The sequence below is a fragment of the Temnothorax nylanderi genome, unplaced genomic scaffold (assembly GCF_030848795.1).
Source record: "Temnothorax nylanderi isolate EJ_2023f unplaced genomic scaffold, tnyl_v1.0 TNYL_tig0280_pilon, whole genome shotgun sequence".
In the NCBI taxonomy this organism is placed as follows: domain Eukaryota; kingdom Metazoa; phylum Arthropoda; class Insecta; order Hymenoptera; family Formicidae; genus Temnothorax; species Temnothorax nylanderi.
This window is the reverse complement of record NW_027249342.1, coordinates 1-60,097: the sequence shown is the minus strand read 5'-3', so window position 1 is coordinate 60,097 and position 60,097 is coordinate 1. Positions and strand designations below refer to the sequence as shown.

At 39.9% G+C, this 60,097-nt stretch overlaps 3 long non-coding RNA genes and 1 pseudogene across 3 annotated transcripts; 3 read left to right on the top strand and 1 right to left on the bottom strand.

Annotated features, from left to right (window-relative positions):
• The first annotated feature begins 44,566 nt into the window (after positions 1-44,566).
• LOC139780480 (uncharacterized) lies at positions 44,567-46,408 on the top strand. The gene is made up of 4 exons (XR_011720254.1): positions 44,567-45,174; positions 45,434-45,554; positions 45,865-46,100; positions 46,353-46,408. It is a non-coding gene; the product is annotated as an uncharacterized lncRNA (long non-coding RNA).
• Positions 46,409-51,975: 5,567 nt separating this feature from the next.
• LOC139780476 (retinol dehydrogenase 12-like) lies at positions 51,976-54,287 on the bottom strand (annotated as a pseudogene).
• A 3,013-nt stretch (positions 54,288-57,300) lies between these two features.
• Positions 57,301-58,188, top strand: LOC139780485 (uncharacterized). Its single transcript, XR_011720255.1, has 3 exons — positions 57,301-57,547; positions 57,790-57,879; positions 58,157-58,188. It is a non-coding gene; the product is annotated as an uncharacterized lncRNA (long non-coding RNA).
• Positions 58,189-58,323: 135 nt separating this feature from the next.
• Positions 58,324-59,945, top strand: LOC139780479 (uncharacterized). Its single transcript, XR_011720253.1, has 3 exons — positions 58,324-58,783; positions 59,055-59,136; positions 59,883-59,945. It is a non-coding gene; the product is annotated as an uncharacterized lncRNA (long non-coding RNA).
• The last annotated feature ends 152 nt before the right edge of the window (positions 59,946-60,097 follow it).

The following is a 60,097-nucleotide window of genomic DNA, read 5'->3' as shown; positions in this document are numbered from 1 at the left end:
TGCCCATTTCTACCAATGTAGATTAACTTCTAATCTCGGTTTAACTTACTTTCTATCTTTTTCTAACTTTTAGAACTAGGAAAGGATGACAGGTAAGTTAAACCAAGATCAAAATTAACCTGCGTTGATAGAAATGGACATTAGAAAGAAACGAAGAGTGAGGTTTACTTTAATCGGAGGTTACAGTTAATCGACGTTGGTGAAACTGGGCCTTAAAGGAACAGTTTTAGCTTAAATGTAATTTGATTACCGTTTTGAGATTAACAACGTGGAATACAAGTCGCCGGATCAAATCTTTTGAGTAATGAAGCATCTTTTTAGTATGGATTACATATTGATAACTAACTTGAAATGGAAGAAGTGGATATTTTTTATAACCGCAGGTTTAATGGAACTTTTATTCCGTTAAATCTATTTTCAATAATAGAACAAAAATAAAGTATTTTTTCTTATACATTAATAAACGTTGAATAAATTTAAAAAATATATATATTTGCAACAAATATATCTGTAACTGATATCTTGAATTTCAAATCAATTTTTACGTGAAATATAGACTATATAATAACGATCTTTCTTTAAGAAAAAGAGAGATCATTATTTATAAAATTTATTAAACTTTTATTTATATAAAAAGAAAAAAATAGGGATATTAAATTGCTAAAAAACGTTGCGTTCTTTTATCATTTATAACGAAAATTTTAATTCAGTCTGGGACTTAATCTCTTCTTCAATGAAACAGTTTCTATATAATTTTAGAAAGTTCCTAGATTATAGAATAACGTGTCATCCTAACAATTAATCCCAACTATACCGGTGTCTGATCCGCGGACAGATTTCCTTGGGGGCTAGTTCGCGAATCAACTTTTTAAACTTCCTGCCAGAGGTTCATTAGTGATAACTCAAGCACGTCTGTCTGCCACGAACGCGAAAACTTCTACCCAAAGGATTGGCAATGTACTTTTGAAAAATATGGAGCGGCTCTTCACGACTTAATCGCATGCTTCTTTTCAACTCACTGTAATTCTGAGGAAAATATGTTAGACGTATGAAAATTGAGGAAGATGCAGTAGTATTTTATGTAAAATTGGATTCTAGTGATTATAATACAGAGATGCATTATATTTACATTTCTCTATTTATATTGTGTTGAAGCTACAGTAAGAATTTCCTTATCTAATTAAAGGACCCCGCAACAGTCTTTATAGAAATAGATTCCCGGTCAAATTGGCTGAAATTTTGATATGATATAGTTTTGACTCACTAATTAAAAGTTTAATGGTCACTGGGCCAGAAAATCAAAAGTTTTTTAGTAAATTAACCTCGTCAGTCGGTTAGACAACCGTTACTCGACTCTTACGACGTGGACGTGGTGGTAGGCACTTGAGATTTAATGTGGAGGTCAATTTTGGACATTTGAGCCACCGTAACTCAAAAACTTTTGATTTTCTGGTCTAATAAACCATTGAGACTTTTGATCAGTGAGTCGAAACCTACATCATATCAAAATTTCAGCCAATTTGACCGGGACCCCATTTCCATAAAGACTGTTGCGGGGTTCTTTAATGAATTAAATAAAGCTTTCCTCCACCGGAAAAAATAAATATAAAGTTATGCTAACTTAATATTATAAAAAGAATATAGTATACAAATTTTGTGTGTGTGGATGTGTGTGTTAAATTATATTTAATAGATTTTACATATAGAAGATATCCCGCAAATATGTTATTAAACATGATATTATCGGGAATTTTACTAATAATATGGGCGTTAAATTACGCGGAAAAATACCGAAAAAATTGCTACCATACTACCTTGAGAAAAAAGCGCGAATACTGAGTATTGTTGTTATTACTAGATATGTTATAATTAGTAAAGACTGAAGATAATTAGTCTAACCGTTAGATGAAACAATTTGAGAGTCCTCGAACCGTGCAAGAGAGCATAGGCGATCGCTTTGCATTTACGAATCAGAGAGGAATATATGGAGTCCGCGCCTTGTCATTAATCAATCAGTTAATTAGGGTCATTTCGCTATTAGGGCTCGTTATGGTTTGCGCTCTCTCCGCGTTTGGTCTTTGACAGTCTAAAGTGCAGCGGTACTACTATGAGTACTAGAACCGGTAAGTGCTACGATGCGTAGATTTCGAGAACCGTGGATTCACATATGTATGTGTCATATGTGGTACGTAAATAACAAAGTAGTGAGGTTTACCGTGTCACGTGAAGCGTTAATAATTAGCAAAATAATTATTAAATATCGTTAATTCTGCATGAATATCATCATATTGATTTTCTCGAGATTCCGAGTCCTTTTTAGACATTATTCATCGATATTATTCACCGCAACGTTAGAGTCGCCTACGCGACGTCGCGTTTAATGCCGAAATGCATATTGTTTCATCGCGCCGACATTCTTATGAGAGATATATCTATATGTATAAGTTACGCCGGGAAAACCGAGCCGCGGGAGGCACCGTGCCAAGGGCTGTTCTTCGGCGTCAATAAATCCGGAGTTAACTCACTGGCATTTTAAACGCGATGTAAACCACCTGTAAAGCGAGGCTCGACCTCGGCGTGGTATCTCATTAACTCCAACTCGCGCTACGCGTTTGTGAAAAGGGGTAGTTGCATGCCACGCAAATGAGACTCGCCGCTCGTTGATTTTTCATTTGCCGGAATCGCGCGACTACGCGTACGCGTGTATGCACACGCACACACGCATTTTCCTCGTCGCGAGAATATCGCGGTTGATTCACTCCACGCACACGTGCGTTATTGTCGTCCCGTTCCTCTAGTTCCCTTTTTTTTTTTTCGACGATTTATCGCGCCGACCATTTGATTCGAAACGCTCCAGTGACTGCAAGAGCTTCAATGATTTCGACGACACTCGGGGGAACGTTTTATTTTTGCCCATTTTTTTGTCTCTTTTATTTTTTAAGAGTAGCGTTACTTTATGTTCGCGCGCTCAGCCGACAGCAATTAACAATCGCGACTATGCTCGACTACTCGCTACTCGGTTTTATAGTAGTAAAATATTGCGTAAATTATTATTGATAATTGAAATTATTGATAATTGATGTATAGTTTTCTCTCACCGTTCTGATATTTCCATATATTGTACATAACTATCGTTATTTATTTGATTTAATGTATTATATTTATTTATATTTTGTCCACAATATATGTATTTTACATCAGCATTTCAATCTCACATAACACATTTCTTTACGGTTATAATTCAGGTGCTAATAATTAAAACTTGTTTTTCACATTAAGTATGTGATACGTGGTAAATCCGCTCGTGTCCGCTGATAGCGACAATAGATTCGGAAGAAATAAAGCGTCGTAACTATTTCAATCTGTACCAAAGCCACGGGTTTTCTCCGTTTTCCCGGCATGCTTGAACGATTTAAATGCCAGGTGGCCCGTGACAAGGGCGCAAACTGCGATACGGTATGTTATCGTTTCAGGAACCGTTTTCCGGGCATGCTGGAAAAGCTGCATCGAGTCGTAGCCGCGCAGCGCGGCGCGACGCGACGCGACGCGACGCGGCGTCGCGGATTCCCGGAGGATGACGGCGGGTGAGGGTATATAAGAGGGATAATATCGTGTCTAGTGGGATTTGTCGGAGGTAAACAGAGTGCACAAGGCTGTTGCAGGCAAACGTATTACCGCAGGATATCTTATATACACACACGTTCGCCCGCCGCGCTTTCCAAGCTACTTTCGCTTCCACAACGGCGCTCGCGCAGGGATTGCACCCTGCGCCCCTTTTGCCGTGCCCCATCGGTAAATTCTGCTTCTCTCGTTCATTGCGATTTGTTTTCAAAGCCGCGAACTGCAAGAGCGCATTTCGCGTGACGTATCGAATGTACTCAGCCCGCGAGCTGTCGGCTGCACGGATGGTGCATTTACGTTGCATTTCATTACGGGTCTGCGTCTGTAAGGTGCGAATAAATCCGAGCCCTGATACGATTTGAATACGATGTGAATGTTATAAGTTTGTCACGACCGATATCTATTTACGAAAGGAACATGACAGATCGATCGAATGTCGCGAGATACGTCAAAGTAAGTTATTGCGTGAAATGATAGTTTTTGACTTTGTAAGGATCAGCTTGCTATACTGCTTTTTAAAATTTCGCGAAATCGACCTTGGTATATAGGAAGCAGGCCAACCGGAATAATAGTCGTTTCCTCGCCAAATAGATTTGGCGCGGTTCTACGTGGTCCCTCTATCACTATAAATTTTCTCCGATAATCTGGAAACTTTTCAAGGTAACGCGCAAAAGGATAACCATTGTAGAGACTGCACTTGTTCTCACACTTGTGTGAGCAAATACGGCAATATGTATTCTCAGTGTGCAAAAGTCTTTAAGAACAAAAATCTTGAAGCTCAATAATTCGACATTAAATCCTATTCTTCCAATACATGATTATTATCTCGATAAAGTTGCAAGACGTTAAATTTATCGTTGCATTTATTATGCTGTTAATGACGATAAGAATCATACTATTTGTCTTTGAATAATATAGACGCAGTTTTTTGCGAAGTTTATCAGATATTTATATCGAGATAAAAGAATATCTAATTGTAAGAAGTGCACCTTTTATCTAGCTAACATATCAGAAATTACGATCACGTCTAATTCGGAGTTCACGATAAAACAAGCTCGTTGGATTCATACAATATGAATTGCGCTTCTCTCGCATTTGACGCCGTCGCGATCGAAGATATGTGGCTTAAACGATACCGAGGCCAGGCGGTGGTTCTTCCTCTCTTGAGGATCGTGCGAACTACCGGCGGATCCGAAAATATCCGACCATTTTCCAGCGGCTGCCATTCCCAGACCACATCCGCGTGCGATGCCCGCCCTTTCCGCTTCGCGCATTTACGGCGCACCACTCGATACTCCACCTGATGGTTCATCCATCTTTTGCGAACCGACATTTAGACATTTCGGCTCGGCGCTGCCCAATGCTCACAAATACTCGCATTTGCCTGACGTTCTACATAAACCACTCTTACGGACTATCATCTGCATTTTTAATCTTTTAATGTTTAATAAGACACTGAAAAAATGAAATAATAAAGAACAAAAATAAAACAGCAAAGATTTTTTATTATAAAAAGGTATTAATAGTAATTAATTAATAGTAATTGTCAATTATTTCTTTATATTGAAAATTCAATTAAATTAAATTCGAGGTTATAAATTCAGGTTTCTGTTTGAATTATTTTATTATACCGTAATAAATTTTGAGCAATTATTTTCGCGAGGATCGCGAGCATATCTGAGAAAAATGGACAGCGATTGTACTTAAATTTACCCAACTTTATGGCGTCGGCTTATGTGCAACATACGCAATAGCATGTCAGCGCAATATGTTCCTTCCAGTTTCTACTCCGTTGAATTAACAGAAACAGAACACGCGGGTTATTACCCGCCAGATATCGTTTCGCGCGATAAACATCGCTCGTGTTAGCACTTTCACCCTCGTTTTGTCATACACCACATTTTTGTGCCCAACAAGTTTTTATATCAAACATTGTGCTTCCGTGTGTTCGCTTTCCTACTTTTTTCTTACTTTCACTTACGTGTTGTAACCTTTAAAAATGACGAGACTTCACCATTCTAATTAAATAAGTCCCTGGAATTTGAAGGAGAGAATCAATTTCGAAATTGTTAGTACGAATCCTTTGTGTATATCCTCGAAATGAGTGGAGTGCACAATTCAAATTAAACGCGGCCATAGAGTGGGGGTAAAATTATAGCCACTGTCTGCAAGTTCATGCGTTCCGTGATGAGTACGAGGAATCGTGCCGTGGAACTTTGCTAATTAACAGCGTACTGTTAATTAATGTTACAAGCATTTTAGAAACACAATATTCCCCCGAGATCGTAAAATGGAGTGCACGAGTCATTTCACATTATTGCGTATCGAATTGTGAATATTGTTCATTTTGCATCTAATAACATATAAATAATTCAGTCTATTTTCTTTCCATTTCCTTCAAAAATGCAATCCCATAAATTAGAAATTAAAAGAGTATTACAAAAAACTAAGATCTATAGGTATCTCAGTGAGGTGTAATTATAAATTATGATTTGCACATTTTAAATACCTTGTACTGAAATGTAGATTTCAACATTTTACTTTTCAGCAACTCAGAAGTCAGTCATTTTTCGAAAGCAAGTTATAACTTTATGATGGAGTAGAACACCAACTACAAATAGTACAAATACACTTGTTTTACGCTTATTTGCTTGCACATTCCTTTTTTTCTTTCTCTCTCTCGCTCTCTATATCTTTCTAAGGCAGGTCGCATATAGAGCAATATGCGATATACATATAGTGGACATTGTCTTTCGCATTAATCTATCATGTTTTTTCATTTCCCGTAAACTAACATAATAGCTATACATTTTTGATGCTATAGATCACTTCAGGGATGCATTAATTAATAGTATAATTAAACTGATTAATAATACGAAGGAATTTTTATAATATATAGGATTAATCAGCTTTTGGAAAAAGAATTCTATCGTTTCGTGACTCGGTGACTTATTGTTTAGTGAATTTCAAACATTCCATAAATTCTATGCAAGACAGTTAATTTTTGCAACTTACAACTCTCGCACCCTCGGGGTATAACTCTTTTCTCGATTACAACTTGCTCGAATTCGACGTAATGCAAAACCGAAATGAAGAAAAGTTTTTAATGTATGCACGTTAAAAGGATTATAAATCAATGCATGGTGAATTGAAATGCGGATACCGCAATTCCATTACAATACCGGATTGTGCGAACATAAATCTTCCCGGAAGTAATAATTCAAGCGAACAGTTTCGTGTGTCTCGAAGGTTCTCCGTCATCTGTGATAGCCGCGGAACTTGTTGGACCTCAGCCGATGAAAATCGACGCTGAAGGAACGCAGGCCACGGCCAAAAGATATTAATATGTAAAGTAACGGCGCGGCGCTTCGCAAGTGCTTCGCTTCGCGATGCGCGGTTCATCATCGCCAAAATCGATTCCAGCCTTCGTAGATATTACAAATCCTTGCCGTGCCACTTGTATGACTGCATTAATGCGCTGTTATGATGGGCGAAACACCAAGAACAATAATTTATTATGACAACGTCATTGAAATAAAAGTCGATCTACGTGGCAGGAAACACAAAAATATATGAAAGAAAGCAACACTCTATTATTGAATAATTTATCAGGTGACTGATAAAATTCTTGCTAGTTTAATAATTAATATTTTTTGAAACTATAGATCTCTCAGTTGTTATTTCTCTTTTTTTTTTGCTATTATATTTTAGTAACTTTTGCAATTTTGGCTAAATTTCGTGTACTAAACCTGCGTTATTTTTGTTGCGTGTTTTCCACGCGCAATAACGCGCGCATGAATTATGCACAACACGGTTTTAGTTGCATCGATTTATCAATGTCTGCAATTACTTATAGCCAGTTAATCCTGCGTGATAAAGTTATTTAACTGTCGGTACTATAATCGCTGCCATCATTAATTCGTTGAAATATATTGCGCTAACGTAGATATAATTTCGTACATTTCATTCCGGGCATATTCGACTGCGAAGCTTATTAACCGCGGAGTTTTGTTGCGATTTTCGTGAAATAGCTAACCGTCTCCAAATGAGTTCTTAATGACTGCCTAACTTATTCTTAATTGATCCTTAATTCTACTTAATTTATACGGCGGGGGACCGACAATGAAATCACGGTAACGTGATGAAGTAGCAAACAGCTTCCCGGTTGAAAAGAAATCGCGTTCATCAAAGAACAATCGAAACCGCTGGAGAGCGGTGAGAGAGTGCAGCGTGCAAGAAACGCATGCACGCCGACAAGAAAAGAGTAATGCGCGATTAAGCAGGCGCACCATCGTTTGTAACGGTTTAGCTGAAAGCAAGCGCACGCCGTCGTCAACCCCCGCAGTCTCTCTCTCTCTCTCTCACCCACACAATGTCTGGGGAGAACGACTGGAACTTACTCCTGCGAGTTTTGTTGCGGTTTCCGCAAAATTGCTTTATAATTCCTGATTTATATTTCCCTCTGGCCGGCGGCGCGCCCGCCATCCCCCTTTTCACGCTCTCTTCTCCGCGTCTTCCGCCAGCCCGGCGCGTATCCGAGAATGACGTCCCCGTTCCTTAACGCATATTTCTTCCACTGCCGAGCGCGCTTAACGCTCGCTTAGATATCACTTACCCGAATCGTCGCGAAAGCGACACTCCTTCATTTCTGCGGGGATTTTTCCGAGCTGGTATACTAGTTGCAGTCAGTTGTAATTGACGTGAATCGTGTACCGCTTATTGTGAGATTGTGTTTTTCTATATCACGTAATTTTAATATTTTATCTGATATCTTTAGGATGTGCAGTTGAGCCACGAGTTAACTTTATGGATTTTATTATTTAAAGCAAGCTACCTCACGTTAATTCCGTTATTATGATTGAATCTATATGCTGAAATTCTCGGTGAGATTTTGATGGGTAGAGATCGACTCGATTCAACGTCACGTTGCGTCATACCCATGTCAGTACGCGCAACGCACAATTTCCCTGTACCCATTATAATTGCTTCACACCTATCGGCGAACAGATTTCCTGTCATGGCGATATTGCGAGTTTGATCTCGTAAAATGAATGTCATTTCACAAACGATTAATTGGTAATAATTCTAATAACTAATCAATAGTGCCTTTAGGAATCATTTTGCATTGTATAAAATACAATATTAACGTACACAGATTTACAGCAGTATTACAATTTACAAATTGCTGTTAAATTATACCAATATTTGTGGTACGATTAAATGCCTCTGCAGATCACGCGCAGAATAGGATTATTACTATATTGTTTATAACAAACAAAGGGATTACCGGTATGATGGCTGTGATACTTGCACGGGAGTAGCTGGTATCAGTATTTGATCAGTATTATCCAGTTGTACTGCTTGCAGTTGTAGTCGTACGATTGGATCTCAGTGAAACCTGGGTGATGTAATTACACCGTCATGGTCCAAGCACCACCTGCGAACCAATTGTGGAGAAACTGAATTTAGACTAACATAATTGCGGGGAGATTGCTGCGGGATTCTGAAATAGATTAGCGGGATCCGATGTGCTGCGCGATGACGTCGATCTCATCCATTTTCTGAGCAGCCGAACGAATTCGGGTCTCTTTGAGATACGGTGTTTATTCAAGAATGAATCCGCGTAGGAGGAGAGAATTAAGTCTTGACGTAAAAGTATAATACATCGGCTTCGCGACTCTTCCTCATCGCCCACGACTTCGCGCGAGAACACGCGAATTTGCTGCGAGGCAGAGGCAGATAAACGGACGGCGCGTAATGCATACGCAACGGAGTCAGCTACTTCTGAAAGCGAGGGAATGAATCGTTCTCGCGATAAGACCGTATCTCGAGCGCGATTCCTTTCGTGGGGCCAGGACGCGTCTCCCGTTCTGTTTCCCTTTTGCGAGAGAGACTCGCCCGGTTTCTCCCTCGGAAAGTAGACAGCCGTTTAAATTAGACCATTATCTTATGAACAGCCAACATACGACAATTGCTTTTTTTGCCCAGGTGGTCATTAATTATCCGTTCAAAAGATATCACGCCGCGTAGAATGAAAATTTTGACGAGCTAGTTAACTCGAACGATCTTCTTCACGATAACTTAGTCTATCTGCACTTCTCCTTAATTTAATTTAAAGTAAATCATAATAGCGATTACTGTATCTTGTTTAAAATTGTATCTTGTTATTCGAAAAGAAATTTATAAGAATTGATTTTATTTTTAAACTTTGTTGAACGATAAAATTTAGGCACAATCTTCTGGTACACTTACTAACAGATTATATGAATAGAATTGTAGTCTGAAGCTATATATTTTGTTACGGCTCACGTTTCGAATAACTATGTAGAGTTAGTGATAGCATTCATTGTAACGCTCAATAACTTTGTGGGGAAACAAGCCGATGATAGTGATGTTGGGAAACGAGGATAAACCAGTGTAATATAAGTGAGGGAGGAAAGCGAAATCCGTACAGAACACATCTCACCCGGAAATGCGTATTGCAAATTCCGACTCTTTCCGTCGTTGTGCCCGTCCGGCGCGAATATCGAGCGACACGAAAATGGAATATTGATATTTCGAGTACACGCGAATACACGAGCGCGAAAGCCGCGGCAGAAATACGTACGAGGCGCATAAACACCGCTGCATGGACAATTCTATGCCCTCTGCTCCCAGCTTCCTGTTTTTCTACTCGCTCGCCATGCTATCATCGTCCTCTTCCTCTCGCACCACAACGTTGCCCTTCTCCCGATTCCATTTCGCGTCGTACTATTCGTTTTCGCAGATATCTAGAATAATGAATATCTCTTCTATAGATAGAGAAAACTAATAGCAATTTAGCGCTTCTCGGCGTGGTGTAATAAGATTTTTAATTCCGTTTGAGATCATAGACACTGCTTGGCGAGTATTATTTGTTAAAGACAATTAACGGATGCGAGAAAATAATTCTCTATCGCGAATTCTGAATATTATTAAAAATACAAATTAAACCGCTTTTAAATTGCTCTAATTTTATTTAAAATCTGATATATATTTGAAAAAATCGAGATTGTCTGTTATATGCATCTATCGCATGCATTCGAAAAGAGATTATTTCTTCGTCATTATTCCGGCGTCACAAATTAAATGGCGTATTGTTTAAGGTTCTACTTCCATTTGCAGCACACTAACAATTGCCACTGGTATCTACTACGTAAGGGTTACTCATATATATAGAAATATAGGGTTATCAACCGTTTCAAATTCGGCGAGGCGTTCTCAAAGCAGGCAAACGTAAATTTAATTTACCGTCGCTTAATATCGTACATGGCACGAATCATGATGAATTTCTACTGAATATCTGCTCGATTTTATGCGTTAGTAATATATAAGAATAAAAATTCAGGTAATTTTATCTTGAATAAGAAATTTAAAAAGTTCAATAAATCATCAATATTACTAAATTTATAGAAATAATAAAATTGACGCGCTGGTGTAATAGTTATTGTAAGCCTTTAAAAACGACACGAATTAGTAATATAATTAAAGAGTTATAACATTATTATATATTGTTTGTCAAAAGTACGATGATGAACGTTGTGATTTGTCATTGTAATATATCCAATCATTACAGCATCGAGCGAAGAAACAATTCCGCGAAGCACACGTATCAAATGAACACTCGATATATCACAGTTTTCCGTAATCTCAACCACCGGCACCGGAGTCCGTTGATATTATTTATTTAAATTGTGGCTCTCAAGCATAACAGCTTAAATACGGCGAGTCCGACGATACATGTATTTACTCCGCGATGCGATCCGAGAGCAACGACGTACGTGAGAAGGGAGTCCAAGGGAGTCGCGGACGCCGCGGCGGCGACACGAGCGGTGAGAACGGTGAGGGGATAGAGTGACTAGGCACGGAGCGCGTTGATGCGCGTTTGGTATGCGTATCAGCCTACCCCCACTCGATCCCCCCTTCTCGTGTTTACCGCGGCGTCCGCGACCGCCCGCGCCCCGCTGTGACGTCGTTACTCCCGGATCACATGATCACATCGCGGAGTAATACACGTATCGTCGGACTCCGGTGCCGCATGCCGGTGATTAAGATTACGGAAAACTCTGACATATATTGAATGTTCATTTAATACGTGTGCTTCGCGGAACTTATACGGATGCCGAGGTACACCTCGCATTCGATAATAGTGACTTTCCATTACATTCTTTCGCGTGATTGGTCTCGCTTTTCTCAACCGTCGACTTAACTCGCGTCGTACGTGTCGCGCGGAACGAAGTTACCGTCGTTTCGGAACGCGGATAAACGATACGAATGGACCCTAAATCGAGTGACGCCTGACGCCGCGACGTGATTAGCAATCAGCTCTATTAACGTCGTACGTTTAACTTCGTATTGAATCGTGTTTCGGTATCTTGCGATCGAGGGTGATAGACGTACAGTGTTTATAAATCGGTGATTTAATTGCAGTTGAGCAAAATCGCTTGACAAGCAGCAAGTGTAGTGTCTTCGCGACGGTTGCTCCGGGCGAGTGAAGTTGGCCGCGCGATTCGCGAAATTCTTTCCGCCATTTAGCGTCTACCTGCGGGACGTCGAGCGTCACGGGCGGCAAGCGGACGTACAGAGCTTCGTTCGTAGCTTCTCCGCCGTAATTCTTCCGTTGCCGTGTAACAAAGTACGCGCCGCGTCGCGAGATTAATACCGGGAGTGCCGTGCAAAGTGTCGAAAAAGTGTCGCGCGATCGCGTAAGCGATATCGTCGATTTTCGTGAACGTCGTGAGTGAGTGCGCCGATGGAGAGCGACAACGGAGGACCGAGGAGAGGAGGAGGAGGAGGCCTGGGAGGCATCGGGCGACAGCGGGGCAACCGTGGAGTAAGTAATTATTCGTTACTATATTATTTTGCTGTCCTGTGGCGGATTCCGTCACTTTTTCAAGCGCGACTTAACTCGCTCATTATGTGTGATCAACTCGTTACTTCGAGGTTTAACTCCGGCGCAATTTCACAATTTCGGATTTCGATCTCCGGCATATGCGAGAAGAAATATTACGTCGCGAGCGTCGCGTCTCTCTCTTATTCGCACGGTCGTAAAATCAGATATCTGTTAAAATAATGTTTTCAAAATTTAACGGGCGCGATAATTAATTATTTCTAGTATCGATTATCTTAGACACGCTGCTTTAATGTTAAAATATTTTTCTGTTACAGATCAACGCAGGGTTACGACTTACAACTCCGCTGTTGCGCATCGGGGCACCGGTGAGTTATTTTTTTATTGCAATATCGAGGCAATAGATTTGTAAAATTATATTATAAACGTGAATAAAATGCCTCTATCTATTACCTCGAAATGGATAGACTCTCTCTCGAGAGTCTAGAAATAGTATATTACCGTCGTTTAATATTGTACGTAGCGCGAATCATGATGAATTTCTATTGAATATTATCTGCTCGATTTTATGCGTTAGTAATATATAAGAATAAAAATTCAGGTAATTTTATTTTGAATAAGAAATTTAAAAAGTTCAATAATTCAATATTACTAAAATAGAAATAATAAAATTGACGCGCTGGTGTAATAGTTATTGTAAGCTTTTAAAAACGACACGAATTAGTAATATAATTAAAGAGTTATAACATTATTATATATTGTTTGTCAAAAGTACGATGATGAACGTTGTGTGATTTGTCATTGTAATATATATATATCCAATCATACAGCATCGAGCGAAGAAATATGAATGCATGTGCGTGATGCATTTGACGCACGTCCAATGCTCATCAATCTAATGCAATATGGATGAAGATATTTGAATAGTTTCGGTGAAATTGGTATTGCATGTTATAATATTGTGACATGTTGCTATTTTCTACATTTTTAGTAATTTAGCTGTTGAAAAGCGAGTATTACTCTATTAATATAAGCCCGTTGGCTTACTTATATATGTTTATGCAAAAATGTTTACTTGTTAATTTAAAACAAAAATGCATCTAGAAATAACATAGCTCTGGTTCTATATATCTCTTTTCAAAGATTTCATATTCCATTTTCTCGTCATTGGAAGTGTCAGAATTTTGTTTATAAATTACAACACGAAAGAAATATCTATCCATAGAATGAAATAATTTGATTAATCAAGATGCTAAAAAGAAACTTGATGAATCTATTTCTTCTATATGTATGTATATGGCAGCCCCACGCAAGTTACACCGATTTATTCTTGACGACTTTTACATTTTTGTTCGAAGTTATCGGATCGCTTCCGATTGCTCGGTCCCACTGGGTACGGGTTTTCGCGATATTTCGTCACCTTCCTTTTCCCCATCCGTCTCTGATTCGTGAGCTAGGCAAGCGCGACGACAGATTTATGGATTCTCTTGACAATGGCGGAAACGGCGAGTCGCGGGTGGTAGTTGGCGGATCTGCCAAGCGGCGGCAGACACAAGAGTGCATCGCTTCGCCGGCAGCAAAACCGCATCGGACGATACATGCGCGATATATATATGTATAGTAAATATATATGTGTGTATATATTTGCATTCACACATATACGGAATACATGTACATATATATATATATATATATATATATATATATGTATGTATGTATATATATACCATATATATATGTATGTATGTATATGTATTCCGTATATGTGTGTGTGCATATATATACGCACATACACATACGGAAAGATATTTCTCACAGTGCATCACTGTGCATCTTTTCTGCAGCCCGTGGCCGAGGAAATTAGCAAACCAAATTCGAAGCCGACCGTCGCATCGTCGTCGGCTCGAGCAGCCGCGGAAAGGTTCGAATTTATTCGCGGCCGGGCGTATCGCCGGTACGGTAAAAATCTTGCCCCGGCACCCCGCAATGCACATCCCGTTAAATACGACGGTACTATAAACATTTCCCGAAGAGGAAGGAAGCGCTTAGCGCTATACGAGATTATCAAGAGTTATCTGCGATAATATCTGCATTATGGCGATAATATCTGCATTCGAAGGGCGAACGCGTCGCATATCTGGTGGCAATATTTAGCGTTTTCTTGCCATCGAAAAAATGCTCGTTAGCCGTATTAATTATGAACGTCACATGCAAATCTCTTCGTTACACTTTGCTGTGACTTGCTGCACTTGCATCAGAGAATATTTCAACGTATTGTGTGGCATGTACCACGAGTATATTTTAATATTTAACTGCTAATTAAATATATATTTTATTATAATATATATTTAATTTAATATATATTTTATATTATACAAAGAACAGTTACTAAGAAATCATACTACTTAAAATATTTTGTTATATTTCTCATTTGGTACTAATTTGTATGAAAGTTTTATTGAAAATTGTAGCTTGATGTTTAGACACCTGCTATTATTATATTTTTAATCTATGGCTTAAAGAACAACTTAATATATTGGACCGAAAGTACATTCGTAATTCGCCAACGATATAATAAATATTAGACGTTTATTTCATCGACTACAATTGGCAAATCATCGTGACGATTCGACCATTGGTTTTGGTCCGATTGATCGTCAAGACGTCTTGACGATCAATCGGACCAAAACCAATGGTCGAATCGTCACGATGATTATTTGCCAATTGTAGTCGATGAAATGAACGTCTAATGTTTAATATATTGGGTTATCCCATAAATAATGCGGTATAAAAGGGAACTTGGCTTATTCTTTAGCTCAAAACTGAAAGACTTTTATCGTCAAGGAATTGAAAATTTAAGATTAAGATGGGGAAAGAAGTAGTAAATAATAAAGGAAAATGTATTTTGGATTAAAATTAAAATGTCAAGTTTTTGTTTTATTTCAAAAATATCTCTAAAAAACGTATTACTTGTGGGATGACCCAATATATTATAAGCCTTTTTGTGACATTGTATATAAAAGATATGATTTAAGCAAAAGGTTCCTCAGTTTCCAAAAACGTATTTTCTTTAAAAATATTAAATTAGCGAATAAAAATATGTTTCAGAAAGTTTATGTATATTAATAACAGATAAAAAAGATCCAACATAATATAATGATACGATTAATAATAAATGATTTGAGAATTCATGTTCGCTGTTACGGCAGTTAACTTGATATACATAGGTAACATATATTTGATTTATCATTTTATGACTATACAAATAATATATACGATAAATGATAAATAAATAATTATAAAATAATAAGTAAATAAGCATGAGTTATTAAATTGTATTAGTACGATTTAAGAAATCTTTATGTGATTCAGGCACCATAATATATTTTTAAAAAATATCGATTTAACTTTTGTAATAATTATAATATGAACATAAAATGGATGTAAAATGGATATAATAAATTGACTCTTATAAAAACATAAACATACAGAATAAAATTATATTCTTAGATTATCAGCTATATAAATCGATAAAAAATTGCATCAACTCTACCTGATTTTTGAAAATATTTGTAACACACATAAAGTAAAATATAATGTAGGTATTTTTTGTCTATATTTCTGATTGCTCATTTTCTTCATATTATTTTATTATTAGACATTGTTTATATTTAGTAATAAAATAAATTGGTGAAGCACGATTTAAATGACCGCTTTAGGCAATTTTCCCCTATATATTTGTGCTACGAATATTTTGTATTTAATTGAAACATCGCGATGTGCGTTCTGCCCGTTAGATTTATATTTTTAACTGCTATAGGGCATTTGTTTGGAACATTAATTATCAGTATAACATTACAAGGTAGCGATTAAAATATAGGATAAAACGTAGAATTCCGAACAAGTTATTAATTTTACTCGATGTCTTCCGATATCGATTATATTTTTAATAGTTTGATTTCGTTTGTTCGGAAATTTCTCTTTTTAACAAAAAACACGAAGGCGTTTTCTCCAGCTCTGCGTGTCCCAGGGTGATATGCGCGATTCATTAAACATTCACCGAAGTCATATGCCATAAACTGTGACGCATGCGGATCTTTTTCTCCTTTATGATACTCTTGAGAATTGCGTGGCTTCAGAATTCGGGACCACTGGGTATTTGTAGGAGAGCTAAAAGATTAAGGGAGATGTTAGTTCTTAATATGAATGCCTATATATAAATGTGTTCTTTTTCTCATTTTATTACGTCACCGACTATGTGTGATTTCCAAATAAATATCAGGGATGCGAAATATTGGAATTATTTGGGACATACGTCAAGCGCGTTCCTGAAAACAATCTGGCTTAATTGAGACAAACTTTGCCTTCTTCATTCTTTCGTGTTTTATATTTCCAATATTCCTTTTTTTTTTATTTTCCACACTGATCGAACTATCAACGTGGCAGTGCAACAAAGGCTAGCAGCGTATATTCCGCGAAACACGATATTTCAATTAAACCTATCGTGATTGGGATAAAGCTCGATCGTGCGCTATGACCATGCCAATAAAACGAAACCGATATTGGGTGTTAAGAAAGAATATCTTTTTTTTGACAATGAGCACATAGCAAATAGAAAAACGGCAAAATATATTATTTTATAATTTTCATTTAATTTTTACGTTTATATTTTATACGAAAGCATTGTATACTTTTAAGTTAATATTTTATAATATTTTTTTTCGTTTTATCAGATTTTATATGAGAGTATACTTGGCTAGTTACTGGCTGATTGTTTTATATTTGGATATTAAACTTTTTTACACTGATAAAAGAAATGTTCTGATAAATGGGCCGGCTGTTTCATGTTACAATACATATTTGTATACTACGTGATATTTTGTACATTATGTGATTGTCAAGCACGTTAAATCTCGCGTTTAAATTTATTGACGATTTTAGAATCAGCTTTATCCAAATATACAGCGTATGAAATAAGCTGTGACAAGCTTATTTTACTGCGAAAATTATCCCGAAGGCATTATAAAGTTATGGCTTCTTAAAAGCTTTTAACGAACACCTCGCACGCGATATCTTTATTTAACCATATTCAGCGGCACGTGAGCCTGAATATATTCCGCGATATAGACAGCTACTTGGACAGTAAGCTCTTCATCAGTACCCGTTATATTAGTGGGAAGTAATTATGAATTTTATAGGTAAATTAATCGCGAATTTGACATGTGTCTAATAAAATATTACATACTTTTTAGTATTACGTACGTTAGTACGTGATAAGTTCACGAATTGGTATAACTGTTATAAATGCATAAGAAATTCATAAAGACAATCGCGTTGTACATATAATATATAACGAGATCCAAATTGTGCCGGAAAAACGATAGACTTCAAACACGGTTAGCACGTATTGTAAGGAGATCAGGTAACCTGGAAGAGGGAAGTAAAGGAAGATGGTCGATCGAGAGACGATGGGATGAGGCGAAATCCACTATCAAAGTAGATGTTTCCCTGGCGTGCCATACGTTTCCTTCGCTACTCTCCTAAAGTGCAAACCCACCAAATAGGAAGGAGGAAACGGTTCGGCGAACAGCTGCTTACGGTTTCATAACCGCTTCATAGATTCGGAGGGCTACGATCTATCAGGCCACCATAATATTCGTTCTAGTTGCGGAAAATCGGATGTACTCCTATCATACCGAGGATGTATTGCTTGCAATCTCTTGTTAGCATCCTTATTTTTTATTGCAGGAAAGATTTGAAAATTTTATCATGTTGTCTCTTCTTCCTCTCGTTGTAGTTTCCCGTGATATGTAACAGCTTTTATGCGAATATAAAAAACAAAGATTCTCTTGGAGGGGTGAGGGTCTTCGTTTTTTATTCACAAAACAATAACAGTATAAAAAATACATCACTAAACGAATATGTAAATTCATGTTTAAGAAATTGACAATAATGATTATCAAGTAAATTAAACTGTGGTACAGTTTAGATTTAGACAACTTACAATTAGATTTACTATTAAACGTTTTAGAAAAATTATATTATGTTGCTATGAATGCTATAATTAGCGCGTTGTGCATGATTTGTTTTAACAAAAAAAAAGCTTTAGCTTGTAATTTATGCATGTTAACATTTATTTGACAGCGATTGGCGTGATTTATCGCAAATCATTTTCATAGGATTTCCAATCGCAGGACTCCTTGATTAACGTGCGCTTCGAAGCTCGCGCTTCTTCGAAGATTAACGATGGGAACCGTTAAGAAAAGCGAAACACTCCGAGCGGAAGTTCTGTTCGTGACACGCCACGTCGTTTGCAATCCTTTGATTTCTCCGACACTCGTATCCGGTGCACGCTAGATTCGAATTAGGATAATAATCGCATATATATCTAGTAGCCGCCGTGCCGCTCTTTCGAAAGGCTCTTTTACGCGTCGCCGTGAAACTGCGGAATCGCGTGAGTTTTTGATTTATGAAGTTTCTTTGTGAATAGCTTCTATGTTGAGGATTAACTACTCATTTTTGAGGTGTGACAATGTTACTTCTATGCAGAAAGAGAATAAGTGTGCAAAAATTGCACTCCGATCACCGTAGATAAACTTTTCTTGAAGTCGTTTCTTTATAAAACGAATGATTGATGATATGGTTTGTGATGTAAAAATAGTTATATATTTATCTTCTTGCTTCATACCAAATAACACACTTATAAGAACTTATTTATCTAAAAAAGACGTTGTTTGACACAAAATATACTTCTCGTGTTAATTACAGCTTTTATATATAATGGCTACGCCACTCTGTTTCTGTCCCGAACTGAACACGCTGTAATTTTCTGTAACTGCTGTAATTACAAGCGTATGCGTTCTCTGATCAGTCCTGAGAATTACATTCTCTGATCAGTCCTGTATACTGACGTATGTAACACGCGTGTTACACACAAAGTGCGTGAGTTACGCGACTTGCCTGATAATATAGCACCCAGTCTTAAATTCAAACATAGGTTCCAACTAGAAGAGCAACGCAACCGTCGACACGCGATGTGCAGCGATCGTTGCTCGCGGAGCGCCTAATCTCGAATAAACTTTGCCGGCCACACTTAGACCGGAAGGAAGGGTAGACAGATTGCTCGAAGTGCACTGTGCGCAACGTGCAGCGGCAGTGAGGTACTTCCATGAAGATAGTTCCTAAGATAGTGGGATACGAATTAATTACCACGACATAGAGAACAGCCTACACGTACGCTCCCTGACATGCTTTTTTCTAATCTCTCTCTCGTGCGTCACTTTCAATCTGCACCTCCCGGCTTCTCTTTTAACTGATTATATATATAGTAATTTTTCAATTATTAAAAGTGTCAGTTGATAGTTTTCCAAATTTCTTAAATTATTCGTAGAGAGTATTTGACGATAAATATAAATTTAATGGCTGAAATATTCTTATATTGATTAATATAGACAAACGAAAAATTGTCAATAACGTCGAGATATTTTGAAGAAATATAATTTAGAAATAATTTTTTAAAATTTTATTTATTGATAGCGACTTTGATACGTTTATTGAAAAAGTACACATGTGTGTTTCGTATGCTGGTAGTATAAAGAAAATACAAAAACTGCAGCACACTGCGACGTGTTAGAGATATTTCGCTGTATGGCAGATTTATTTTGCAGGTAGTCTGGTCAGCGAGCAAATTAAAATCTTGTTAGAACATAATTGTGCAATCACCGTGGCGCGGAAATGGAGATAAATAAATGGGAAGTATGAAACATTTGGAAACTAATGACCTCTCGAGGGTGCTGCTCTTGAAAAACAATTCGAATAATCAAAAATTAATAGTAAATTGATAATACCGCGGTCATGATAAGTTTCTCTGGCGAATTACAACGTTGCGTTGGTGCATTGCTCTGGTTGACCTAAATAACTGGTATTATTTACGCGAGTGTTTGCGCAAGCATGAGATTTTATAATCTTGCAATGTAGAAATGGAAAAACGAGGCCAGAATCGTGTTCGTTTAACGGCGTAATCGCGTCGAAGAACGGCCACGTAATTATAAGAATCTTTCGGTAACGCGTCCGCGGCGAGCAATTAAACAGGTAACGAGGTGCCACTTTGCGAACGTTCCTGGGATGATTCACCCTTTCACCCGTTCTTTCTTCCCTTTCCTTCTTTCTTTCTTACCCTCTGGTATTCATTCGCCTTTCTCAGCACGAGTGTTACGCAGAGGCAGGTGCGGAATGCGTAATAGAGATCTTTTCGTTCCACCCTCGTTGCTCGCTGAAAACCGATTTTTCTCATTGGCAAAACGCCTTTTCAAATTATCGCGTTAAAAGCTCACAACACCGGTCATTTGGTACGACCGCAGTTTTGTGAGAAGCTTCTCCATCGACCACATCGGCACAAACAGGATGCACTTCCGTTTCGTATTTTTCGCGATCAAGTCGCGCGAGAGTTTTGCTCGGGGTATAAAACGAACTCGCGGAACAATTACTTACGCCCGATCGTGTCAATGATTGTTTGCTCTTACAAACGCGGAGCGAATGGTCATGTCGAACGCGTAGTGATCGTTAAACGTTGCCAAGAAGTTACGGCGCCTGTGGTTCTTCGACGGATTTGTTGGGAACGGAATTTTTGTGAAATTTCTTGCCAAGAAATAACGAAATGTTTGCAACGCGAAAACAATGACCCGTGCAATCAATAGCGTCGCGTTAAATTAGATAGTGCCGATAGGTTTATTTGCGTCTACAATTAAATAAATTTAGTTAATATATTAAACATATTTTATAGACTATTATGTTTACATATGTACAATGAGAAATAAAGTTGTATCATGATGAAATATCTATAATAATCTACTTTAAAGGATCGATATATTATATGGTTCTCATTATGCGAAATTGAACATATCAATTTAGCTGCCTTTCATCAAAGGCAAAGGATCTGGAAATGTAGTTCGCTGGGGGAACTTGCCGCTTTTGGCAGATACATCGTACATTTCGTGAAACTGACTCTGCGGTAATCCACGATTAAATTCGGAATCTCTAATTCGTGACTAACTAGTCGAAGAGCTTAAATCGTTTCTAACGATGCATCTACAAATTCCGATAGTTCAAATGTTCGATAGTTTATATGCGCAAATTTCGGCTACTCCGAAATCAAAGCTGTCTTTACATCAAAATATTTGATGTATATTTTTAAAGCACAAAATAACGACTAATATAATAAGATAATATATTATATTCGCTTCATTTTTATGTCCATGTGTTCACACACCGTGCAAACATTTTCCTTTATACATACTATAAAAAAAAGTTAAATTATTTGTAGCATATATAGTTTTAATAAATTCGCGCGTTCAAATGAATTCTAAAAGCGTTACGTGTCAGAGTGAGTGCTATTTTCTATCAGCATAAAGTAACGTCGAAATAATGGACTTGATCGTTTTGCTGCAAGGGACGGTCATATTTAATGGAATATTATGTTACACTGAGGGTGAAGAGAATTTCAGAAATTCGATACCACTGTATACGTGTACATTTCAGAAATTCTGAAACAGTTTTGCGTCCGTCCGACCCATAACTTGCTCCTGGACGGGTGTAACTCATCTTGACGTGGAATTTATGCTGACCGAGCTAAATTGATTCGCTTCACACACGTGTCTACGATAGAGGGTAGACGGAAGCGGCGTAGACGAAGAGAAAGAAAGGGCAGAGAAGAGTGAAAGACGTCGATGTATCGGCTTCCATATGTCATTCGGAATTCAAGTCACGCGATACGGACGTTCCAGTGTCCACGGAATCAGGCGACACGTCGAATATCTACGTCACTATCAATTTAAAAGATTAGCACAAGCTTTTGTGTCGCACATTTTCGCGTAAACTTATATAATACATTACGTGACGCATCCAATACCGTGTGCGCTGTTTAAAATTTAAGACACGAGTTTTCTTCGATAAATAGATAATGATACTTAAGGATTTCACGCTAAAAGATTACGTATTAAATATTCTCTACTTTAAGAAACAGTAAATTTAAAATATTGTTATTAAAATATAATTAGTTACAATGATTATAGCGTTGTAGTATTAAATTATGCAATCAATTTATTATTAATTATTCAATCAATTTTGTATTAAAATATTTACATACTAACTTTCATTTAAAGTGTAAAAGAAACTAATCGAGATCTGTCCAATATAAGAGATTAAATTATTCTATTAAAATAATTGCAAAAGAAAATATAGATATTGAACTTTCACAAAAGAATAAATTTATATTGTAAATTTGATTAGTGCGGTATGTTATATCTTTAGAGAAACATAAGTCTTTTTCAAGAAATATTTTCCTTCGAGAAGCTATCTCGACGTTGTTTTTTTTTTCGATAACAAACTCTCTTACTATTGTCGTTGTCAGTTAGGCCGTTATTCGGCGCACGGAGGGTATTGCCTGCTAGAATCACAATTCTTCTGCCGTTCGACAATGGGTACCACAGGCTATAAAAGAGCTTACGGAACTGCACGGTACGTGTTAAGATTCGCAGTACTTCGTGGTCGCAAAGTACGTTGTAGAGTGTAGTAACGGGTGCGAATTGGCGGTGAGCTTCTTTCATCTCGTGCATCTCCAAAGTGCTTTAAATCTGCATTCAGTCGTTAATTTCATAGTTTTCAATAGCGATCCAAAAATTATGTATAATTAACAAATCAATCATTTTGAAAGTATGAAAGCTTCAGATCAATCCTATATTGTACCTATATATATTGCGCGATAAACGTATCTATTAAATATTCTATGTGGCGAGCGATCTGCTTTTCGAATATATCGCAGTCTCACTCGTGCGAGCGAAAGTTCAGACGCGCAAAAATATAGACGAGAATCTTGTGAAGTTCCATACACGCCGCCGGTCTGTTCTTGAAGGAGTACATCGCGTGCCGTGAATTTCGAGCGGGGGATGAAAGAAGATACAGATAGCCAAAGGAGATAGAGATGGAGAGCGAGAGAGAAAGAGAGACGGAAAGAGGTGGCTCGGTGACAGCGGCCGACTATTTCCAGCCATTTCGAATCCATTACCGCGGTTCCATCCTTCTGTGCCTGAAGTCGACTACGGAGCAATGCATCATCCGTAAGTGAAGCCACGGGCCGGCGATCGTTCCGAAACTCCTCTGTTACCCGCGCTTCTTCCGTTCCTCCTTTTTCATTCCTCGCTCAGAGCTCTCTCCGGCCCCTTCGGTTCTTCTTCCCCGAACGAAGAAACGCCGGTGGGAGTGTAGGCATACCCCGCTCCGTCCCACGCGCTGCGGCGGCTCTCACAGACTTATAAATCAAACCCCGCGAACAAATCGCTACGGAGATCCCACGGCGGTTCTAGGCGCTCTTCTTATTCTCCTTCTTATTCTTCTTCTCTGCTTTCGCTCCACCCGCGCTCCACCCCTTACACGATTCTTACCACCATCCACCTACGCACGCGCCTTCTTACCCTCGTCGTGTACCCTCGTCGGAATCATGAGACGTTCTCAGAAAGAAGTAGAGGTTTTGCTCGACTTTCTTAACCCTAAGTTAGTTTGAAGCACGGGTCGGTCCGCGTGTGAAAATCCGCTGTTCCACCGTGACGATGCCTCGAGAAGTAAGAAGTGCTAATTGGTCATCGCTATTTGCGTCTATATACGATGTTCTCCGTCTTATTTTTCCGCTCGCTACAACCGGTAGAACTTACTTTTCGGCCTCATTCTACATCGCGTTGCTCACTTCCAAATCTATTTCGCCAGCTGCCAGTATCCCTCCATCAGAAAGACGTGTTTTTCGCGCCAAGTTTTTTTAGGGAAATTCAATCGCCATAGCGCGCTTCCGACGCGTGAACAGCTGGAAGCCTTGAATCGACGGAATTGGATTTAATCCACTGCACACGAAAGTGACTTTGTCGCATTCTGACCCTTCTTGAACTCGCGTTAAGAAATTCTTTTTGTCTCTCGGAACAATTACTTGGAATATTTTCCTCTTCTAAGTAAGACGGAGCGATGTTCTCCAGAGACGCATTCGTTTGAAAGTATCTTTTATTCTTTAATTATTCCGAGCAACTTTTGATAGGTCTTAAATCTATAAATACATGAAGTGCATAACATGCCATGGAGAACGTCGAAAAGATTTTGTATATCAGTTAATTTTTTATCATTTCAAATCTCTCTGAGTGTATATATCAGGTAATTTCTGAAAATCTCCGAATGGCAATACATATATTTTTTTCATTGCGATCTTTATCACTTGATGCGACTCAGATAGAAAAATTTTATTTAAAAGAAAAACGCATTCCTCTTTTATCTTACGTAAATACTAGTGTACATTCTAGATATGTCTGGGAAATTTATTTCAACATATCAATTCTTTACTGCCATTTTAACAATGAGTTATATCGCAGTAGTGTTATCCTGCTAATGGAATTGTTATCATGGTTAAACCATAATTTTCACGCTAGTATGAAAAATGCAGTGACATGGTCGAGCGTAATGGTATTGCTTTTAAAACCGGGTCGACAAATACCAAGAGCAATGTTTGTGCCGCCTTAAATGTTTGAATTTCCATAATAAATTGTTATAAGACAATCTGTTTCGCTCGGCATACAAAGGAAGTACGTGAAGGAAGCGAACGTCATGCTAAGATAACGAAGTTTGAATATTTTACAGTACAAATTCACGGTAAATTACAAACAACCGTCGCGTCGGTGTTACCACACACGCGCTAACTCGACGATCCTGAAACTTAAAGTATAACTCAAAACAACTTCTATCCCTTCCTCTTGTAACTTTGGTGTATTCAACAGACACAATAGGTTTGTCTGACTGATAATTCTTGTCGCTTGTTTCACGTTCTCGAAACGCGCGTGTAAAAAAACTAAAATACAACATTTATTGTTACATTAAGAGTAATAAATAAAATTTATTTAAAATTTAGGAATGTAATGAAAACGTATCAATTTCTTGTGGAAGATACTTCGCATGTAATACCTTATTATTTTTAAAAAGTTGAGATTTTCAAACATGAAAATGTTATACATTTTGTTTTATTTTTTGTGCGAAATTATTTCTTTTTTCATAGTACTAATATTGATATTTACGACGCCTCTAGTTAGGTATCTATCGCGGCTGCATATTATTCTTCGTACTTGCCCGTCCGAATGCCTGCCACTCGAGAATATATATCAAGAGACACGGTAGTGTCTCGTGCCAAGTACACGCGGAGCGAGACCGACCGTGACTCTTTTACGCGACGCGACGGGTTGCGAGTACCCAAGATGTTGAGATCTCGATAACGAGTGAACGGATCAAGTTCTAAGTAGGCTTGATCGATAGCTTGGGGTCGACTTTGGGGGGGTATCTCCTATAATATTTTCCGCTACGTGCCCTACGAGCGGAGATATTGCGACGCAAAGTCCAAATGTGAAAATTTATTTTTAAGATACGGAGATACGTCGTCGTCTCTCAATCAATATAACATATATATATCAGAAAATGTCACTTTCACTTTTTCGACGCTGGCGGCGCAGGTATCGCCAGTTTCGATATCGCGCGCGTATTTCGATCGATCTAGTAGGCAAATTAAATAAGGTCGATAGACTTATCGGTCAGGAGGAAGATTTCTATTTAGGTAAATTAGGTATTAGGTATATAATACATATTGAGTCAATTGCTTCATGTTTATCTGGAGAGATTTCGTATCCTTACATCGTATTACCACCGCTGCCGGAAAAGAAGGTTCTCTACGCTTGGCAGAAAGTGCCGCTAGGGAATTTTTAAGTCGATTCTTATGAATCAAGCTTGAATTCGACGTCTAGGTATCCCAGGTTGCCGATGACGAGGTCCAGATAGTGCGCTTCATAGTTTTCGGTGTCCAGGTGTAATAATACGTTGAATTTGATGTCTACGTGTCCCAGGTTGCCGATGACGAGGTCCACATAGTGCGCTCCGTAGTTTTCGGTGTCTACGTGTATTAATACTTTGAATTTGATGTCCACGTGTCCCAGGTTGCCGATGACAGGATCCAGATAGTGCGCTTCATTGTTTTCGGTGTCCAGGTGTAATCGTACGTTGAATTCGATGTCTAGGTGTCCCAGGTTGCCGATGACGAGGTCCACATAGTGCGCTCCGTAGTTTTCGGTGTCTACGTGTATTAATACCTTGAATTCGATATCCACGTGTCCCAGGTTGCCGATGACGGGATCCAGATAGTGCGCTTCATAGTTTTCGGTGTCCAGGTGTAATCGTACGTTGAATTCGATGTCTAGGTGTCCCAGGTTGCCGCTGACGAGGTCCACATAGTGCGCTTCGTAGTTTTCGGTGTCCAGGTGTAATAATACGTTGAATGCGATGTCTAGGTGTCCCAGGTTGCCGATGACGATGTCTAGATAGTGAGCTCCGTAGTTTTCGGTGTCTACGTGTATTAATACGTTGAATTCGATGTCTAGGTGTCCCAGGTTGCCGATGACGAGGTCCACATAGTGCGCTCCGTAGTTTTCGGTGTCTACGTGTATTAATACCTTGAAATTGATGTCTAGGTGTCCCAGGTTGCTGATGACGAGGTCCAGATAGCGCGCTCCGTAGTTTTCGGTGTCTAGGTGTAATAATACCTTGAATTCGATGTCTACGTGTCCCAGGTTGCCGATGACGAGGTTTACATAGTGTGCTTTGTAGTTTTTGGTGTCTAGGTGTATTAATAACTTTAAATCTGAATGTAGGACACGTAGATATCGAATTCGAGGTATTAATACACGTAGACACCGAAAACTACGGAGCGCACTATGTGGACCTCGTCATCGGCAACGTGAGACACCTAGACATCGAATTCAACGTATTATTACACCTGGACACCGAAAACTATGGAGCGCACTATCTGGAACCCGTCATCGGCAACCTGGAACACGTGGACATCGAATTCAAGGTATTAATACACCTGGACACCGAAAACTATGGAGCGCACTATGTGGACCTCGTTATCGGCAACATGGGACACTTAGACATCAAATTCAAGCTTGATTTATAAGAATCGACTTAAAAATTCCCTAGCGGCAGAATTAAAATTATGTCATGACATAATAAAAATTCGCTGAATTAAAATTATGTCTAGACATAATAAAAATTGGACGAATAATAGTAACCTTTCGGAAGTAGAGGTTTTAAGCTTGAAATTTAAATTTTATTCATTTTTAAAGATAAATTTAGTGTTCCTTCAATTTTTGTGAGAAATGTATAATTTACTTTTACTTAAATATTATTAATTTTTATGTATTTGTTGGTATTGCTAATTTTGTGAATAATTAAAAAATAAAAAATAAAAATGTTTTGCAGATCCTTGCTTAACACTACAAAATAGGTGATATCAGTACAAAATTACCTTTTTCAAAAAAGGTAAAAAAAGTGCCAAGTACACGCAATGTATTTTGTAAATTCAAAATTTAACCTAAGTGGTAGCTTTATATCTTTTTCACAAAATTATATTATCTAACTTAACTCAAGTGACATGTATTTCAAAAAAAAGATGTAAAATCTTTAATTTCTTCTTCACAAAATTATATTACCTAACTTAACTCAAGTGACATGTATCTAACCTAAGTGGTAGCTTTATATCTTTTTTACAAAATTATATTACCTAACTTAACTCAAGTGACATGTATTAAAAAAAAAGATGTAAAATCTTTATTTTCTTCTTCACAAAATTATATTACCTAACTTAACTCAAGTGACATGTATTTCAAAAAAAGATGTGAAATCTTTAAATTAAATTGCGCCAATTGTAAAGAGAATATGTATATTGCTTTGAAAGATAATTGTTATGCAACTACTTTAAAGAAATAAAACCCAAATGGTATCTTCGTATTCCTATTCAAGGGTCTTCCTATTCTAAACCCAAGTGATAATAGCTTCTTAATTCTCTTTAACAAATTTTTAATATTACAAAGAATCATTTTAATTACAAAGAATTAAAGAAGTAACAGTACAAAATAAAAATATTTAATTAAAACAAAATAAATAAATTTTTGGTACACCGCGCCGCTCAATGGCAATAGGAATGTAGACACATAATTTAAGAAAATATTTTTTTATTTCAAGTAAAAGATATCAACTACATTCGTTTTCTTAATTATAAATATATGGAATTATTTAAAATAATAAATTATTTCTTTGTCTTCAACTACTCGTTCTAAGAAATAGATCCTCATTATTATAATAAATAACGTTTTATTCTGAAATAAATATTTTCTTATTTTAAAATGTTTTATATTTGATCTTAAAAATAAAGAGAATCTGTTTTTTTAAAACAAGCAGTAGAAAACAAAGAAATTATTTATTACTCTAAATAATTCGATATATTTAAAATTAAGAAAACGAATGTAGTTGATATCTTTAATTTAAAACCAATAAATGTTTTTTTAATTTATGTGTCTACATTTAATTGGCCGTAAAAAATACATATTTTTGGATTTGGTACACCGCGCCGCTCAATGGCAATAGGAATGTAGACACATAATTTAAGAAAATATTTTTTTATTTCAAGTAAAAGATATCAACTACATTCGTTTTCTTAATTATAAATATATGGAATTATTTAAAACAATAAATTATTTCTTTGTCTTCAACTGCTTGTTCTAAAAAATAGATCCTCATTATTATAATAAATAACGTTTTATTCTGAAATAAATATTTTCTTATTTTAAAATGTTTTATATTTGATCTTAAAAATAAAGAGAATCTGTTTTTTTAAAACAAGCAGTAGAAAACAAAGAAATTATTTATTACTCTAAATAATTCGATATATTTAAAATTAAGAAAACGAATGTAGTTGATATCTTTAATTTAAAACCAATAAATGTTTTTTTAATTTATGTGTCTACATTTAATTGGCCGTAAAAAATACATATTTTTGGATTTGGTACACCGCGCCGCTCAATGGCAATAGGAATGTAGACACATAATTTAAGAAAATATTTTTTTATTTCAAGTAAAAGATATCAACTACATTCGTTTTCTTAATTATAAATATATGGAATTATTTAAAATAATAAATTATTTCTTTGTCTTCAACTACTTGTTCTAAGAAATAGATCCTCATTATTATAATAAATAACGTTTTATTCTGAAATAAATATTTTCTTATTTTAAAATGTTTTATATTTGATCTTAAAAATAAAGAGAATCTGTTTTTTTAAAACAAGCAGTAGAAAACAAAGAAATTATTTATTACTCTAAATAATTCGATATATTTAAAATTAAGAAAACGAATGTAGTTGATATCTTTAATTTAAAACCAATAAATGTTTTTTTAATTTATGTGTCTACATTTAATTGGCCGTAAAAAATACATATTTTTGGATTTGGTACACCGCGCCGCTCAATGGCAATAGGAATGTAGACACATAATTTAAGAAAATATTTTTTTATTTCAAGTAAAAGATATCAACTACATTCGTTTTCTTAATTATAAATATATGGAATTATTTAAAACAATAAATTATTTCTTTGTCTTCAACTGCTTGTTCTAAAAAATAGATCCTCATTATTATAATAAATAACGTTTTATTCTGAAATAAATATTTTCTTATTTTAAAATGTTTTATATTTGATCTTAAAAATAAAGAGAATCTGTTTTTTTAAAACAAGCAGTAGAAAACAAAGAAATTATTTATTACTCTAAATAATTCGATATATTTAAAATTAAGAAAACGAATGTAGTTGATATCTTTAATTTAAAACCAATAAATGTTTTTTTAATTTATGTGTCTACATTTAATTGGCCGTAAAAAATTCATATTTTTGGATTTGGTACACCGCGCCGCTCAATGGCAATAGGAATGTAGACACATAATTTAAGAAAATATTTTTTTATTTCAAGTAAAAGATATCAACTACATTCGTTTTCTTAATTATAAATATATGGAATTATTTAAAACAATAAATTATTTCTTTGTCTTCAACTGCTTGTTCTAAAAAATAGATCCTCATTATTATAATAAATAACGTTTTATTCTGAAATAAATATTTTCTTATTTTAAAATGTTTTATATTTGATCTTAAAAATAAAGAGAATCTGTTTTTTTAAAACAAGCAGTAGAAAACAAAGAAATTATTTATTACTTTAAATAATTCGATATATTTAAAATTAAGAAAACGAATGTAGTTGATATCTTTAATTTAAAACCAATAAATGTTTTTTTAATTTATGTGTCTACATTTAATTGGCCGTAAAAAATACATATTTTTGGATTTGGTACACCGCGCCGCTCAATGGCAATAGGAATGTAGACACATAATTTAAGAAAATATTTTTTTATTTCAAGTAAAAGATATCAACTACATTCGTTTTCTTAATTATAAATATATGGAATTATTTAAAACAATAAATTATTTCTTTGTCTTCAACTGCTTGTTCTAAAAAATAGATCCTCATTATTATAATAAATAACGTTTTATTCTGAAATAAATATTTTCTTATTTTAAAATGTTTTATATTTGATCTTAAAAATAAAGAAAATCTGTTTTTTTAAAACAAGCAGTAGAAAACAAAGAAATTATTTATTACTCTAAATAATTCGATATATTTAAAATTAAGAAAACGAATGTAGTTGATATCTTTAATTTAAAACCAATAAATGTTTTTTTAATTTATGTGTCTACATTTAATTGGCCGTAAAAAATACATATTTTTGGATTTGGTACACCGCGCCGCTCAATGGCAATAGGAATGTAGACACATAATTTAAGAAAATATTTTTTTATTTCAAGTAAAAGATATCAACTACATTCGTTTTCTTAATTATAAATATATGGAATTATTTAAAATAATAAATTATTTCTTTGTCTTCAACTACTTGTTCTAAGAAATAGATCCTCATTATTATAATAAATAACGTTTTATTCTGAAATAAATATTTTCTTATTTTAAAATGTTTTATATTTGATCTTAAAAATAAAGAGAATCTGTTTTTTTAAACAAGCAGTAGAAAACAAAGAAATTATTTATTACTCTAAATAATTCGATATATTTAAAATTAAGAAAACGAATGTAGTTGATATCTTTAATTTAAAACCAATAAATGTTTTTTTAATTTATGTGTCTACATTTAATTGGCCGTAAAAAATACATATTTTTGGATTTGGTACACCGCGCCGCTCAATGGCAATAGGAATGTAGACACATAATTTAAGAAAATATTTTTTTATTTCAAGTAAAAGATATCAACTACATTCGTTTTCTTAATTATAAATATATGGAATTATTTAAAATAATAAATTATTTCTTTGTCTTCAACTGCTTGTTCTAAGAAATAGATCCTCATTATTATAATAAATAACGTTTTATTCTGAAATAAATATTTTCTTATTTTAAAATGTTTTATATTTGATCTTAAAAATAAAGAGAATCTGTTTTTTTAAAACAAGCAGTCGAAAACAAAGAAATTATTTATTATTTTAAATAATTCGATATATTTAAAATTAAGAAAACGAATGTAGTTGATGGCTTGCGCGGCGAAAGAGTTTGGCTCGCGCCCGCTACGTGGCGCATCGCCAGTACCTTTACCCGTAATTAAAATTCAACATCAATTCCTATAACTAGGGCCGCTCAGCAGGGTTTCTCCAGCGTTCTCAGGATCGCCAGTCAGGGCGTGCTCACCCACATATATTATTCAATTTTCAATTATAGATCTGTATAAGTTTGTTTTGTGTTAACATATATAATTATTGAAATAAATATCAATATTTCTTGAAATAATTATATATTTTTTTAAATATATAATTGGTGGACAATATTGTTTTATATTAACATTTACAATTCTTAAAATATATTTATTTCAACAAAGAAAATATTGTTTTATGTTAACATCTACAATTATTGAAATAAATATCAATATTTCTTGAAATAATTATATATATTTTTAAATATATAATTGGTGGACAATATTGTTTTATATTAACATTTACAATTCTTAAAATATATTTATTTCAACAAAGAAAATATTGTTTTATGTTAACATCTACAATTCTTGAAATAAATATTAATATTTCTTGAAGTAAATATATATTTCTTTAAAATAAGAGCAGTTCTTTTTATTTTAAAGAAATTATTTATTTCAACAAAGAAAATATTGCTTTATATTAACATTTACAATTCTGGAATCAAATAATAATATTTCTTGAAGTAAATATATATTTCTTTAAAATAAGAGCAGTTCTTTTTATTTTAAAGAAATTATTTATTTCAACAAAGAAAATATTGCTTTATATTAACATTTACAATTCTGGAATCAAATAATAATATTTCTTGAAGTAAATATATATTTCTTTAAAATAAGAGCAGTTCTTTTTATTTTAAAGAAATTATTTATTTCAACAAAGAAAATATTGCTTTATATTAACATTTACAATTCTGGAATCAAATATTAATATTTTTTGAAGTAAATATATGCTTCTTTAAAATAAGAGCAGTTCTTTTTATTTTTAAGTAATTACTTCTTTCATTATAACAATCATTTTATTTAAACAAAAAAAAATATTTTTTATTAAAAATTTACAAATTTTATAATAAATACCGGCAAATTTTATTTAAATAAATATTTTTTTATTTTAATTTGAAATTTTTTATTATATAAAAAAGTTATGCTTTGTTTTTACATTATCTTCTTTTAATTTAAATAATATTTACTGCTTAATTCAAATATATATTCACCTGCACACCAGACAAAAAATGATTTCTTAAATTCAAAGTAAAATTTTTTGCTTTTAAGATATTTTTTTCTCAGTGTACAATTGAAATAAATAGAAAATAATTTTTTATAGATAGACAATAGATAATTTAATTACAATTATGGAATTAAGAAATAATAAAAGCTATAAGTATCTGTAGATGGAGTACAGATAGGTTTAATAAAATAAAATAAATTAATTGATTATATAGATAAGAAAATTTAAATGTGTTTCTTCATTTTCTTTTCTCTCTCTCTTTCTTTCTCCCTATTCCAAATATTCCTCCAGGATTAAATATTACATAAATTGGTGCAAAGAAGCAAAATGTATTAATAAACTCAATGTGCATGCATTACAAATGAAAAAGACCAAAAGATATTTTGATTCACGTTGCATATATTCCACATGAACCTTATTGTACATACATATATAGATCACACTAAAAAGTGTTAATCGTATTTATTTTTGTTGTATACATATGTATAATGCACCGATTTTATCCTAATCTTTTATAGTCTATCCATATGTAGCTCTTGGCTTTCTATAAACAAAACAAAATAAAATAACGTGAGATCCAGTGAATATTTTATTGCGGGACAGAATCATTTTTCATGTAGAATTATCTCAAAATTGATAGTTTTCATATCAATTATATTACATTAAAATATATAATATAATCGTAGATATATGTATTTTTGATATGTCATATTATAAATATAAATTTGATAACAATTTGCGTTATAATAACGAAATATTTATATAAATATGTATATAAGAATTTGTAAAGACAAATGTTACAGCGTAAGAACTTGATGAATTCATTATATTGATTGCGATATTAATTATATGGAGAAATTATTAATCCCTTTGGATCTCACGTCATTTAGTCTGAATATCTCACTTGATATCTAAAGTGAGATTAAGTAACGATTCGTGATTCGGTTCGCGGTTCGGTTCGCGGTTCGGTTCGCGATTCGGTTTATACTTTTATACCAAACATTGTTTGTCCATTCATTAATAAATAATTGATTGATCGAGTCATCGATTAATTTTTAAATTTCTGTTGTCTTGTGTTTCTACATTGTACTATTGACATCCAGATATTTGTGACTAATTGTGAGATATAATCACGATTTTTATTAGAACGCGATTAACATAAAATTCTTTCATTTCTTGATAATATAATTCTGTTTTACTTTCCATTGCTGCTGTGTATTAATTCTTGGACGAATACATTAATTACGCGTATCATTGTAAAATTAAAAACAAAATTAAGTCACTTAATTAAGATTTTATTAACGATCCAACGTGGTTGTTTATTTTTTTCCGATATGATTAACGCGCGCTTATTAACGATCGCAACGATTCGTAATCGACCGCAACATTATAATCGTCTACCGGCGCTGTTAATCAGCCGGCATTGAAGGAATTTATCTCCTTCTCATTTTCTGGCTGACATACAACCAAAATGGATTTGGCCAGTAACAACTCAATAGGTGAGTTCAATCTTGGTCAGAAGAAACGACGGAAACATCTCATAAGGTAAGGTCTATATTAATGACCAGAATTGAAGGTTTGTAAAGTAGTTAACATACAAAATAATTTGATCTGTTTATTTGCCCAAAGTAGGACTATTTTCTTTATATTTTCTCGCATATGTGCGAGATTGGAAAATCCCCATCCCCAATTAAATTCCAATCGCGCACGTTAAAACTCTCAATTCTACGTTTCCCAAATCTCAAGTGATCACTTTGAGGTATGGATTAACAAATACTAAATTGTAATACGGGTAGGTAGGACAACGGATAAAGTTAAGCGTGTAAAAAATGTCCCTCTCGTGGTGTGCCACCTTGCCGTGGTGAGAGGGCTCCCTGTATCAACGATCCACTGGGGCAGTACCTTCGGCTTTACCGAAGGGAGGGCCCGGTGGGGAGGTACAGGGTCTACGAGCACACCGTACCCTCCTCCCAGTTCGCAGGGAGTGAAGGGTACAATGGGGTCCGGCGCTCCCGTCGCGTTGTCTGCCGCCGCGAGGCATTACGCTTCGCGTATACGGTCCGTCGCGGGTCTCTCCGCGCCGCGAGACTATGTCGTCGGCTTCCCTCCCTTATACGCGTCGTCGCGGGTCTCTCCGCGCCGCGAGACTATGTCGTCGGCTTCCCTCCCTTATACGCGTCGTCGCGGGTCTCTCCGCGCCGCGAGACTATGTCGTCGGCTTCCCTCCCTTATACGCGTCGTCGCGGGTCTCTCCGCGCCGCGAGACTATGTCGTCGGCTTCCCTCCCTTATACGCGTCGTCGCGGGTCTCTCCGCGCCGCGAGACTATGTCGTCGGCTTCCCTCCCTTATACGCGTCGTCGCGGGTCTCTCCGCGCCGCGAGACTATGTCGTCGGCTTCCCTCCCTTATACGCGTCGTCGCGGGTCTCTCCGCGCCGCGAGACTATGTCGTCGGCTTCCCTCCCTTATACGCGTCGTCGCGGGTCTCTCCGCGCCGCGAGACTATGTCGTCGGCTTCCCTCCCTTATACGCGTCGTCGCGGGTCTCTCCGCGCCGCGAGACTATGTCGTCGGCTTCCCTCCCTTATACGCGTCGTCGCGGGTCTCTCCGCGCCGCGAGACTATGTCGTCGGCTTCCCTCCCTTATACGCGTCGTCGCGGGTCTCTCCGCGCCGCGAGACTATGTCGTCGGCTTCCCTCCCTTATACGCGTCGTCGCGGGTCTCTCCGCGCCGCGAGACTATGTCGTCGGCTTCCCTCCCTTATACGCGTCGTCGCGGGTCTCTCCGCGCCGCGAGACTATGTCGTCGGCTTCCCTCCCTTATACGCGTCGTCGCGGGTCTCTCCGCGCCGCGAGACTATGTCGTCGGCTTCCCTCCCTTATACGCGTCGTCGCGGGTCTCTCCGCGCCGCGAGACTATGTCGTCGGCTTCCCTCCCTTATACGCGTCGTCGCGGGTCTCTCCGCGCCGCGAGACTATGTCGTCGGCTTCCCTCCCTTATACGCGTCGTCGCGGGTCTCTCCGCGCCGCGAGACTATGTCGTCGGCTTCCCTCCCTTATACGCGTCGTCGCGGGTCTCTCCGCGCCGCGAGACTATGTCGTCGGCTTCCCTCCCTTATACGCGTCGTCGCGGGTCTCTCCGCGCCGCGAGACTATGTCGTCGGCTTCCCTCCCTTATACGCGTCGTCGCGGGTCTCTCCGCGCCGCGAGACTATGTCGTCGGCTTCCCTCCCTTATACGCGTCGTCGCGGGTCTCTCCGCGCCGCGAGACTATGTCGTCGGCTTCCCTCCCTTATACGCGTCGTCGCGGGTCTCTCCGCGCCGCGAGACTATGTCGTCGGCTTCCCTCCCTTATACGCGTCGTCGCGGGTCTCTCCGCGCCGCGAGACTATGTCGTCGGCTTCCCTCCCTTATACGCGTCGTCGCGGGTCTCTCCGCGCCGCGAGACTATGTCGTCGGCTTCCCTCCCTTATACGCGTCGTCGCGGGTCTCTCCGCGCCGCGAGACTATGTCGTCGGCTTCCCTCCCTTATACGCGTCGTCGCGGGTCTCTCCGCGCCGCGAGACTATGTCGTCGGCTTCCCTCCCTTATACGCGTCGTCGCGGGTCTCTCCGCGCCGCGAGACTATGTCGTCGGCTTCCCTCCCTTATACGCGTCGTCGCGGGTCTCTCCGCGCCGCGAGACTATGTCGTCGGCTTCCCTCCGTTATACGCGTCGTCGCGGGTCTCTCCGCGCCGCGAGACTATGTCGTCGGCTTCCCTCCCTTATACGCGTCGTCGCGGGTCTCTCCGCGCCGCGAGACTATGTCGTCGGCTTCCCTCCCTTATACGCGTCGTCGCGGGTCTCTCCGCGCCGCGAGACTATGTCGTCGGCTTCCCTCCCTTATACGCGTCGTCGCGGGTCTCTCCGCGCCGCGAGACTATGTCGTCGGCTTCCCTCCCTTATACGCGTCGTCGCGGGTCTCTCCGCGCCGCGAGACTATGTCGTCGGCTTCCCTCCCTTATACGCGTCGTCGCGGGTCTCTCCGCGCCGCGAGACTATGTCGTCGGCTTCCCTCCGTTATACGCGTCGTCGCGGGTCTCTCCGCGCCGCGAGACTATGTCGTCGGCTTCCCTCCCTTATACGCGTCGTCGCGGGTCTCTCCGCGCCGCGAGACTATGTCGTCGGCTTCCCTCCCTTATACGCGTCGTCGCGGGTCTCTCCGCGCCGCGAGACTATGTCGTCGGCTTCCCTCCTTATACGCGTCGTCGCGGGTCTCTCCGCGCCGCGAGACTATGTCGTCGGCTTCCCTCCCTTATACGCGTCGTCGCGGGTCTCTCCGCGCCGCGAGACTATGTCGTCGGCTTCCCTCCCTTATACGCGTCGTCGCGGGTCTCTCCGCGCCGCGAGACTATGTCGTCGGCTTCCCTCCCTTATACGCGTCGTCGCGGGTCTCTCCGCGCCGCGAGACTATGTCGTCGGCTTCCCTCCCTTATACGCGTCGTCGCGGGTCTCTCCGCGCCGCGAGACTATGTCGTCGGCTTCCCTCCGTTATACGCGTCGTCGCGGGTCTCTCCGCGCCGCGAGACTATGTCGTCGGCTTCCCTCCCTTATACGCGTCGTCGCGGGTCTCTCCGCGCCGCGAGACTATGTCGTCGGCTTCCCTCCGTTATACGCGTCGTCGCGGGTCTCTCCGCGCCGCGAGACTATGTCGTCGGCTTCCCTCCGTTATACGCGTCGTCGCGGGTCTCTCCGCGCCGCGAGACTATGTCGTCGGCTTCCCTCCGTTATACGCGTCGTCGCGGGTCTCTCCGCGCCGCGAGACTATGTCGTCGGCTTCCCTCCCTTATACGCGTCGTCGCGGGTCTCTCCGCGCCGCGAGACTATGTCGTCGGCTTCCCTCCGTTATACGCGTCGTCGCGGGTCTCTCCGCGCCGCGAGACTATGTCGTCGGCTTCCCTCCCGTTATACGCGTCGTCGCGGGTCTCTCCGCGCCGCGAGACTATGTCGTCGGCTTCCCTCCGTTATACGCGTCGTCGCGGGTCTCTCCGCGCCGCGAGACTATGTCGTCGGCTTCCCTCCCTTATACGCGTCGTCGCGGGTCTCTCCGCGCCGCGAGACTATGTCGTCGGCTTCCCTCCCTTATACGCGTCGTCGCGGGTCTCTCCGCGCCGCGAGACTATGTCGTCGGCTTCCCTCCCTTATACGCGTCGTCGCGGGTCTCTCCGCGCCGCGAGACTATGTCGTCGGCTTCCTCCCTTATACGCGTCGTCGCGGGTCTCTCCGCGCCGCGAGACTATGTCGTACGGCTTCCCTCCCTTATACGCGTCGTCGCGGGTCTCTCCGCGCCGCGAGACTATGTCGTCGGCTTCCTCCCTTATACGCGTCGTCGCGGGTCTCTCCGCGCCGCGAGACTATATCGTACGGCTTCCGCTCCCTTATACGCGTCGTCGCGGGTCTCTCCGCGCCGCGAGACTATAGTCGTACGGCTTCCCTCCCTTATACGCGTCGTCGCGGGTCTCTCCGCGCCGCGAGACTATGTCGTCGGCTTCCCTCCTTATACGCGTCGTCGCGGGTCTCTCCGCGCCGCGAGACTATGTCGTCGGCTTCCCTCCCTTATACGCGTCGTCGCGGGTCTCTCCGCGCCGCGAGACTATGTCGTCGGCTTCCCTCCTTATACGCGTCGTCGCGGGTCTCTCCGCGCCGCGAGACTATGTCGTCGGCTTCCCTCCCTTATACGCGTCGTCGCGGGTCTCTCCGCGCCGCGAGACTATGTCGTCGGCTTCCCTCCCTTATACGCGTCGTCGCGGGTCTCTCCGCGCCGCGAGACTATGTCGTCGGCTTCCCTCCCTTATACGCGTCGTCGCGGGTCTCTCCGCGCCGCGAGACTATGTCGTCGGCTTCCCTCCCTTATACGCGTCGTCGCGGGTCTCTCCGCGCCGCGAGACTATGTCGTCGGCTTCCCTCCCTTATACGCGTCGTCGCGGGTCTCTCCGCGCCGCGAGACTATGTCGTCGGCTTCCCTCCCTTATACGCGTCGTCGCGGGTCTCTCCGCGCCGCGAGACTATGTCGTACGCTTCCCTCCCTTATACGCGTCGTCGCGGGTCTCTCCGCGCCGCGAGACTATGTCGTCCGGCTTCCCTCCCTTATACGCGTCGTCGCGGGTCTCTCCGCGCCGCGAGACTATATCGTACGCTTCCCTCCCTTATACGCGTCGTCGCGGGTCTCTCCGCGCCGCGAGACTATGATCGTCGGCTTCCCTCCCTTATACGCGTCGTCGCGGGTCTCTCCGCGCCGCGAGACTATGTCGTCGCTTCCCTCCCTATACGCGGTCGTCGCGGGTCTCTCCGCGCCGCGAGACTATGTCGTCGGCTTCCCTCCCTTATACGCGTCGTCGCGGGTCTCTCCGCGCCGCGAGCTATGTCGTCGGCTTCCCTCCCTTATACGCGTCGTCGCGGGTCTCTCCGCGCCGCGAGACTATGTCGTCGGCTTCCCTCCCTTATACGCGTCGTCGCGGGTCTCTCCGCGCCGCGAGACTATGTCGTCGGCTTCCCTCCCTTATACGCGTCGTCGCGGGTCTCTCCGCGCCGCGAGACTATGCCGTCGGCTTCGCTCCCTTATACGCGTCGTCGCGGGTCTCTCCGCGCCGCGAGACTATGCCGTCGGCTTCGCTCCCATATACGCGTCGTCGCGGGTCTCTCCGCGCCGCGAGACTATGCCGTCGGCTTCGCTCCCATATACGCGTCGTCGCGGGTCTCTCCGCGCCGCGAGACTATGCCGTCGGCTTCGCTCCCTTATACGCGTCGTCGCGGGTCTCTCCGCGCCGCGAGACTATGTCGTCGGCTTCCCTCCCTTATACGCGTCGTCGCGGGTCTCTCCGCGCCGCGAGACTATGTCGTCGGCTTCCCTCCCTTATACGCGTCGTCGCGGGTCTCTCCGCGCCGCGAGACTATGTCGTCGGCTTCCCTCCCTTATACGCGTCGTCGCGGGTCTCTCCGCGCCGCGAGACTATGTCGTCGGCTTCCCTCCCTTATACGCGTCGTCGCGGGTCTCTCCGCGCCGCGAGACTATGTCGTCGGCTTCCCTCCCTTATACGCGTCGTCGCGGGTCTCTCCGCGCCGCGAGACTATGTCGTCGGCTTCCCTCCGTTATACGCGTCGTCGCGGGTCTCTCCGCGCCGCGAGACTATGTCGTCGGCTTCCCTCCGTTATACGCGTCGTCGCGGGTCTCTCCGCGCCGCGAGACTATGTCGTCGGCTTCCCTCCGTTATACGCGTCGTCGCGGGTCTCTCCGCGCCGCGAGACTATGTCGTCGGCTTCCCTCCGTTATACGCGTCGTCGCGGGTCTCTCCGCGCCGCGAGACTATGTCGTCGGCTTCCCTCCGTTATACGCGTCGTCGCGGGTCTCTCCGCGCCGCGAGACTATGTCGTCGGCTTCCCTCCGTTATACGCGTCGTCGCGGGTCTCTCCGCGCCGCGAGACTATGTCGTCGGCTTCCCTCCCTTATACGCGTCGTCGCGGGTCTCTCCGCGCCGCGAGACTATGTCGTCGGCTTCCCTCCGTTATACGCGTCGTCGCGGGTCTCTCCGCGCCGCGAGACTATGTCGTCGGCTTCCCTCCGTTATACGCGTCGTCGCGGGTCTCTCCGCGCCGCGAGACTATGTCGTCGGCTTCCCTCCGTTATACGCGTCGTCGCGGGTCTCTCCGCGCCGCGAGACTATGTCGTCGGCTTCCCTCCGTTATACGCGTCGTCGCGGGTCTCTCCGCGCCGCGAGACTATGTCGTCGGCTTCCCTCCGTTATACGCGTCGTCGCGGGTCTCTCCGCGCCGCGAGACTATGTCGTCGGCTTCCCTCCGTTATACGCGTCGTCGCGGGTCTCTCCGCGCCGCGAGACTATGTCGTCGGCTTCCCTCCGTTATACGCGTCGTCGCGGGTCTCTCCGCGCCGCGAGACTATGTCGTCGGCTTCCCTCCGTTATACGCGTCGTCGCGGGTCTCTCCGCGCCGCGAGACTATGTCGTCGGCTTCCCTCCGTTATACGCGTCGTCGCGGGTCTCTCCGCGCCGCGAGACTATGTCGTCGGCTTCCCTCCGTTATACGCGTCGTCGCGGGTCTCTCCGCGCCGCGAGACTATGTCGTCGGCTTCCCTCCGTTATACGCGTCGTCGCGGGTCTCTCCGCGCCGCGAGACTATGTCGTCGGCTTCCCTCCGTTATACGCGTCGTCGCGGGTCTCTCCGCGCCGCGAGACTATGTCGTCGGCTTCCCTCCGTTATACGCGTCGTCGCGGGTCTCTCCGCGCCGCGAGACTATGTCGTCGGCTTCCCTCCGTTATACGCGTCGTCGCGGGTCTCTCCGCGCCGCGAGACTATGTCGTCGGCTTCCCTCCGTTATACGCGTCGTCGCGGGTCTCTCCGCGCCGCGAGACTATGTCGTCGGCTTCCCTCCGTTATACGCGTCGTCGCGGGTCTCTCCGCGCCGCGAGACTATGTCGTCGGCTTCCCTCCGTTATACGCGTCGTCGCGGGTCTCTCCGCGCCGCGAGACTATGTCGTCGGCTTCCCTCCGTTATACGCGTCGTCGCGGGTCTCTCCGCGCCGCGAGACTATGTCGTCGGCTTCCCTCCGTTATACGCGTCGTCGCGGGTCTCTCCGCGCCGCGAGACTATGTCGTCGGCTTCCCTCCGTTATACGCGTCGTCGCGGGTCTCTCCGCGCCGCGAGACTATGTCGTCGGCTTCCCTCCGTTATACGCGTCGTCGCGGGTCTCTCCGCGCCGCGAGACTATGTCGTCGGCTTCCCTCCGTTATACGCGTCGTCGCGGGTCTCTCCGCGCCGCGAGACTATGTCGTCGGCTTCCCTCCGTTATACGCGTCGTCGCGGGTCTCTCCGCGCCGCGAGACTATGTCGTCGGCTTCCCTCCGTTATACGCGTCGTCGCGGGTCTCTCCGCGCCGCGAGACTATGTCGTCGGCTTCCCTCCGTTATACGCGTCGTCGCGGGTCTCTCCGCGCCGCGAGACTATGTCGTCGGCTTCCCTCCGTTATACGCGTCGTCGCGGGTCTCTCCGCGCCGCGAGACTATGTCGTCGGCTTCCCTCCGTTATACGCGTCGTCGCGGGTCTCTCCGCGCCGCGAGACTATGTCGTCGGCTTCCCTCCGTTATACGCGTCGTCGCGGGTCTCTCCGCGCCGCGAGACTATGTCGTCGGCTTCCCTCCGTTATACGCGTCGTCGCGGGTCTCTCCGCGCCGCGAGACTATGTCGTCGGCTTCCCTCCGTTATACGCGTCGTCGCGGGTCTCTCCGCGCCGCGAGACTATGTCGTCGGCTTCCCTCCGTTATACGCGTCGTCGCGGGTCTCTCCGCGCCGCGAGACTATGTCGTCGGCTTCCCTCCGTTATACGCGTCGTCGCGGGTCTCTCCGCGCCGCGAGACTATGTCGTCGGCTTCCCTCCGTTATACGCGTCGTCGCGGGTCTCTCCGCGCCGCGAGACTATGTCGTCGGCTTCCCTCCGTTATACGCGTCGTCGCGGGTCTCTCCGCGCCGCGAGACTATGTCGTCGGCTTCCCTCCGTTATACGCGTCGTCGCGGGTCTCTCCGCGCCGCGAGACTATGTCGTCGGCTTCCCTCCGTTATACGCGTCGTCGCGGGTCTCTCCGCGCCGCGAGACTATGTCGTCGGCTTCCCTCCGTTATACGCGTCGTCGCGGGTCTCTCCGCGCCGCGAGACTATGTCGTCGGCTTCCCTCCGTTATACGCGTCGTCGCGGGTCTCTCCGCGCCGCGAGACTATGTCGTCGGCTTCCCTCCGTTATACGCGTCGTCGCGGGTCTCTCCGCGCCGCGAGACTATGTCGTCGGCTTCCCTCCGTTATACGCGTCGTCGCGGGTCTCTCCGCGCCGCGAGACTATGTCGTCGGCTTCCCTCCGTTATACGCGTCGTCGCGGGTCTCTCCGCGCCGCGAGACTATGTCGTCGGCTTCCCTCCGTTATACGCGTCGTCGCGGGTCTCTCCGCGCCGCGAGACTATGTCGTCGGCTTCCCTCCGTTATACGCGTCGTCGCGGGTCTCTCCGCGCCGCGAGACTATGTCGTCGGCTTCCCTCCGTTATACGCGTCGTCGCGGGTCTCTCCGCGCCGCGAGACTATGTCGTCGGCTTCCCTCCGTTATACGCGTCGTCGCGGGTCTCTCCGCGCCGCGAGACTATGTCGTCGGCTTCCCTCCGTTATACGCGTCGTCGCGGGTCTCTCCGCGCCGCGAGACTATGTCGTCGGCTTCCCTCCGTTATACGCGTCGTCGCGGGTCTCTCCGCGCCGCGAGACTATGTCGTCGGCTTCCCTCCGTTATACGCGTCGTCGCGGGTCTCTCCGCGCCGCGAGACTATGTCGTCGGCTTCCCTCCGTTATACGCGTCGTCGCGGGTCTCTCCGCGCCGCGAGACTATGTCGTCGGCTTCCCTCCGTTATACGCGTCGTCGCGGGTCTCTCCGCGCCGCGAGACTATGTCGTCGGCTTCCCTCCGTTATACGCGTCGTCGCGGGTCTCTCCGCGCCGCGAGACTATGTCGTCGGCTTCCCTCCGTTATACGCGTCGTCGCGGGTCTCTCCGCGCCGCGAGACTATGTCGTCGGCTTCCCTCCGTTATACGCGTCGTCGCGGGTCTCTCCGCGCCGCGAGACTATGTCGTCGGCTTCCCTCCGTTATACGCGTCGTCGCGGGTCTCTCCGCGCCGCGAGACTATGTCGTCGGCTTCCCTCCGTTATACGCGTCGTCGCGGGTCTCTCCGCGCCGCGAGACTATGTCGTCGGCTTCCCTCCGTTATACGCGTCGTCGCGGGTCTCTCCGCGCCGCGAGACTATGTCGTCGGCTTCCCTCCGTTATACGCGTCGTCGCGGGTCTCTCCGCGCCGCGAGACTATGTCGTCGGCTTCCCTCCGTTATACGCGTCGTCGCGGGTCTCTCCGCGCCGCGAGACTATGTCGTCGGCAGCCCCCCTTTTACGCGTCGTCGCGGGTCTCTCCGCGCCGCGAGACTATGTCGTCGGCTTCCCTCCGTTATACGCGTCGTCGCGGGTCTCTCCGCGCCGCGAGACTATGTCGTCGGCTTCCCTCCGTTATACGCGTCGTCGCGGGTCTCTCCGCGCCGCGAGACTATGTCGTCGGCTTCCCTCCGTTATACGCGTCGTCGCGGGTCTCTCCGCGCCGCGAGACTATGTCGTCGGCTTCCTCCCTTATACGCGTCGTCGCGGGTCTCTCCGCGCCGCGAGACTATATCGTCGCTTCCTCCCTTATACGCGTCGTCGCGGGTCTCTCCGCGCCGCGAGACTATATCGTCGCTTCCTCCCTTATACGCGTCGTCGCGGGTCTCTCCGCGCCGCGAGACTATATCGTCGCTTCGCTCCCTTATACGCGTCGTCGCGGGTCTCTCCGCGCCGCGAGACTATATCGTACGCTTCGCTCCCTTATACGCGTCGTCGCGGGTCTCTCCGCGCCGCGAGACTATATCGTACGCTTCGCTCCCTTATACGCGTCGTCGCGGGTCTCTCCGCGCCGCGAGACTATATCGTACGCTTCGCTCCCTTATACGCGTCGTCGCGGGTCTCTCCGCGCCGCGAGACTATATCGTACGCTTCGCTCCCTTATACGCGTCGTCGCGGGTCTCTCCGCGCCGCGAGACTATATCGTACGCTTCGCTCGGTTATACGGTCCGTCGCGGGTCTCTCCGCGCCGCGAGACTTTAATACGCTTCGCTTATACGGTTCGCCGCGTGTCTGCCGCGCCTTAGAAAGTTAGGCGTGTAAGTTATCGCGTCGCGTTGTCTGCGGAACGACACCACGCTTACAAAGTTACTTAATCGAATAGTTCATTTGAATGTTTCAGAAAATAACGACGCAGAAGATGACATCGGAGCAGCGAGGGAATCCTGCGAAGCTGACATCCCGAGCAGCCTGAGAGGAGGAGGAGGCCTAGGATAGGCATCGGGCATCGGCGTACCAACACTTCTGGTAAGTGTTACTTTTCATTTTTTTTAAAGATATTATAAAATCCCTCTTTGTGCTTATTCAGTTCCTACATTAAACATTCCGTGTTTCGGAATTTAAATTAGTAAAAAAAAATATTTTGAAAAATTTGATTTAAGTTTATTCTAACGTAGAAACCTTTTTCGAAGAAGTAATTCAAAATATAATATTAATCTGAATAACGAATAAGATGTTCGATGCGCGTGACACGTATTTAATCGATTCGATTATTTTTATGTTACAGAAAATATCCGCGCGGGAAGGAGCATCATTTTCGCATCGAGGGAACACGAGTGACATCCCGAGCAGCCTGAGAGGAGGTGGAGGCCTGGAAGAGGCATCAGGCGCCGGCGGAACAACATGCGGTATATATAATTGGTTTATACATATTGTGTCTTTCGCGGAAAGTTTAACCAATCGGTTTTTCAATCGAATAGTAAAGATAGTCAGAGAGTAGAAATTAAAAAAGAGTTTAATTTTTTAAATTCTATTTTGAATTCTTGTGTTCAGTAAATAGAGTATACTTTCAAGAAATTAAACGTGTTTTTTTATTAAATTTATTTAATTAAAAGAAATTTAGAATTCCGTGTTTTACCTTCGGTAATTATTTTTCGAAATACAGACTGTCTCTTTTCTTCCCTGCTCTAATCTGGATTATATGTTTGATTGTTACAGAATCATCGTAGCGACGTTGCAGATACAGCTCCGCTAAAAAAGACTTTTTTAAACGGGAGTGCCGTACAGTATCGCGCGAGAAAGACTTTTACTGAAATTAGTCCGCGCGCGATTGTAGTTCATTATCCGCGAGTGTTTCTCGCGAGTGTCCTGTGCGGCGGGAGGAGGAGGCCTGACGTCCTGAGAGGAGGAGGAGGTCTGGGAGAGACATCGGGCCCCGGCGGAGCAACTTTGGGGTGAGTTATCATCTCTTATGTGCATAATATAATTCTCATTTATTTAGCTTGTTTTATCTCGATAAGTTAAGAAATAGAGAAAGAGAAATTATCTAAAATTTTATTCTTGTAAAGATCTTTTTCGGTAAATAGATAATTGTATCGCTAAATATTTTATTGAAAGACGAATTAGAGGCGCGTAAGAATTAATTTTTGAAATATTGATCATTTTGAGCGCTTTTTTAATTTAAATCTTATGTTTGTATGTTACAGTATCACCGTAGCTACGTGGTTGCATAACTCCGCCCGTTGCGCATCGAATCGGTGAGTCAATGAGAAATTTTTTTATTGAGGTACGAATCTACGAATAATTAAATATAGAGCAATAATATATCTCGGTACATGTCGAATTACAATAATTTGTAGTATGCAAATATTACATTTCGTAGATCCATTGCCTTAAAATGGATGGGCTAAAATTGATTATGGGAAATATTTAATCTTGGTATCATTTGTATATTGTTGTATTTATTGATTGTTATTGATTTATTGTGCGATTGTGCTTGAGGAAATACTCGCACACTTCGCACGCACCGAGCTCGCGAAGAACTCATTAAATTATGTTAACGAACTGCCGTGTTTTATATAAATACTTTTGAATAAAATTTTTAAGTACATAATAAATTAAATTTTTGAATTTTTTATTACATAGATCACTTCTATTTAAAACTAGAGTAAATAATAAATATTTTAGAAACACAAGAGAAACAAAAAGTAAAATAATTCTCTAATAATTAAAGTAATGATTTTTTAAATACAAATTCTTTTTAGATTTCTTTAAAGAATTATTTTTGTAACATTATATATATATTTTTTTTTCTTAAACAAAAGAGATAATAAGTAAAATATTGTGTTAAAGTTAGATGTTATAAGAAAAAGTATTTTCACAACACCTCTACGGAAAGTTCGACTTTCCATGCCTGTAGAGAGGGGCGAAAGCGGTCAATTTCACGCCAAGGCGGCATAGCGGGCGGAAAGTAACCACTTTCCTCCCTAGGGCGGAAAGTGACCACTTTCCACCCGCTAAACAGGGAGGAAAGTTGTTACTTTCCTCCCTGGGGAGGAAAGTGGTTACTTTCCGCCCGCTATGCCGCCTTGGCGTGAAATTGACCACTCTCGCCTCTCTCTAGGCATGGAAGTCGAACTTTACGTAAAGGTATTGTGAAAAATATCGTGTGCACCTCGGGGCAAAAGCTTTTTCAGACTCGTGTGATTGCCGCCCTCGCCTTCGGCTCGGGCGGCAAACTTCACACTCGTCTGAAAAACGCTACTTTCGCCCCTTGGTGCACAATATACTATTGTAGATAGGGAAAAATTATGAGTTAGGATGTGTTTTATTTATACCTACCCATTTATTCATTTCCATATATTTAACCAAGATTAAATATTTATAAATCGATGCAAGAAAGCAATATATAGATATATTTAGAATTTATTTGATAGAAAACGTGATAATTGTTATTTATTACTAAAATTTATTTTAACAAAGCATCGATTTTACCCTAATTTTTTGTAGCCTATCCATCTATTTTTGATTGAAAAATTGGTTTTATGTTAGATAATGTCAAGTAATATGACGTGAGATTCTAAATATTCTGTCGAGATACTGAAAATTTAAATTATTTTAGAACTGATGATATAGTACAATTATTCAGTTTTGCAATCAAGAGACACGGTAGTGTCTCGTGCCAAGTACACGCGGAGCGAGACCGACCGTGACTCTTTTACGCGACGCGACGGGTTGCGAGTACCCAAGATGTTGAGATCTCGATAACTAGTGAACGGATCAAGTTCTAAGTAGGCTTGATCGATAGCTTGGGGTCGACTTTGGGGGGGTATCTCCTATAATATTTTCCGCTACGTGCCCTACGAGCGGAGATATTGCGACGCAAAGTCCAAATGTGAAAATTTATTTTTTTTAAGATACGGAGATACGTCGTCGTCTCTCAATCAATATAACATATATATATCAGAAAATGTCACTTTCACTTTTTCGACGCTGGCGGCGCAGGTATCGCCAGTTTCGATATCGCGCGCGTATTTCGATCGATCTAGTAGGCAAATTAAATAAGGTCGATAGACTTATCGGTCAGGAGGAAGATTTCTATTTAGGTAAATTAGGTATTAGGTATATAATACATATTGAGTCAATTGCTTCATGTTTATCTGGAGAGATTTCGTATCCTTACATCGTATTATCACCGCTGCCGGAAAAGAAGGTTCTCTACGCTTGGCAGAAAGTGCCGCTAGGGAATTTTTAAGTCGATTCTTATGAATCAAGCTTGAATTCGACGTCTAGGTATCCCAGGTTGCCGATGACGAGGTCCAGATAGTGCGCTTCATAGTTTTCGGTGTCCAGGTGTAATAATACGTTGAATTCGATGTCTACGTGTCCCAGGTTGCCGATGACGAGGTCCACATAGTGCGCTCCGTAGTTTTCGGTGTCTACGTGTATTAATACTTTGAATTTGATGTCCACGTGTCCCAGGTTGCCGATGACAGGATCCAGATAGTGCGCTTCATTGTTTTCGGTGTCCAGGTGTAATCGTACGTTGAATTCGATGTCTAGGTGTCCCAGGTTGCCGATGACGAGGTCTACATAGTGCGCTCCGTAGTTTTCGGTGTCTACGTGTATTAATACCTTGAATTCGATATCCACGTGTCCCAGGTTGCCGATGACGGGATCCAGATAGTGCGCTTCATAGTTTTCGGTGTCCAGGTGTAATCGTACGTTGAATTCAATGTCTAGGTGTTCCAGGTTGCCGCTGACGAGGTCCACATAGTGCGCTTCGTAGTTTTCGGTGTCCAGGTGTAATAATACGTTGAATGCGATGTCTAGGTGTCCCAGGTTGCCGATGACGATGTCTAGATAGTGAGCTCCGTAGTTTTCGGTGTCTACGTGTATTAATACGTTGAATTCGATGTCTAGGTGTCCCAGGTTGCCGATGACGAGGTCCACATAGTGCGCTCCGTAGTTTTCGGTGTCTACGTGTATTAATACCTTGAAATTGATGTCTAGGTGTCCCAGGTTGCTGATGACGAGGTCCAGATAGCGCGCTCCGTAGTTTTCGGTGTCTAGGTGTAATAATACCTCGAATTCGATGTCTACGTGTCCCAGGTTGCCGATGACGAGGTTCACATAGTGTGCTTTGTAGTTTTTGGTGTCTAGGTGTATTAATAACTTTAAATATGAATGTAGGACACGTAGATATCGAATTCGAGGTATTAATACACGTAGACACCGAAAACTACGGAGCGCACTATGTGGACCTCGTCATCGGCAACGTGAAACACCTAGACATCGAACTCAACGTATTATTACACCTGGACACCGAAAACTATAGAGCGCACTATGTGGACCTCGTTATCGGCAACCTGGGACACTTAGACATCAAATTCAAGCTTGATTTATAAGAATCGACTTAAAAATTCCCTAGCGGCAGAATTAAAATTATGTCATGACATAATAAAAATTCGCTGAATTAAAATTATGTCTAGACATAATAAAAATTGGACGAATAATAGTAATCTTTCGGAAGTAGAGGTTTTAAGCTTGAAATTTAAATTTTATTCATTTTTAAAGATAAATTTAGTGTTCCTTCAATTTTTGTGAGAAATGTATAATTTACTTTTACTTAAATATTATTAATTTTTATGTATTTGTTGGTATTGCTAATTTTGTGAATAATTAAAAAATAAAAAATAAAAATGTTTTGCAGATCCTTGCTTAACACTACAAAATAGGTGATATCAGTACAAAATTACCTTTTTCAAAAAAGGTAAAAAAAAGTGCCAAGTACACGCAATGTATTTTGTAAATTCAAAATTTAACCTAAGTGGTAGCTTTATATCTTTTTTACAAAATTATATTATCTAACTTAACTCAAGTGACATGTATTTCAAAAAAAAAAGATGTAAAATCTTTAATTTCTTCTTCACAAAATTATATTACCTAACTTAACTCAAGTGACATGTATCTAACCTAAGTGGTAGCTTTATATCTTCTTCACAAAATTATATTACCTAACTTAACTCAAGTGACATGTATTTCAAAAAAAGATGTGAAATCTTTAAATTAAATTGCGCCAATTGTAAAGAGAATATGTATATTGCTTTGAAAGATAATTGTTATGCAACTACTTTAAAGAAATAAAACCCAAGTGGTATCTTCGTATTCCTATTCAAGGGTCTTCCTATTCTAAACCCAAGTGATAATAGCTTCTTAATTCTCTTTAACAAATTTTTAATATTACAAAGAATCATTTTAATTACAAAGAATTAAAGAAGTAACAGTACAAAATAAAAATATTTAATTAAAACAAAATAAATAAATTTTTCTTGTAAAAAAACTTGGCGCTGCTAGACTTTGAAATTTAAACATTAAAATTTAAACATTAGTACTAAGATTTTTGATTGAATAAAAAACAATAAACATAATTTAAGGAAGAATGCGACAGGAGTAAAAAAGCAGCGCCAAGTTTTTTTACAAGAAAAATTTATTTATTTTGTTTTAATTAAATATTTTTATTTTGTACTGTTACTTCTTTAATTCTTTGTAATTAAAATGATTCTTTGTAATATTAAAAATTTGTTAAAGAGAATTAAGAAGCTATTATCACTTGGGTTTAGAATAGGAAGACCCTTGAATAGGAATACGAAGATACCACTTGGGTTTTATTTCTTTAAAGTAGTTGCATAACAATTATCTTTCAAAGCAATATACATATTCTCTTTACAATTGGCGCAATTTAATTTAAAGATTTCACATCTTTTTTTGAAATACATGTCACTTGAGTTAAGTTAGGTAATATAATTTTGTGAAGAAGATATAAAGCTACCACTTAGGTTAGATACATGTCACTTGAGTTAAGTTAGGTAATATAATTTTGTGAAGAAGAAATTAAAGATTTTACATCTTTTTTTTTGATACAGATTAACGCGATAGTTTATCCTAATTCAAAGCAAATGCAGGTGGACTCTTTTGCTCTCCCTTGAGCTTCGATGAAGTCAAGTCCAAGCGCGCTGTCAACCGCACTTTCCCCGGCGGGGATTTAAGGCATTCGGTTATTCACTCGGTCGACGATTCAAAAGGTTCTATATCTGGTTTCTCCTCATTCGAGCTGGAATTTGCATCCCGTAATTCTCGTGACGGCCTCGAAATCTCAATATGCAATTCAATAATAATGCAATATAATATAATGCAAAAATAATTTTTTAATGGAAATTATTCGTGATATTGCAAAATACTGCTAAACATCATTGAATAATATTATGATCTCATCGTCATGACGATGCATCTACATCGATGAATATGATGTAATTCATGTAAAAAAACTTGATATGCTGTATTTTACATAATTCTTCCATTAATACTTTTGCAAAACATTAACGACACTTTCGATTTGTGCGTCAAAATTAAAAGTCATACAATTTATTTAATAATTAAGTTAATAGACCACACTTTCAATTTTTGTAACCCTTCTTGTAGTGTGTGTGCGCGCGCACACACACACGCACACGCGTATGCGAAACCTGACGTGATAGAGTAATTCTGCGGCCAGATTCGGAGCTGCGAGCAAAATTATGTAAGAAACGACTTTTGTTTCCCAAAACGAAGGACCATCATACTTGTGTAATTAATGTAATGACAAATGATAAATATTATACAATGGAACAACTTTATATATCTCAATAAGAGATAATAAAAGAACGACAATGTTTTATTTCTTGAAAAATTTAATACGATCTGTCCATTATTAGGAATTACCTGGACATTTTTCATATATTTTTTTATTTTAGTTTAAAGCATGTGAATTAAAAAATAAAATACTTAATATAAATCCATATTTATATATTTTTTATTTGCAATTATTTTATTAACACTTTAATTATTAAAAATAAAAACATAAAACATTATTTAGTAAAAATTCCCACGATATTCTCTTAAGACTAAAGAAAATCTTTTTAAAGCATTTGACGTGAAACGGTTTTCAAAAATGTGGAAAAATCTTCTTCTGGTTCCAGATGTAAAAGGCGACAGGATAAATTCCACAATTTTTCGGCATAATGACGATTGTTTGCCTTCCGATATGTAGTGGCAACGTTGCAGTCCCTACATATATATGTACATATAAAACACAATGAATTATGTTATTCTGTATAAGAATGAGTTTGTATAATACATAGTATATTCTTACGAATAATAAAGACCGGTTTCATTAGCTATTTTTTCATCCACAGAGCAATATATTGTAGTTTGCGCTCCTTGTTCAGCATTTTTTAAAAATAATTTTATGCAGATATTAGAAAAAAAGCTGCACTTGGAAATGATGTAAGATTGCTATGCCGTGATATTTCGGTCGGAATCATACCAGGATGTAAAGAGTATACGTTTATTCCGTGAACATTTGCTTCTGAAAATTCAAATCTTTGTGTAAAGATCTATCTTCGTATAGGTACTATTTCTTTATCATAAAAAAAATCAATAACGATCGATTAGTGATTGTTAAATATTAATTAGGAAATATTAAATAAATGTGATCTATCTCAATAATGTTTCCTTTTTGGGCATACCTTTCAATCGACGAGCAAGTTCCTTGGTGAACAGAATGTTTGCCAATTTACTTTGTGCATAACTTCTAAATGGTGCATAAGATCTCTCCAGATTAATGTCATCGAATTCTATGTCAACAACTATAATAGAATGATTTTATTATAGTTGTACTTTAAACAAAAGGCGGGTGTATACAAAAGACATTTTAGTTTATTTCTAAAGTCACCATAATCACTTTACATACAAATATGTGCAATTGATGAAACATTGACTATTCTGCAGCTGGCAGAAGACGATTGCATTTTTGGTAGTAACAGAAGTGTCAAAAGAAAATGGCCAAGATAGTTGACTTGTAGTGTCGTCTCATTTCCATCCTCTGTCTTTTCGTATTGTGACATAATCACACCGGCATTATTTATGAGTACGTGAATAGCTGCTTCGTTTGTTAACAAATTTTTAGCACAGTCTCTCACGCTCTTAAAACTGCGCAGATCCAGAAAATAAATCGCAAGCTCACCTACGTTATTTTTATATTCATCTTTTGTCATCCTAAAAGTAATTATTGATTTACAGACCACATCGTCATTTTCTCCAGCATGAAAAAATTTAATTAAGATAAATATAGTTTGATAAAGACAAAATAACAAATAAATTAAAGCAAATAGTAATTAATTTAATTACTTCTTACGATACAAATTTATATATTTACCGTGAAGGTGGATTGTTCTTTATATCCTCAACTGCTTTATTTGTCTTCTCCATATTTCTGCAAGCCAGAATTACTCTAGCGCCTAAATGCACACGTTATTTGTACAAATGTGTTTAGAGTATACTTTTTAATTATAGAGTCGTAAAATTTTATGGATTTTAAATGAAGCAAAGATAATCGAAAAAAAAACAAATATTCTAGTAAAGAAATGAATATTGTGTTCTCATAAAGTATCTTTATATGGTTGTATAACAATGATACATAGCACTGTCACCTCTTAATGAATAACAAATTTATATTTCATTAATGCTATGTAATATCTATTTAAATTTCACAAGGTTTAGGATAACTTAAATTATTATTTCAGTATATATAAAATCACCTCTCGCGTATAAATCTCTGGCAGTTTCCTTGCCGATACCACTACTTGCTCCCGTTATCACAACAGTTTTGCCGTCAAGACGTGCTTTGCTCGTACACATTTTATTGAAGAACCACATTTTATGGTTTATCTTTATCCACGACGTCACCAATATGTGACTGACTATTTCTTGGAATTCACTCACTATCGCTTTCACTGTTCAATTTTGCAATGTGCTTGACGAATGTGATTGCTCGTCGAATATCCACACACTTGTGGCTTCGTGTGATCTTATACAAGTTCCTTATATAAGTGTTCTTGTATGAATTGCATAAATTGCAACTGCAAATAATTAACTAATTTGCAAATCAAATCTGTGTAGGTCTTAGCGTATAAAGAACTAGTTTGTTTTTTCAGATACACGCGCATGAGCCGCACCACGCAAACGTTCAATGGTCTGACATGGAGTTTTAAATACTCAAAAGATTAATACGAAGATTAAACGAAAAATATTTTAGAATGCTTCTTTATCCACGACGTTACCAATATGCGATTAATTACTTCTGTTGAAATTTATTCACTATCGATTTCACTGACATGCTCTTGTATTAAGTAATTATTATTAAATATACGCAGATCTAAATGTTCGGAAAAAGAACTACTTTCTCTTTTCAGATATACGTACGGCACATTTTGTTTTACAATCTGAAGTTTTGCAATCTCACAAGATCAATATTAACTTCTTACCTGCTTTAATTTTTTCATTTGTATACAAATATAATATATATTATAGCAATTAGCTAGTATTGACTGGTAAACACTTTTAAAAATTTCGGCAGTAATTCGCTTAAGAATAAAGAAATCTTTTCAAACCGAATAAATCACATTTACTTCGCCAATCAAATAATAAACAGCAATGGAAATATTAATCGACTCTACTAGCAATTATAGGGAGCTTTCCAGCAAGTGACACAAGCCGACACAAACGTCGTTCTATCTTTCTTTTTTGGCAATGAGTAACAAAGACAAAACGATACCTGTGTCGACTTGTGTCGCTTGTTGGAAAGCTCCCATAATCGTCAAGACAATACGACCATGATTTGGTTCGATTATCATCACGACACTCTTTTAACCAAGGATTTGGTCCTTATAAATTGATGTAATCTTTAATACTTACACATAAGCATCTAATTTAAATAATTAAATTTATTGCGAAAAACATTACATACCTCAGCGGTCAGCCAAGGTGAGGTAATATTCTTGGCCGACGTAATATTTTTCGCAACAAACGATGGCGACAATCATCCACGACCAAAACGTTCAAGATACGAATAACTTGTTATTTATTAAGTAATGAACAATTTTCGTTTCAAAACAACTATCTGCAATGGCAAATACGTGTTTGATTCCCTTAAGAAAACTTGACGGTTTCAAAATAGCTACAATAATTTCAGGCTTTGCAAGATTTATTTGCAACTTTGAGGCGTAGTGCGATATGGAATTTTCAACGAAATGAAAGTAATAAATAAGAACATTTTACGATTTTTATTGCTGTGCAAGTTTTATTTGAAGCGTTTATACAGATTCGTGTGCGAAAAACGATAAAATATAAAAAAAACGAACAAAAATTCTCAATTTTTCCTTTTCTCGTTCGATATCTCGAAAACTATCGATCGTACGCCAAAATATCACTGAACGTAACTTGTAGAGCGGGAAAAATCCTATAAAAAACACCTATTACGTTAATTTTTTGCGTCAATGAAGTCGGAAATCTTAGCGAAAGCGTTCGGTGCCGCGTATCGACGTAACCAACGCGCCGCTGACGCGATGGCGACGACTCTCCACTTTGAGGCGCTCTACAAGGCGTAATTTTCAACGAAATGAAATGAATAACAAATAAAAATTGTAGGTTTTTTTACGCTCTACAAGTTTCATTTGAAGCATTTTTGCAATTTCTGACGACAATAATGAGTAAAAAGAAAAAAACTAAATATCATACTTTTTTATTTCCCTTTCTCGTTCGATGTCTCGAAAGCAATCGATCATACGTAAAAATGTCATACGACATAATTTGTAGAGCGTAAAAAAAGCTTTAAAATGAGCTCCGATTCGACCTTGTAGTGACGATTTGTTTGTGTCAGCTATTTGCTGGCAATTTGAGAGATCGATATAGCATATCGCCGCGTTTGCCGCAACTACGCGTTTTGTTGTGAACGCGAATGCAATCGATTGGATTCGCGGACAGCGAAATTCGTGAACAAACTCTCGAGACGTCTCGTCATATTCGCTCCTCGTGAATTGCATCGAACAGCTCGGGCTCGTAAATTTCCGTGATAGAGGAGATTCGATGAGTACACGCGCGCTTGGACCAACTTTCGGATCGACGGTGTTCGTATACACACTTACATGGCACACCGTTCTATAAAGTACAAACTCGTACAAACATACGGGTAGAGTCGACACCAATGTGTACACTCGAGATTTCGCGAAAGACCGTGAGTCTTTCTACATATTATAAAGGTATTATAGTATTATAGAGATATTGTAGCGTTCACAAGTAAAAAGATATTCACGTTATAAGAATATTTATGAAAATAAAATAATATAGACTAACTCTTTAAAAAGCATATAAGCATGTCGAATTAAATATCATTGTTGTTCCTTTGCCGATACCCTGATTGCTTTTTTATATGCCTTTTTAAAAGAATGAAGTTTTTTAGTTTTGTTAAAAGTGAAGCCTGTTATGTAGATGTGATGTATAAATTATATCGTGTATGCGTATGTATATACATATATGTCGTGTATGCGATTTTTTGTCACATCCCATTCATTCGCATCGATAATACGGAATGAATAAATCATCGTATCAGCTTAATAAGCTTCGCTTTTGATAAAAAATATAATGTACCATCAACTCTAAAAGGCATAAACAAGGTGTCCCAGGAATAAAGAATGTACAGTGACATTCTCTACGCCAGAAGACTGGCGTTTTACTATTTTTATAAAAATTTCTCGACAACTATACATATGATATCTAAATATCGCTAATTTATAACTTACATAATAAGAGAAATTTTTTCAACAATTAAATATCTCTTGATTTACAGATAAGACTTTATTGTGCAAATCAGACTATTATTCACTGTTATACATATAATTTACTTTCAGCTATAGATATCAATTAGAAAATTTTCTTTTGCTAATCAATTTACTAATCAGTATTAACTATAAATAATTATTATGCTACATATTCTTTATTATTACATTACATATTATACTATTTATATAAATGAAAAAAATAAAAGCTGCTAAGAAGTTAATATTATTCTTTTGAGTATGTAAAACTTTATGTCAGATCGTTGAACGTTTGCGCGGTGCATGCGTGTCGTGCGTGTAACTGAAAAGAGAAAGTAATTGTCCTTATGGTACCAAGATCTGCGCAGATTTTGTCTGCGCAGATGCATACGTTGGATAATTACCTGCTGCTAACCTTGTGCAGTCTATATAATAAGAAGACAGCGTGTGCATATTCGTCGAACGTCAAACGCGTTGCAAAATCGAACAGAGCATGTTCACTGAAATCGATAGTGAATAAATTTCAACAGAAGTAATTAATCGCATATTGGTAACGTCGTGGATAAAGAAGCATCCTAATATGGATGTATACTTATGGTTTTTCAATAAAATGTGTACGAGTGAAGCACGTCTTGACGGCAAAACTGTTGTGATAACGGGAGCAGGTAGTGGTATCGGCAAGGAGACTGCCAGAGACATATACGCGAGAGGTAATTTTACTAAAATGCTAATTTAAGTTACCCTAACCTTTGAAATTTTAGTATATATTACATATCATTAATGAAATATAAATTTATTGTTCATCTAAAGACGAAGTGCCAAGTGTTATATAATTATATAATCATATGACAATATTGTATGAGAGAAAGGCTTTTTCGGTTATCTCTTTGCGTTATTTAGAATTCTATAAAAAGTTTTTTTACAACATAAATAAAAAATATACTCTTAAAAGCATTTATAGGCGCTAGAGTAATTCTGGCTTGTAGAAATATGGAAAAGACAAATGAAGCTGTTGCAGATATAAAGACAATCTACCTTTATGGTAAATATATACACTTGAGTATACCGAATAGGGGACCCACCGTGTGAAGGACATTACTACTATTAGTAACTACTTTGTAGTTTCATAACTTTTAAATAAGCAATGAGCGACGATTAAGTTATAAGAAGAAGTTACTCAGGGTTATGTCTTTGACAATATATGTCAAAATCAAGGTAATCGGAGGTTGGTCCTCTATTCTGTATATTAACTTTATCTTAATTACATTTTTACATGTTAGAGAAAATGACGATGTCTGTAAATCAATGGTTACTTTTAGGATGACAAAGGATGAATATAAAAATAACGTAGGTGAGCTTGCGATTTATTTTCTGGATCTACGTAGTTTTAAGAGCGTGAGAAGATTGCGCTTTCTTTTTTTTAATAGTAAGCAATCAAAATATTTTACTAAAATCATGTACAAATGACAGATAAAAGAAGAAAAAGGAGACCAGTAGGCAAATATATACTTCAAAGAGAAAGTAAAATAGAAAAAAATCAAATTTTTGTTAAGTGTGGCATATTCCCCCGAGTTACCCTATCTGAAAAGAGAAAGTAGTTCTACTTCCGTACATTAAGATCTGTGTAGATTTAATAATTACCTGCTGCTAAACTTGTGCAGTCTATATAAGAACACGAAGACGCGCGCGTGAGCGTGTAAATACACGACGAACGTCAAACACGTTACAAGATCGAACAGAGCATGTACAGTCAAATCGATAGTGAATAAATTTCAATAGAAGTAGTTAAACGCATATTAGTAACGTTGTTGATAAAGAAGCATCCTAAATGCGGTTTTTCAATAAAATGTGTACGAGTGAAGCACGTCTTGACGGCAAAACTGTTGTGATAACTGGAGCAAGTAGTGGTATCGGCAAGGAGACTGCCAGAGACTTATACGCGAGAGGTAATTTTACTGAAATGCTAATTTAAGTTACCCTAACCTTTGAAATTTTAGTATATATTACATATCATTAATGATATATAAATTTATTATTCATCAAAAGACGATGTGCCATATGTCATTCTTATATAATCATATGACAATATTGTAGAAGAGAAAGGCTCTTTCGGTTATCTTTGCGTCATTTAGAGAATTCTATAAAAAGCTTTTTTACAACTCGATAAATAAAAAATATTCTCTCAAACACATTTATATTAATAACATGTGCATTTAGGCGCTAGAGTAATTCTGGCTTGTAGAAATATGGAAAAGACAAATAAAGCTGTTGAAGATATAAAGAGCAATCCACCTTCATGGTAAATATATAATAAATAATAAACTTGTATCATAAGAAACAATTAAATTAATTACTATTTGCTTTGATTCATTATTTCTCTATTTTTATGAAACTATATTTATATTAACTCTTTATTGCCCTCGTTCAGCAAACGAACTTTTGTGTTCTCGTATGAGCGCCACGCTGCGCCTGTATGTATATCATCGTTAATGCACACATTAGTGCGGCGTTGCCACATAGTTTTTTCTTTGTTAGGTCAACACAGTTTTCTACATAGACGTATATAATTGTCACAATTAGAAAAGGAAAGCGTCTCCGCAAGCATATTTTCTGTCCTTCAAATCTTGCCTGAAGCTCTCCAATGGGAATGCTCAGTCTATCGACCAATCGACCAATACAAAATCGATCTGCCACAGTAAAGCTTAGGTTTGGCAATACGTCGACTGTACGTATTTTCTCTCGCCATGAGCGCTACGCTCACAATCAGATATATCGCGTGTTAACACTTTCAAAGTCTAATCTAAAAATTATCGTAACGAAATTTTGGAAAACAACCGCACAAATAAAATCTAGAAGGTTGTAAGTAAAAAGTCAGAAAGTTTCAGAGTCAACTTTTATGCCACATCTATGCTGTTAAAAAAATAAAATATGAACTCAGCGTTCATATTTCGTCTCATACGAGGGCAATTGAGGGTTAATTAAACTATTTCGCATGTTGTAGAAAATGACGATGTGATATGTAAATCAATGGCTGGCTACTTTTAGGATGACAAAGGATGATTATAAAAATGACGCAGGCGAGCTTACGATTTATTTTCTGGATCTACGTATTTTAAGAGCGTGAGAGATTGCGCTAAGAACTTGCTAACAAACGAAGCAGCCATTCATATACTCATAAATAATGCCGGTGTGGCTGCGTCTCCATACGAAAAGACAGAGGATGGAAATGAGACGACACTACAAGTTAACCATCTTGGCCA